This window comes from Lytechinus variegatus, chromosome 6 (assembly GCF_018143015.1).
Source record: "Lytechinus variegatus isolate NC3 chromosome 6, Lvar_3.0, whole genome shotgun sequence".
Classification (NCBI taxonomy): domain Eukaryota; kingdom Metazoa; phylum Echinodermata; class Echinoidea; order Temnopleuroida; family Toxopneustidae; genus Lytechinus; species Lytechinus variegatus.
In genome coordinates, this window is record NC_054745.1 from 31,898,243 (window position 1) to 31,970,331 (window position 72,089).

At 36.7% G+C, this 72,089-nt stretch overlaps 2 protein-coding genes across 2 annotated transcripts; both read left to right on the top strand.

The window, feature by feature from the left end:
• The first annotated feature begins 5,272 nt into the window (after positions 1-5,272).
• On the top strand, positions 5,273-47,768 carry LOC121417377 (membrane-associated tyrosine- and threonine-specific cdc2-inhibitory kinase-like). The gene is made up of 15 exons (XM_041611061.1): positions 5,273-5,543; positions 17,560-17,704; positions 19,280-19,380; positions 20,743-20,825; positions 21,765-21,890; positions 23,002-23,077; positions 26,826-26,948; positions 28,398-28,489; positions 29,312-29,418; positions 30,564-30,709; positions 32,380-32,542; positions 42,727-42,844; positions 43,835-43,942; positions 45,591-45,786; positions 46,802-47,768. Exons 1-15 carry the CDS (start codon positions 5,442-5,444, stop codon positions 46,832-46,834), a joined length of 1,719 nt encoding a protein of 572 aa, XP_041466995.1. The 5' UTR covers positions 5,273-5,441; the 3' UTR covers positions 46,835-47,768.
• A 4,252-nt stretch (positions 47,769-52,020) lies between these two features.
• LOC121417378 (proton-coupled folate transporter-like) lies at positions 52,021-69,560 on the top strand. Its single transcript, XM_041611062.1, has 8 exons — positions 52,021-52,177; positions 54,259-54,427; positions 60,663-61,602; positions 63,057-63,227; positions 64,549-64,692; positions 66,736-66,819; positions 68,438-68,594; positions 69,115-69,560. The coding sequence occupies exons 3-8, from the start codon at positions 60,726-60,728 to the stop codon at positions 69,227-69,229; spliced, it is 1,548 nt and encodes a 515-aa protein (XP_041466996.1). The 5' UTR covers positions 52,021-52,177; positions 54,259-54,427; positions 60,663-60,725; the 3' UTR covers positions 69,230-69,560.
• Positions 69,561-72,089: the final 2,529 nt, after the last annotated feature.

Consider the following 72,089-nt stretch of genomic DNA (forward strand, 5'->3'; position numbering starts at 1 on the left):
TTTCGTATCTTAATATAATTTGTGTCAGTTCAAATTACTCAGATGGAACAACGCACAAACGATCGCATGTAATTTCCTACAGTGTGAATTACTTTGCTATATAACATAATTTTCCTCAGTTCAAATTATGTATGCATAAGGCTCGTTCATTTTTCGTATCTTAATATAATTTGTGTCAGTTCAAATTACTCAGATGGAACAACGCACAAACGATCGCATGTAATTTCCTACAGTGTGAATTACTTTGCTATATAACATAATTTTCCTCAGTTCAAATTATGTATGCATAAGGCTCGTTCACTTTTCGTATCTTAATATAATTTGTGTCAGTACGAATTACTCAGTGAGAACAGTGCATTATTATTGATCGCATATAATTTTATTCAGTATGAATTACATTGGTATATAACACATAATTTCTAATAGTGCAAATTATGTATGCATAAGGCTTGTTCACTTCTATCTTAATATAATTTGTGTCAGTACAAATTACTCAGATGGAACAACGCATAATCGATCTCATATAATTTCCTACAGTGTGAATTACTTTCCTATAGATTATAATTCTCCTTAATGCAAATTATGTATGCATAAGGCTCGTCAGTTCTCGTATGTTAATATAATTTGTGTCAGTACGAATTCCTAAGTGAGAACAGTGCATTATTATCAATTGCATATAATTTCTTTAAGTATGAATTACATTGGTAAATAACACACAATTTCCCAAAGTGCAAATTATGTATGCATAAGGCTCGTTCACTTCTAGTATCTTAATATAATTTGTGTCAGTACAAATTACTCAGATGGAACAACGCATAATCGATCGCATGTAATTTCCTACAGTGTGAATTACTTTGCTATATAACATAATTTTCCTCAGTGCAAATTATGTATGCATAAGGCTTGTTCACTTTTCGAATCTTAATATAATTTGTGTCAGTACAAATTACTAAGTGAGAACAGTGCATTATTATCAATCGCATATAATTTCTTTCAGTATGAATTACATTGGTATATAACACACAATTTCCCAAAGTGCAAATTATGTATGCATAAGGCTTTTTCACTTCTCGTATCTTAATATAATTTGTGTCAGTACAAATTACTCAGATGGAACAACGCATAATCGATCTCATGTAATTTCCTACAGTGTGAATTACTTTCCTATAGATTATAATTCTCCTTAATGCAAATTATGTATGCATAAGGCTCGTCAGTTCTCGTATGTTAATATAATTTGTGTCAGTACGAATTACTAGGTGAGAACAGTGCATTATTATCAATCGCATATAATTTTTCTCAGTATGAATTACATTGGTATATAACACATAATTTCCTATAGTCCAAATTATGTATGCAAATGGCCCGTTTACTTTTCGTATCTTGATATTACTTGTTTCAGTATAAATCACTCAGCGAGAACAGTCGCCCATCGATCGCATATGATTTCTTTCAGTATGAATTGCTTTGCTACACAAAACATAATTTTCATTATTGCATTATCGATTTCATACAAATTCTGGTATTGTAAATAACATTACTTTGCAGGATATAATTTCCCTCTGTGTAAATTATGTTTAGTATACTGCATTAATGTATATAATATTCTACATCGAATTGAAATTATAATTTGGTTCAGTACTCGACTGTGTAAAACATATTTCCCCTTCATTGCTAAGGAACTGTCGAATTATCTTCCATTTCAGTATCAGCTATCAAAATCATAATTTATTCAGATTATAAAATTGCTCTGTAAAACAATGAGCAAAAGCGTAATTTAGATTAGGAATTAAATAATTCCTCTGTATTCTACAGAAACAAAATCGTAATTTCTAACATAAATTTACTGAGTCGTTTGGTGAATCGCCTGCGAGAGTATATAATTCCTTGGATATGACACTTAAGCAACTACAAAATTATAATATCTTCAAACATAACTTGAAAGCAAAGCTTCTTCTTCAATATAATGAAACAATATGAAATTGCTCTTTATTGATATGTTCTATTGCATTTTTGTCCACAGAGCTTATCCAGAAGTTTCTTAAATTATGTTGGATGGCAGCTGCTTACTTAATTTCTTTTGTTCCTTTATTTCTTTGTTTCTTTCTTTCTTTGCTTTTTGTCACTTTTCTGTGTTGTGTTGTTTTTGTCGGTGTAAGTTGATTGATAAAATGTTGTCTCGTGTATTATTATTAAGTAGTTATATCAAAAGTAATGTATAACAGGGAACCTTATCTACAAGCATTCTGCTTCTATAAGGTTTCCCCCACTTTCCGTTTTTTATGTACTTAAACATCTCTTAATATGTATTGTTTAAGAATGCTTGCTATTTATATGTGGCTGTAGTGAGGTCGACAACAAAAGACAAGCGTAACAAAGGCCTCTACAGGATTTCGTTGTTTAATCGATTAATTTAATATCAAATCCATATATACAATCAATCCAATTGGTCGTTTTAATCCTTTGAATCCAATTGGTACTTTTCACCCTTCTTTCAAACCAATTCGTTCCTTTAATCTGATTGATATCTTTAATCCGTGAAAACTGTGGAGTCAATGATAAAGAAAAAGGAATCATAAATACCAGCAAAATGAAACATCTTAAATATCACTAGAGCAACATCAATCTTTGGAAGACCTAAATAGTCTAATATAAACTAGATTCCAAATTCTCTCCACTATACATATGATTGTTTACTCATTAAAGGTTTCAAAAGTTCTACAAACATTCAGCTTTGATCTCAATACAATTATAATAAAAGTACAAATCAACAATCATCCTTGATATATCATATAATAAATGTAGTACAAAATGTAGTTTCCTGAGTCTTATTTGATTATGAATGTGTTACGATACTGCAACAAATAACAATCAAGATGTAATTCAAATTTCCCTTTTTTTTATTACAGGAAATAATTATACATAAATAAAACAAATAATGATCTTACATAAATCTCTTGAAGTGTCTGATGTAAAATCCAGGGTTATAGTTCACTGTTATAGTCCAATATATATATATTCCAGGTAGGCTGGGAAGATTCCTTATTGATGATGGCGATGATGAAACTGATGTTGAAGTCCGATGAATAATAAAAGTCACTGTAACGAGTTGAAATGTCCGTGAAGACGATGTTGATGATGATTAACAGTTAATTTCAGCAATCCATGGGTTGAAGCGTGTTCATTGAACAGGTTGATGTTGTTGATGAGAACTGATAATTTCTCTCTCAAAATAACTGCAAACAGTTCATTGATGCATAAACTGCTCTGATCTGATCTGGTGAAGTGATCTCATATGATGTGATGATCAAGTGATCTAATATGATGTGATGTGATCTCCTGCTCTCATATGATGTGATGATCATCTTGAAAAATCTGCAGCTTTATACTAATTACAAGTGTTCTAGATCATTCTCAAATTTCAACTAATCTACAAGCTTCTAGAATTCACTCTTCTGGAAGCTTCTTTATTTCTAAAACATTCTTGAATGACCTCATTGAAATCAACATGGGTAAACAAAATACCTAAGCCTATTCATTTCCACTACCAATACAATTCTATTGTTTGGCTTTTCCCTATTCAACAATAAAACTCCTTGGCCTTTAAATAGGCAAGGCCTGCATAATAAAAAGACATTCTGGAAAGTTCTTTACAAACATGCTGTGGAATGTACTTGATCATTCTAGGCTATTCTTAAAGAGGAAATAACTAATAGATTAATGTAACTGCTTTCACAATTCTTCTACAATTATTCTTATATATAACAAATGGGATCGATGAACCTGCTATAGTTTGTACATACATTATACATACTACATACATATTATCATTTGTCATTATGAACCAAGAAAAAGATCTCTAAAATCTCACTTTATGCTTAGACCATAATTAAAAATATATCAAATAAAACATCAACTAACCTCTTTGCTTGCTTTCTCAAGTAAATTGAATGTCTTCTGAGCCAGGATGTTTGTGATTTTGAAGGGCAAAATCCTGGTCCCTCACACAACCCAATGTCCAAAAATCAAATGCACTGTCATGGTGCTATGTAAGTGTACACATTGACTAAGGGAGTGCTAGATACAAATATGTTAATCAGGTAGTGCAATAGTGAAAGTATATATACAAAAAGTGCTAAATCACTTCTGCGCAAATTTTGGTGCGCTAATTTATCAATTCAGATGTACTTTCATCACATTATACTTTATAGTCTATATACGTGTGTGATGGTTGTTCAACTTAGTAAGTTAAGTTATCAAAGTTTTGTAACACTAAACGGATTTGTGGAAATAAAACCTAAATGAAATGAAAAGGGTCTAGGAACGGACTATCATACGCTAGTCACGTGACGTTGTACACAGAAAATATGCCATGTACTGCCTGCTCGATGTCAAAATTTGGGAGGAAAATGAGATGTAACCATTATACCCGTCATAAGCATTATATATCAACATGTAGGTAATCTATGTAGCATTGAGATGACAATCAATCTTGATCTTTTTGACCTTTACGGATATTTCAGTGGGAAAACGAAGATGCCAGTGTCTCGAAAATATGGGTGATATCGGACCGTTTGCCATAGCAAACGGTTGTGAATATGGACAATTTCAAATGAGCTGCGAGATGTAAATAGTGAATTAATTTTAATAATATTTACATCAAATGAATGGAATTGGATAAATTTTTCACACTTTTATCAATCTGGTGTGAGATTAAGATATACTTTTTTACGTAATATTTTTATACGTAATATTTTTGCAATATTACGCTCGTGACTAACGACTGTTTCCTGTGTTGAAGCTGTGTGTACGTGTGTGTGGAGTTTCGGGCACTCAAATGCACGCAACTAACCATTATGTTATTTATTTATTTGTTTATTATTTATTTTCTCATTTATTTATTCATTTATTTAATATTTATGCATTATTTATGCCTATTATTAATTCGTTTATTTATTAGTCCTTGATAAATGGGGAAGCTACCTGCATATGACGTTACAACAATGATGAAGCAATTCAATTTACTTCAAGGATGTTCTTCAAAATGTAACCAACATATTTTTTGTCATATTTCTGGTATTTTTTACAATTAACTTCGTCTCGCTGTTCAAACTTCCCTTTTTTTAAAAAAAAAAAAAAAGTTTGGATGAGCATAAAATGTAACGTAAAGATGGCGCTCTTCATTCTGGTAAGGAGGAGTGCTTGATGAATTTGCCCATCAATTGATATAAACCTCGGAACGCTCGGAACCAACCAACCTCGGAATTGCGCGCGCCTTTCGAGATTTCCCGCGGTATCGTTTGATAATCGCAATCACTCGTTAATGCACGCAACCCTCATAGAGTAAAACGTAAACAAGTGATCGCGATATGTCTCTCGCGGGAAATCAAATTTTATAAAGAGATCGAGAACGAAAGGAGTGTTTTTGACTGAACGCAGGAATGCATTCCAAGGTTAATTCAAGATCGAGTTTTAGTGGGTTTCCAACACCAGCCAGACCAGTTCCGAAGTTTTTCCAGGAACCGTCGTTTTCACATAAAAAGGTAAGCAGAGAAGATCAGAGCCCGAGTACATATTAATTGTGAGTGAGTGTGAGCAGCTGAGGCCTGACTGAGCATACCGTCGTCGATAGGCCCGGGCGCAGCGTAGCGGCCCGAGCCGCCGCAGCTGTCTGCTCAGCTGAACGGACGTTACCAAAGTAAAGCAGGGTCCTGTACAGACCAAAAGCTTCAGTCTCTGTATTTTGGTTGTTCCGCTGAACTACGTTGGCTCCACTCAGTAAAATGTCAGAAATTGTTGAATAAATCCCCAGAAACAACGGTTATTCCTGTATATATAGGCCTAGCTAGGCCTAGACAGAAATACCCGTCATTTCTGGGGATTTATTCAACAATTTCTGCCATTTTACTGTAATCCCCATTCACCGACGGTAAAGACTTTTAAAGTGTCCGTGTGGGCTCGCATTTGGCATCACACCCTCACTTTTGTCAATCCACAGTCCACAGTTTGGTGTAATTTTACACATAAACAGTAAAGGCGCACGGCCAATATTGGAGCCCGTCTCCGATGAGAGAGATTATCTCCAATATCAGAGACTTTTCTAAAAAATTTGGGTATCCAATCAGAGACAGTCTCCAGTTTGGGAGACCAATTTTCTTTGTTTACATTTGCTTAAAAAGGAGTAGGCCTAGATCTACCTTGGCGGCAGATTAAAATGTCATAAGCAGATTCCTTTTGAAATATTACCTCTTTTCACCGTCTACTTTTAAAATTTACCGTCTAGGCCTACTTTTGTTTTTATAAGGATTTTTGTTGTCATCCACACACAAAACAAATGGGCTTCTGACCTCAGTGGGACAAAAGTTTGGGTGGAAAAAATCATGCTTTTGAGTTTTGTTGGTGTTGTTTCTTTTGTTCTTTTGCAAAGCAAGTCTCCAATATGGGAGATTGTCTCCCTTATTGGAGAGAGTCTCCCATATTGGCCGTGCGCCTCTACTGTCTAAGGATTTATAAACTACAAACTAAGAATGCATGATTATTCACTATGAAAATACTTTAAACGATATGGTTGGAAATGCATGAAAATTATACTTTACCGATGTTTAGTTGGGTAGGACACAGGAAAAACGATCAAAATGGCAGCCAAACTACAGTGTATGAAATATTTACAAACAAACGGAGAAGGCGTCAACAATTTACGAATGTGATATCAATATTGCATTACCAACCAGCACACCTACAAGGCAAATAATATGATATGATACCAGGCGCGTACGCAAGGGGGGGGTTTCGGGGGTTCAAACCCCCCCCTTTCGTTTTTTTTTTTTTTTTTTTTTTTTTTTTTTTTTTTTTTTTTTTTTTTTTTTTTTTTTTTTGTCTCCCCAGAGGTCGGTCTGGTCAAGGAGTTATCGGGCAAGCGCCTGATAACTCCTTGGTCTGGTTACGGACAGTTCCCCTACCCAATAATGTATATGACAGCAATAATGAACAGAATCTCATGTTTCCGACGAAAAACACAGAAAAAATTTCCGCTCGCTTCGCTCGCTCCATTTTATTATATCTTTTATTTCCGCATATCGCCGACATGATCACGATATCACCATTAACAAGGCCATACATGATTATCATGATGTATACTTATGAATACAAGTGAACCAAGACAAAGACATACGTTTTCTTACAAAATATGTTTTACCAATATGAAAACCAAAATGACGGGAAACGCTAAAATGTCGGTTAGCTCGCTCCGCTCGCTCGTAATAATTTATGAAATTCCATAAGTATCTAGTCTCCTGTTCAAGGCCGTATTATGAGTGTTACGAATAGAAGGACATGTAGTATCGACTAATACTTGATTTACCAACAAGATATTGAGAAGAATTGTATGTTTTGACGGAAAAAACGCAAACATTTCGGCTCGCTTGCTCCGCTCGCTCGTAATTATTCATGACATTTCTCAAGTTTCTAGTGTTCTGATCAAGGCCATATCCAGGCGCGTAGCCAGGGGGGGGCGGTTGCCCCCAAAAAAACGTCCCCAAAAAGAAAAAAAAAGAAGGGAAAAAAGGAGAGGAGAAAACGAAAAGGGAAGGAAGGAAAGGGAAGGAAGGAAAGGGAAGAAAGGTAGCTTTGTGTTTTTTCTATTTATTCTTTATTTTTTTCTCAAAAGAGAAACTCCTTCACTCTTCTTGCTTTAAATTCATATATGAATTTTGCTTCCGCGCTGCGCGCGGTTAAATGACAATATTGAAGTTCTCCATTGTTCCCCCACCTTTTCTCTAACCCTGTTTTTCCACCTCAGCTATGTGCTTCTTGCCAGTTAAAGTTAAAATTGTATACATTAGGGCATGAATTTGAGTAAGGTTAGGCCGAAGTAAATGTATGAAGTTATCTTTTTTTTTCAATTGATCGCGCAACTTCTGGTCTGGTCGGCTCCGAGCGGGTAAAATCTTTATATCAGTTTCTGCCGTCACCTCCATAAAGTCAGCTTCTCCCGCTTTTCAGCTCATTACTATAAACAACCATAATTTGGGGGCAAACAGGTTCCTAATTTAAAAAGAGGAAGGTATGGAATTCGTGTCGTATTAAATAAAAAAGTAAATTTTTTTCTATCAAATTGTATTAAACTTCATGTCATTTCCCTGTATACATTCATCTCCTGTCCTGTTTTGCGCCTTCAGTTTGAAATTTTGAATGACACTTAAGTTTCTTTATATTCAAAATGAAGCGCTTCAGGATAAGTCAAAAAAAATAATCATCCTTTATTATATAGATAGATAATTTCAATAAATCACAGAAGTTTCAACTTTATGCGCACTATTTTTCCTTGTAATGAAGTTCAATAATCTTAGAAAATCAATTGAATTAGAGACGATTGGGTATTAGAGATATCTACATTTGATGAAACGTCCGCCCTTTGAAATTTCAGAGTTTCATTGCTCATCGCGGGGAGGAATATCTTCCTCTACCAATCTTCTCCGTTTTGCGAGTTAAAAATATGCACTGATGCTAAATTGTTTGTAATCAAATCTGATCTTTCCAAAGAAAGTTTCAATATATCTTTGAGAATACCCTTTTCACGGGACCCTTTTTATGGCAAGAAAAATTGATAAATCACTTTAGCTTCCGCGCTTCGCGCGGAGTTATTATCATTTTAATTTCCTCCATTGTATACTTCTTTTGTGCGTTTACAATCACTTTTGAAAACAAGGTTCAAAATCGCAATATAGTCAACCGAATAGGAGGTACTAGAGACAAGAGAAACGGCTCCTTTTCATTTTAATTTATGAAACACTAAAAGCTTCGCGCTTCGCGCGGGAGGGGGAAACTCCCCCTCCCTGCACCCACCCCCTAGGGAGCCGCCCCCTCCAAAATTAAATCCTGGCTACGCGGTTGGCCATATCATAAGTGCTACGATCCGAAGGACATGTAGCATCGACTATGATTCCAACAAACTATTGACAAAAAGGTTATGTTTTCAACGCAAAAACGAGAACATTTCTGCTCGCTCGCGGGTCATGATCGCACTGTTACATACCCCATCCCCACTTAAATGTTATTGTCTTATTTGCAGCGCTGAAAAAAAAATCATCACCTCCCCCCCCCCCCCCCGCTCTTATAACTTATTAGAGACTGGGCGGGAGATTTAAAAAAAAATCAGCTCGAAAACCCCCCCCTTTCAAAAATCCTGCGTACGCGCCTGTATGATACACTACACGAAGACAAACGATACTAGTGTAACACTCTTAAGATGTAGCGTGGTAATATGGATGGATGAGTGTTAACTAGTAGAACAAATGATGAAGCACAGTCATAATACATGTAGTTGGTATTCTGGAACATTTATTATAACAAAGTTATGAAAGTCGGATAAACCCAATATTGACCTCTAACCACATGAGTGGTGGTCTGGGTTTTAGAGGCAGGTCTACACCTGATGAAGGTGGGAAGCAAGATTGATTTTTCCTTGCTTTTCCTGTATGATTTTATGTAAGTCTCTGTTTATCCAGTTACTATATCTACAGACAGGCTAATTAGCCAGCTGTACCAGTATATGTTAAGTGTGAATAATATAAAACTTTTATAAAAGAACAGCTTTACTTTATGAGTTGATCTAAAGCTTAATCCTAGTATTATAGCTTTTATCCCCTGAGTATTCAGTGTGGTGTTACTCATTAGTAGTTGATCATTATGTACCACTGAACTCTAACAATATAGTTCACTGGTTTATACTGTACACAGTGTTTACAGGTTGTTCTTAACTTAAAGTGAAATGAATGAATATCTTACTCTTACATTAGATACACCTTCCGAAAAGAAACGTCCTCGTTTCATGATAGAATGTATGAAATGAAACTGATAACAAACTTATATAATAAGATATTGAATATCAGAGCAGTAAAGCAGTATCAATATAAACTTAACCACTAGGCTCTTCCTAAAGGAAATCATAAATCAAAACATATATAAAATTAAACTGAGGGGCCAGGGAGTAACAATGAAATAAAGATTAATATCAAAAAGGTATCCAAAGATATTTCAAGGAGAAAAAAAAATTGAGAATTGTCAAGTTCAGATTTATAATTGGAAATTAAACGTCCGCTGCATCTCTACCAAATAGGAGTCATCGTGAAACAAAACATGATTATTTAAGTCAGTGCTTAAAATGTACTTCATTACCAATGGAATATAATTTTTAACATGAAATGCAAAGTGAATTGTAATGATATCTGTAAAAATTGAGAACCATCTATAATAAAGACAGTATAAAGGTTAATCCACAACATCTCAACACTGAAAGAATTCAATACTGATTTGAGTGATGTAAGTCTGGATGAAAAAGATGCATGACTACAACAGAAGCTGACAACTCCATTATTTTGAAGAAAAAAAAGTTAAGAAAAGGAGCACTATCTATTCAAGGAAATGAAAAAAAAAATGTTATTTGAAAATACAATAAATGTAACAATTAAGCAACTACATGCAACTAAATGAAATGATTCCCCTAACAAAATAAATTACAGTCACTTCAAATGAACACAAACTAATCCAGAACTTATAACTTGGTGATTAAACTAACATAATCTACATCTATCATAATATCATGAATATTAACAACAACAACAACAAATAACATCATACATTTTTTTTTTAAATTGATCAGTGCTGTTTAGATCAACCTACCAAATAGCAAGAAGGGGACTACACTATATGGAACAACTGATTAAAATATAAAATTGTAGTGAAGTAACAAGGGAGAGGAATTCTTTACTAGAATGTTTACAAGTCTACAAATTTTCATTTTAAGGCTTGCACAGTAAATGTCCAGTCAAATTTGCGAGATGTCTCCTCAAAAGGAACTACAAAGCTTAACGATTCAGAAAACAGTGACAAAAAGTCCTGATAGTTCTTGTAATAAGTAAGCATAAACAGAGAAACGTATTGTAAGATATAGTAAACAAATTATGTTGAAAAAAAAATGAAAATACAAGAGCTTATTAAAAAGTACTAGTATGAATGATTGAGATGTTACACCTCCATCCACATCAAGGAAAACAATGACTAGACTGGAGACATAGGCAAACTAAGTATGTGAACGAACACTATTTCATGGTGGAATTTTAGGAGGATGGGAACTGGCATATCCATCATGAGATGGTGCCATGTGTAGGACCATGTGCGTGCTATGCATACTGGAAGGAGTGAGGACAGGGGATGAAAGAAGTCTCTGAGAAGTCAAGGAACTTGGAGAATGATGTGATATGGAAGAGTGGTCACCTTTGTGACCAGCTAAACCCTGATTGTAGTTCATTGGCGGATAGGATAGATGAGGAACAGGACTGAGAGGAGGAGAGGAAGATAGTGATGAGTGGTCAGAATGGATGTCACTCTCATCATCAGAATCGACAGACAGACTTTTGAAGAAATGAAGTTCATGTGATTGAACAGAGGAGTTAGTTGGTAAGCTAGGTTCAGCACACGCTATTGTGATTGATGGAGGAGATGGAGGGGGACTGGGTAGATCAAGTACACATCGTGAGAGAGGTTCAGAAGCGATTTCTAGGGGTGGATTCAGAGTGGTGAGTAGTGTAGATGCACTGGTAGGACATGTAGATTTGGGAGCATCTCGGCACAAATCAGGGATGGGAGGTGTAGGAAGGGAGGATGGATGAGAGATCACGTCACATTTGTGTGGCAAAGAAGATGAAGGGAAAAGGGATGTGCAGTAGGAGTTGCACTCCTGACAGTGAGAGCAGAGGACAGCGATGTCCTTACGCATCCCATGCCAGTAGCACAGCTCATCAAAGAGCTGGGTTGTCTTGGATTTCCCAAAGTGTTGTGCAGATGGAGATGAGTGGAGAATAGAGAGGACAGTGGGTATGAGGGAATGAGGGATGACGAGTTGATATATGATAGTGCCAGAAGGATGCCTCTTTCGGCGGCATAGCAAGCCATCCCTGATCACTAAACGATCAAACTGAGTTCGATACTTGAAGAGACACTCTTCATATCGGGGAATAGTGGATTTTGGGGGCACATGACCAGTACGGACCCATGTAGTCACCTGGCAGAGGATAGGGTTCTGATGTTGAGCCTGATGGAGTCGAATGCCTCTATCCATCAATGCACCACACAAGGCGGAAACAGATGTAGGTGGAGCATTCTGAGGTGCAGTAGGCAATGGTGATGATGGTGGAGAGGGATTTTGTCCTCTTTCTACTGTAAACGATGGTGTGGTAGAAAGATCAGAAGAGTTAGAAGAAAAGGGAGGATAAGAGCGAGAGTTCTTCTGCAGGCAAGATTTCTTAGGCACAGAAGAAGGTGGTGGAGGTGAAAAGAGTTTCCTGCTAGGACGAGGAGACTGGTGGTCACGCTCATCGTATCTAGGAGAAATAGGACGAAAATGATAGCTGTGAGAAGAAGACGGAAAATGAGAGCGAGAGGAGCGCCTGTCAAATGAAGGAGAGATAGGAGGGGAGTGATATGGGTGTGAATTATATTCTATGCTGGGAGAATGGGGACGAGGTCGATGTGGCTCGTAATTGTACGATGAATGGTTGTAGAATGAACGAGAAGTATAAGAGGAATGAGCATGAGAAGAAGAATTATAATAGTGGTGATTGGGGGAAGGGGAGAAAGATCTGTGATAACCAGACTGAGAAGGAGAATAGTCATGAGAAGATGAATACATGGCGAAATAATTCAATAAAGAAAATCAAAAGCTGTACAAACTCAAACAAAAGAATAAAGGAATAAAACTTACGCAAATGCAAAATACAACAAAAAAAACAATACCAACATAAAAGAAAACTATGTTAAAGATAAAGTTCAAGTTCAATATATCATATAGACATCAGAATGAGGTTAACCAGGAAACAGAATAGGTCACAATCCAAAGCCAAAACGACGTTGATGAAGAGGTAATTGATAAATGATGATGATGGCGAGGATGAACACAGCGATGACACTGAAGACCTCGGCGATGACAAAACATTGGTGACCGTTGAAAATGAAACTGGAATTCTCGGACAGCCTTGGGAATGTCGGTATTTCAGGATGCAGAGGTCCAGGATAGAAATAATGAAAACGTAGAAATAAAGATATGAAGACCTCAGCTACATGTCCATGTCCGGGTCTATGTAGACCGCATACATAGGAGTTGAAAGTCTGACAAAATATTCACCCGGCTCCGAACAGCAAGTAATGTTAAACAGTCATATATCAAAATAGTTCAAACCCGCATGGCAAAGATTTCCAAAAGAAGTGATTGGAATCTCGAAGATATTTAAGAATATAAAAAGTTGAAGAGTCATATAAACTTTGCAGTGATGTAGTTGTCCAATGATGAAGAACTCCAAATATGCAAAATCGATATCAAAATGTCAGGAACTGCAAAATGTCAGGAACAATCGAGTATCAAAAAGACTGATGAATGTTCGAGCGGGATGGCGTATCCCACCGCTGCCACCAATGTAACACTCTTAAGATGTAGCGTGGTAATATGGATGGATGAGTGTTAACTAGTAGAACAAATGATGAAGCACAGTCATAATACATGTAGTTGGTATTCTGGAACATTTATTATAACAAAGTTATGAAAGTCGGATAAACCCAATATTGACCTCTAACCACATGAGTGGTGGTCTGGGTTTTAGAGGCAGGTCTACACCTGATGAAGGTGGGAAGCAAGATTGATTTTTCCTTGCTTTTCCTGTATGATTTTATGTAAGTCTCTGTTTATCCAGTTACTATATCTACAGACAGGCTAATTAGCCAGCTGTACCAGTATATGTTAAGTGTGAATAATATAAAACTTTTATAAAAGAACAGCTTTACTTTATGAGTTGATCTAAAGCTTAATCCTAGTATTATAGCTTTTATCCCCTGAGTATTCAGTGTGGTGTTACTCATTAGTAGTTGATCATTATGTACCACTGAACTCTAACAATATAGTTCACTGGTTTATACTGTACACAGTGTTTACAGGTTGTTCTTAACTTAAAGTGAAATGAATGAATATCTTACTCTTACACTAATAACAGGGATATATCGAGACATTTATAAAGTTAATACAATAATGACGTCATTCAAGATGGCAGCTGACAAGAAAAACCGTCAGGTCAGGTAAAAATGTCTTAGATGACAGATTTCTCAATCATCCAGTGGATTTTTTTTCAATAACTCCGTTCCAAGGTATGCAATTACTTAAGTTATTTATATTTCCCTGATAATGGCATGAAACTGTAAATTTCACTCAAAAAACAGTTTTAAATCGCGATCTATAAAACGCTACTCACTATACGTTGTGCCACGGGCCCCCAAGCTCTTCAGTCTAGTATGGTGAGTGGAGCCAACGTAGTTCAGCGGAACAACGAAAATACAGAGACTGAAGCTTTTGGTCAAGGTCCTGTATAAAGTTAGTCAGGAATAACCATCGTTTCTGGGGATTTATTCAACAATTTCTGACATTTTACCGTAATCCCCATTCACCGACGGTAGAGTGTTCATGTGAGCTCGCATGTGTTATCACATCCTCCCTTTTGTTTTGTCAATCAACTATCCACAGTCACTTTGATGTAGGCCTACTTGCACAATGCACACATCAGATTTTGTCTCACGTTAAGGATTTATAAACTACAAACTTTCAATATTTGATATTCTATTATTAAAATACTTTCAATGATATTGATGAAAAGGTATGAAAATTGTACTTTACCAATGTTTACTTGTCTTGGACACCGGAAAAACGATAAAAATGGCAGCCAAAATATGAAATAAAATACAAAGGAACGGAGGGCGTCAACAATTTACGAATGTGATATCGATATTGCTTTCAATATTAATTATTATGCGATCTGCCCCACATGGGAGCTAAACCGCTATGATCACAGGTAGCAGACTTCAATCGATATATCGAGACATTAAAAAGTTAATAAAGATAATGACGTCATTTAAGATGGCAACTTGCAAGAAAAACCGTCAGCTAAGGCGAAAATGTCTTAGATGAAAGATTTCTCGATCATGCAGAGGATTTTTATCAATAACTCCAGTCCAAGGTACACACTTACTTATATTTCCCTGATAATGAAACCATGAAACTGTAAATTTTGCTTAAAAAACAGTTTAAATCGCGACCTATAAAACGTTAGTTCACTTATAAGTTGGCTGTACGTACGGGCCTCCAAGCTCTTCAGTCTATGTATTGTTGAGTGGAGCCAACGCAGTTCAGCGGAACAACCAAAAATATACAGAGTCTGAAGCTTTTGGTCTAGGTCCTGTACGATAGTTTCTTCATTTTAGCAATTAGTATATCTGCCCATTATTATCTTGTCAGTATAATAGTTCTATATGAAGATTTTGTGAATAAATAAGATATTTTTTTCTTGTAAATAGTGTAAATTACTATATCATATGTTCACTAAAAATGATCACAATTTATTTTCTGCAACACTATATTTAGGCCTAGTTAAAATTATTGTTTAAACTATGGGGCTAATCTCGATTAGCATCTTGCTATTCTGTTAGCTTCAATTACCAAAAGTTTTGTTTAGATGTGATTTACTCCATTGTACCTGACTGATATATTTGGTGTAGGTCCTAACTATTAAAGTCAATTCAATTCAGTAGAATACTATCATTACACTTGTACGATGATGACAATGGGTATATTGGGTGAACATTATTTGTGCACATTTGTCGGTATGAAAAATTGTCATTCAAGTTTTCAACCCCCAAATTATAATTTATGTCCAACTCAAAGTTCACACAAAATTAAAGTTGATTAAAATCATCAATACCAAACAGAAGGCAAGATCCTATCTAGTCATGATAACTGATCAAATGATAGTTAACATCGTATTGACAGTAATTTTCCATTTCTGAAAATCTTTAATTTCATTTGAACTTGATCTAAAAACAATTTTGGTCGCAATAGTTGTGCGAGACTTGAAAGTAAAAAGTCAGCGAACGATGCTGTAAAAAAATTTCGAGCGGCGAATTTATCATGAAAAATGATGAGGGAAGGGGGGTGGCTGAATCAGCAACCCCCCTGTCTTCTCAGGGTTAAGTCCCTTCCACTAAAATTGAAAAACAAAATGAAAAGGTTTAAAAGTTAACTCATTTATTTCATTAATTGTACGATAGTGAATGTAATTATTATTATTACCAGTACATTTCTTATTTCCTCAAGAAACCCTAGCGAAACTAACACTAACAATAGATTCGGGCCTAATTAAACAAAAGAGTAATACATGTAGGCCAAAGTGACAATTTCAGGAGACACAGCACACTGTACTTTTCGTAAGGCTTTAATCTGCACCTATGAATGTTTAAAGGACCAGTCCACCCCACCAAAAACTTGATTTGAATAAAAAGAGAAAAATTCAGCAAGCATAACACTGAAAATTTCATCAAAATTGGATGTAAAATAAGAAAGTTATGGCATTTTAAAGTTTCGCTTTATTTCACAAAAGAGTCATACATTGTATGCGCATCTCGGTCAGTATGCAAATGAGGAACTGATGACATCACTCACTATTTCTTTTATATTTTATTATATGAAATATTTTGATTTTCCCATCATTGTCATGTGAAATGAAGTTTCATTCCTCCCTGAACACATGGAATTCCATTATTTTAACATTATGTGCTTTCAGGCAAGGAGGTCCTAATCATCGAATTTGTAAAAATTGAAATATTGTATAATTCAAACAATAAAAACAAAAGAAATAGTGAGTGAGTGACATCATCGACTCTCTCATTTGGATGTAAATGGCTCGTTCATATAACTATTTTGTTAAAAGTAAGCAAAATTTTGAAATGTCATAACTTTCTTATTTTACATCCGATTTTGATGAAATTTTCAGCATTGTGCTTGTCTGATTTTTCTCGATTGATTCATATCAACATTTTTCTGAGGTGGACTTGACCTTTAAAAAGAAATATTGCGCATATAAATGCTGTGGATCATCATCATCAAGCTACACTGAGTGTAGTCTAAGCCTACCATGTTCAAAATATAAAATAAAACTTGTTATTCTTTTCTCGTCTGTTTTAAAGAGAAATGCCAGTAGTTGCAGTAAACACTGACTTCATAAGGAAGTCTGTAAAACAAGGCTGAATTGTCAGTATATCATCAAGGATCTAGATCTGGTACAGTTACATAAACTGAACTTTGTGAAATCTTGAAATTCTACGCTGTAAAATGTTCAGACTGGAGATCCCAACACAGATAAGCGCACATGGGACAGTGTATAATTATTGCTTTGAATGCTGGGCCCGACGCTCTACCCGAATCCTGTGCTTATTTGCTGATTTCTTAGCAATTACACAATTTCTTCCAGAAACCTTTGGCACATATGTTTTATTTAACACAAACAGACACTTTGGTGGTCATTTCAGTGGTTTCTATTTGAACTCATCTTGATATCATACCAAAAGTGGCATTTACCTTTAGACCCACTTCACAGAACCCAATGGCTCCCCACAAAAAAATGTGTTGTACTACTATATTGAATAAAAACTAGAATTGTAACATTTTTTTTCTTTTTTGATTTGTTTCAGAATACTGGCTCGACCCCTCATGGCTCCCTACCACCGCGACCTCCAGCAAAGAGTCTTCCGTCTGTGAGCCGTTTGTTTCCTCACCGATCTAGAACTGAGGATGAGAACAGAGCTACAAATGTTTCCTTCAGACAAGCAGATAACTGTATCCTTCAATTTGATAGAAAATGTTTACGATTAAGGGCAATTCCATAAAATATGTACGTCCGACCTCCCATACGTGGGACTTTCATGAAAATATCTGTTTCTGATGTCTTGGTCTTTTGACAGTCTGTAATGCTCTCAAATGACCATGACTTGGTCAGTTTATGAAGTGAAGTAAAACCTGGGAAAAGTGGAGGTCCGACGTACAAAAAGGTTGATTATTTTACGGAATTGCCCCTGAGAGTAATTATTTTGAATTGACGAGAGCACTTGTACTATTTTATACAAGCAGATAAATGTATCCTTCATAGTTAAAATAATGAGACTAAAGAATAATTTTTTCAGAGCTCTTTATTCTTCAAATTGGCAACAATATTATAGGTTTAAATGTATCTTGTAGAAAATCTTTTTTTTTTAACTATTTTTAGTAGGTAATATTCATAATAAAAGGTCTTTGTTCAATATCTTTTAGATTTCAAATTGACAACACTCCAGATCAATGTATCCTACATGGAAAATAGCATTTTAAACTCATTTGATACTAGCAGCTACACTGTATTTGAAGCTCTTAATTTTTCCAGTTTTATTCTTTATACATGTATGATCAACACTTGTATCAAGTAAGAGTTGAAAATGTACAAACTTGTTTGTGACTGCAGTGAAATTTGGGTTGTAATGCTTTGCCAATTTAAGGATTATAGCGATGATTTCCTTTTAGAATAAGGATTTTTCACATGGCAATCAGTCAAATTTGACAACTTTTTTTTTATTATTATAAATTTTATTGCTTCAAAATCAAATCACAATATACATAAATAATAGCAGCAATATAATAAATCATACATACATGTAAGTAAAAAAAAAAATGTGTTATCATTCAGCAAGAACTTCTTGATACTTGTTTGCAGAATTCCATTAATCAAAGTGAACTGAAAGTTTGCCTTGTTTTACTGCGATTGCTTGCTCTACTTTTTCTAAAAAAATAATTTCATTTTTAAAATTTGACTACTTTTGCCACACTCTATAGGTGATTAGATGTATTACTTCGGAGTGATCTGTGCGTGTGTTTGTCTTTTACACACATGAATATTAAAATCACATATGATTGTCCTGAATGTCTGGGACAGAGTTTTAACGTCACATTCTGAAAGACAAAGCTGTGCATCGATTTGAAAAGTTTCTTTTCATGTTTGTCTCTTGAATTACAGGTGTATGCTTCATTCAATGGCCAATTTTGGAAGCGCCGTGGTGTAGCGGTTCTGACTCTCGCCTTGTCAGAGGGTTGTGTGTTCGAATCCCTCCATGACCTAGCGCCCTTTGGCAAGGCATCAATCCACACTTTGCCATTCTCACCCAGGTGCTAATTGGGTACGGGTAGGAAACAACCGTCGTTGTGGTTGGTTTAGCAAGTTTGCGCCTAACACGCTGCTTGGAATGCTATGAATCCAGTGACCGGGTAACAATATTTGTGAAGTGCTTTGAACAGTCGTAGATTGATAAAGCGCTATATAAATGCCAATTATTACTATTATTATTATCAATTGATGTTATAATCCTTGACTAGTCTATTTTCCAGCTGTTCTCCAGAGTCCTCACTATAACCAAAGCAGTGGGGAACTATATTTTGATCAGTGTTTCAGAGTGGAGAGAAGACTAGGAGCTGGATCATTTGGAGAAGTAAGAAATGAAGGGTCTTTGGATCAGGGGCAGATCCAGGATTTTCAAAATAAAGAGGGGGTGGGCACATTTTCCCAATGAATATTTGGAAAAAGAAAAGAGGTTTTCACCTAATTAAATTGAAGGTCATTTCACCCGCTGAAAATTTGACAAAAAAAAGAAAAAAACAAGGTCCTCACTTTCAAAGGGGGGGGCACACTTGGGTATTAATGGCATATTTACATTACAAATTTTATGTCTTTTTAAAAGGGGGAGATAGGCATGGGCTGGATGTGCCCCCCCCCCCCCCGGATCCACCGCTGCTTTGGATGCATAAAGCTGTCTCAAACCAAAAGTTGAGAATTTAAGAAATAAATCATTTGGCACGCCTTAGCTAATTAAAAAAATAATCATACTTTTATATTAACTGTAACTTTAACAGGCACAGTGTTTCCAAGGAGATGGTTTTTCAGCAAAAAAGAAAAGAAAATATGGTCACACAGCTCCTTGTATGTTTACACTTATGTTTTGTTCATAAAGAGGTGGTTACAACAGACTTTCAGTAATAGGATACATTATATCCTTTTATTCCACAATATGCAAAAAGGGGAATGTTCAAAATTATTTACACTTTTTTTTTTGCAATGACGGGTTCCAGACACTTCCTGTAGTTAAGGTTCCACCGTTCCAGCATATAGTGAATTATCTTTTACACCAGTCCTATGTAAAATTTTCGCTAGGTCCTTCGAGTTTGTAGGATTCCTTGCGTCATCCTTCACCTGAAGCTCCCTCCACAATTATTTTCAACAGGGTTAGGTTTAGGTCTTTGATTGGTCACTCCAAAATATTGGTAGTGTGGGCCCAAAACCATTTCTTGACTTTCTTGGCAGTGCGTTATTGTACAATGCCTTAGTATGTTGTACGTGAGCAAATGGGAGGCTGAATGTAAAACATTCGTACCGTTGCACACAAGGTGTACTGTCCTAAATGTACCGTTGCACGGCTTTGGGAGGTGACGTGACAGTAAAAATGAAGGTGCAATATGTGTATAATTAAGCCTGCTGGCTAAATACGCAATACTGCCCAAGGTCATGTGCGCTTGTGGGATTTTGCTTTTCGCTTTTAATATTTTAGATCCCTTTTCATAGATTACTGCAGGGAAAATTCTTAGTTTTTTCATATTTTCGCTTAATTCTGAGGCGTTTGGTGAATATTCTCATTTGTGCATGGTGCGAGATTTCGCATTCGTTGAAAGAAAGAGACGCTCTTTTTAACTCTGCTAACGCCTGGTTGAATAGAGCATCTTTCTTTCACCTCATGCGAAATATCGCTCCATCGCACTCATGCCTATACGTTATTTATATATTGTTGCATTCACACTAGGTTTTCAAGGTCCAGAGCAAAGAAGATGGCGGGTATTACGCAGTGAAGAGATCAAGAGATCGGTTCAGAGGAGAGTCCGACAAGTGAGTTACTGAATAATGTATTACCTCAAAACAACAAGGTATAACAAAGCTTAACCCTAAAAGGACTGGGCTATTTGAAATGTATTGAGGATGGGGGGGGGGGCCTTGATTGCAATATGTTCCAAAGGATTCTGGAAGAAATTTTGTAATTGGCGAGAAATAAGCAAATTGAGCATGATGTTTCACCAAAATAACTTTACCTGGGGAGCCTTTCATCAATATTTTTGTCCCATTTGTCAACTTGTGGGGATTTTGGTTGGCTGAGAAGCACTGTTACTATGGTAACTGTCTGATAAAATGGGAGTTTTGAGATCAAACGTCTGACAGGTCCTTTCATGAAACGCTCCCCAGTTCTACATGTACATCTAGGATAATATGGTGACAATTAAACTTTGGTTTTACAGACTTTCTCATGAAATCAGTGTTTACTGTTTGTACCAATAATACATGAAGCGTTTTCATTTATTTGATGCAAGATCAAAGAGTAATGTGGATAAAATACCTTGTTCGTGGGCCGTGCCGGTAATTGAACCCCAGACCTTCATGGTGTATCCTGGCGCCTTGGACCACTTGGCCACAGTATCCTTTAATGGGGAAAGGGGAAAACTTCAGGAAACATTCTTTCTTTAATGGAAAGGCATTTCATTTTTAAGAATTCATTCATTTTTATATCATCGTTTCAAAGTGCTTCATTCATCAGCGCTGTGAATGAGGACTAGAGTAATATTACTAACAGAAAGGGTCTTTAATTTGAGTCGAACATGCAAATTCAAATTAGTATGGACTCCTCAAAAATGTTGTAAACATTTGCTACACTCTTCCAAGATCTGAATACATGTACTTCAATGCAGATATAATTCACATTTTAACAAACTATAAGCAGGCTACATGTGTAATGCTTGTGAATTTATTTAAATATAATTATGATTAAATTTGCAGGAGGAGAAAGCTGGAAGAAGTGAAGAAACATGAGAGTCTTTCCAAACATCCCAACTGTGTGGAGTTCTATAAGGCATGGGCAGAGAGGGGACATTTATATATACAGACTGAACTCTGCAAAATGACGTAAGAAGGGCTGAGGTAGGGTTAGGTAAGGGGGTGGGGAGAGGGGACATTTTTATATACAGACGGAACTCTGCAAGATGGCGTAAGAAGGGCTGAGGGAGGGTTAGGTATGGGGGTGGGGAGAGGGGACATTTTACAGACAGAACTCTGCAAAATGACGTAAGAAGGGCTGAGGGAGGGTTAGGTATGGGAGTGGGGAGAGGGGACATTTATATATACAGACGGAACTCTGCAAAATGACGTAAGAAGGGCTGAGGGAGGGTTAGGTATAGGGGATGGGGAGAGGGGACATTTTTATATACAGACTGAACTCTGCAAAATGACGTAAGAAGGGCTGAGGTAGGGTTAGGTATGGGGGTGGGGATGGGGAGAGATAGCATTATGGGATATACAGAGAGAACTGTGCAAGATGATGACATACAGTTGTAAGAAGTATGAGGGAGGGTGGGGCATCTGTATGGGGTGGGGATGAGGTGAGAGAGGGCATTTATATAGATAGAACTGTGCAAGAGGATGTAAGAAGCCTTAGGGAGGGTTAGGTATCGGGGGGATGGGGAGGGAGAGAGCATTATGGGATATACAGAGAGAACTATGCAAGATGACGTAAGAAAGCCTGTGCGAGGGTTAGGGTTGGGTGGGAGAGAGAGAGAGGACATTTATATATACAGACAGAACTGCAGAAGATGACGTCTTGTAAGAAGCAGGAGGGAGGGTGGGGCATCTCTATGGGGTGGGGGTAAAGTGAGAGAGGGCATTTATATAGATAGAACTGTGCAAGAGGATGTAAGAAGCCTGAGGGAGGGTTAGGTATCGGGGGAAGGGGGAATGGGGAGAGAGAGAGCATTATGGGATATACAGAGAGAACTATGTTTAGGGTTCCCACCTCAGTAATGCAACAAAGGTTTCTGAAAGGTGTCCTCCAAGCTTTAGGCAGTGCTCTTTGAGGAACCAGCTTACAGCTGTACTGTGCGTTCAAAAAAAAAAAAAACAGATAAAAAAAATTTAGGGAGGGGGTAGACACAATGGGAAGTAGTAGTTTACCTGGGTAAAAAAAATTGATTATTTTCATTACATTTTTATTTTGCATTTCTTTTCATTTATTTTTTTTCAGCTTGCAGTCTTATGCTGAACAGAATCACAAGATTCCTGAACGTATTCTCTGGAGCTTCTTAGTGGATCTTATACAGGTAATGTGAAGAAATTGGGCTCTGTTTCTGACCTTCCATGTCAATGATGATGATAAACAGTTCTGGGCTCCGTAACACAAAGCATTGCGATTGATCGGTCACTTGATTTTTACGATTGATTGTACATTGTAGTCAATGGAATCAATCATAGCCAAATGCGCTAGGATCATTGCTGAGTTTTGTGTTGTGGGCCCCTGGTATTGTGCATATTGCATTATGATTATAACATTGTTTATATGCATGTCCATAGGATTTGGATATTATTACCCGGGCTTCAGCATGGCTGCCGAAATTACTTACAGAGCACATGCAGTAGTATTTGATTCCTACTACATGTAGGTACCTAATTTTCTCACCTGGGTCGAGTGCAGCAACACATAGATACATTTCTTGCTGAAGGAAACTACACCATGGCTGGGATTTGAAAACCTCAAAACCACAGTGAGCCAAAATCAATTTTGAGATATTTAAGATTTGAAAATGCAGATTGTAAAGTGTAAGATGATAATAATAACAACATGCTTATATAGCGCATATCACTGCCAAATGCGCTACTATGCGCGTAATTGGATATTACATGTATTACCCTGGCTTTTGCTCCACCGCCTATTACAGCGCGATTGCATTTCTAGGAATGAATTCCTGCCAGGTAATCATTTACCTCACCTGGGTCGAGTGCAGCACAATGTGGATAAATTTCTTGCCGAAGGAGTGCAGCACAATGTGGATTAATTTCTTGCCGAAGGAAGTTACGCCATGGCTGGGATTCGAACCCACGACCCTCTGTTTCAAAGTCCGAAGACTAATCCACTGGGCCACAACGCTCCACATTGATAATACATTACCTGTCAAAATTGTTTGAGTGACAATAACCCACACAGACAAGTAAAAAATCAATGAACATGTAGCACCTTAAAAGCGTAAGAATTACACAGGCTATAAAGTTTGGGGTTCACTCATTTATTGTTCAAAAATTGATTGTGTGAATGTGTCTTATTATGATTAAATGGTGTATCTCACATTTTGTGAGATACAAAATACATAGATTTAAGAAACAGTTGAAAAGGTACTTGTATCCAGGATAGATGTAGCTTTTGAAGTGTTGTAAATTGATCTACAGTGTAAACGCTATGATATAGTGTACCGTATGGGCACTAGTATTCAACCCGGCATAATTCAAAGATTTTGAAATATTCCTGAAAATATTTAGAAATAGGGAATTTATCTTAATTTCATACCTTTGTTATTTCCAGGGTAATCTGTTGTCAGTATTTTCTTTATCAATCTGTCGACTGTATGTGCGGAGAATCGAATTATGCGCCGATGGCCTTTTGCACTGGATTGCACTAGTATTCAACCTAGTGAGGATAGATAGCAAATCTCATAAGGGTTTAGATTGCTAAATTAGACCTAGATCTATGTAAGTCTCTGGCTTAGATTAATTCCCTGTTTGGTCTCATCTCAAATGGTGTAGTCCATAGTCGGATGGGACAAGGGCAGATTGAGAGACAGGGCCATCTTAAATCACTAGGTTGAATACTAGTGCAGACGGGTTGAATACTAGTGCAAAAACCCGTCGCCATGTAATTTGATCGCCCGCGCACACAGTCGACTGGTTGAAGAAAAAAATAACGGAAAAAGAAGCACCAGCATTTGCGCTTGGAAATAAGACAGGTCTGAAATTCAGGTGAATTCCATATTTCTATATATTTGAAGAAACTCTCAAAACGGGTTGAATACTAGTGCCCTTACGGTACTATGTACATGTATAGCGTTCCTAAATGCCTTATTATTATTATCATTTTTTGAAAACTTAGAAAATTTTGTTCCCAATCAAAGGGTCTTCTCTGTGAAATACAATTACAGTCCAAGACTTATGGGGATATACATGTGTAGCTTTTGTGGAAATGGCACCAATATTGTGGGATAACCCACCTCATAATATGTGATCAATAAAAAACTTCGACAGAGTAAAATCTGTGTCAGAAACCTATCACACATAGAGACTATTCATATTGCATTATGGGTCAGTAAGAACCAAATCATCAGTTATCATTAACCCTATCTAGGCCGGGGTATTTTGGGAGTTCCTATGGCCGGGGGGGCCTCCCAGGCCCCCCCCAAGATCTCGGCCATCGACCACGTGATCGCGCCGAAAATTGGCACGCGGGTTGCCTGGGGCATAATCTACAAGATTGTATAGTAGTTTATTTCATGCGAATCGCTATTAAGTGATTATGCTAATTTATGCGTAATTAGTATGCGAAATCATACTTTTCCCTCTAACTCCCTAAATAAAGCTCCAAATGTACTAATTCTTGGTATAGAAACTCTTTGTGGTGTCCTTAGCAAGTGTACATGAAAAAAATTGTGATATCAAATCATTTTCTTATGTATTATATTGTTTTTTGCAATTTCTTATGTATTTCTTTGTTTTTTGGACCTTTCGTTTTTCATTGTTTTTTCAATGAAATTTGTTGGGGACTCTTCTGTGATCATAAAAATCATAAAATGAATACATTTAGACTAGAAAAACAATAAATAATCATACATTTATGAATTTTGGTTGAAAACACAATTTGCATTGACTTTGTACACGAAATCACGTTTTTGAGCAATTTTCGGTCTGACATGCACTTACATAATGTTGCGTAATTTCGGAACCACGTACCCGGGTGATGCAAAATTGGTCTCAAAAGTTGCGCAAGACTTGAAAGTAAAAAGTCAGCGAGCGGCGCGGTCAATAAATTTTGCACGGCGAAAATATCGTGCGATTCGTTGAGGGGGGCCTCCGAGGCCCCCCCCCCCCGGCCTAGATAGAGTTAAAACATTGGAAGGACAACTCCAAAAAGCTCTTTTAGAAATGTGGCAATAGCTGCAACCTTGTGTTATCTGAAAACGTTCCTGTCAAGAAATTTTCCAAGGCAAAAGAATGCTGTTACTTGTGTCATATCTCTAAAATCAAGCTTCTTTTCAAACTTTTCAACATTTTGACAGCTCAGCCAATGATGAGTGTATTAAATATGCATACATTCATAATTCCGAAGCTTCGTTATTCCGAAGGTTCGTATTTCCGAAGGTTCGTTAGTCGGAAAAACGAAATGAGGTTCGTAATTCCGAAAACGAAGTGAGGTTCGTAATTCTGAAGGTTTGTTAATCCCAAAAACAAATGAGGTTCGTTAGTCCGAAAACTAAATGATTAACTAACATTATTTTGTTTTCGGACTAACGAACCTTCGGAACAACGAACCTTATTTTGTTTTCGGATTAACGAACCTTCGAAACAACGACCCTTATTTCGTTTTCGGATTAACGAACCTTCGGAACATCGAACCTTATTTCGTTTTCGGATTATCGAACCTTCGGAATAATGAACCTTCGGAATAACGCCACAAATGTTCAGATTTACGAACCCTTTTACGTTTTTGGATTATCGAGCATCGAGGTAAAGGCAATTTGCGTGTTTTGGAATTACGAAGTGTAACCATTAAATATTTTTTTAAAAAGCAGAGTCTAAGGTCTGAAATGATGTATTGTTGTTAAATTTGTTCAATAATCCATACAAATATTGATTCAATGTTGAACTAACTTGCAGTTGGGCAATCTTATAGAAAGTAGAAAATTAGATGTGAAGTATCGGGTTCAACCAGTATTGATGAAAATTGTGTGAAATTTATCCCATAACCAGGAGGGAAGAAATAGTACATTGTATATTTTTTTGTTAAATCTGTTTTTTCCATATTTTCAGGGATTGCACCACATGCATTCACACGGCCTGTTGCATCTTGATGTTAAACCAGAGAACATCTTCATATCTTTTGGTAAAGTCTGCAAGCTTGGTGACTTCGGACTGTCTGTTCAAATGAATGAAGTAAGTTGTCATTATTTTCAGTGCTATTCTTGGGCAGTTTGTGCATTGTATAAGGTGTCGGCTATTTGTTTTATAAAATAGGTGTATTATTTTAAGCATTGCGATTGGCCAATACGTGTCACATGACATCCAACTTTTTTGGTGCGTTGCACGGCAGTGCAAAAAAGGTATGCAACGAAAATTGACATTGCATGCTCAAGCAGAACAGTAGGGTAGAAGTCCCGAGAGAAGTGTACTGTAACTTTTTAAGGATTTGTTTCTGTGTTGCTATTTTATAAAACAATTAATGCACTTGCTCTGTCGTGTGTAAAAGTAAATGCAGAGAAAGCTCGGTTTCTTCAGATGGTGCACACTGAGCTCTCGTCGCCAGCAGCTCGTGCACAGTGCGGCACCTAGCTAAAGAAGCCTCGCGTGCTCTGCATTTCCACTAATGCACTCGGCTGCATGCATTATTTGTTAAATATCTCTAATGCAAGAGCATAGGAAGAGCAATGTATTGCAGCGGGTCGTATTTTCATGGTGCTCTTCCAAAATTTTGAGAAAGGTATTTTATAATAAACTCTAAAAAATGTGTACTTCAATCATTATCAAACATTTTAAGTTGCAGCAAACAGAAATTTCTGGAGAAGACTGTTAAAATAGAGGATAATTGTCCCCATGTCATTGCGGATCTAGAGCTGATGTTTCACATGAACCTATAACTCTGTTAAATCATAAAGCTAAAATATTACTACGCAGAAGATCACCAACATAAAATAGTGTGTTAGGGGCAGAGTATTGCTGAAGCTGAGAGCAAAGTTGGCTCAGTTGGTAGAGTGTCTGCCCGTTGAACCACAGATTGTGGGTTCGAGTCCACCCCGGACTGATGACTGAAGCCAGTGCGTTGTGTGTAAACGTCTCTCCCCTGTTTCATAGATGCAGGCTATTTAACAGTGAAAACCAATCCGTCCCTCGAATAGGATGTTAAATGGAGGCCCCGTGTAGAGGAGAGCCATCACCTTTGCATGTTAAGAACCCACTGCACTATTTGAATAAGAGTAGGGTTAAACCCTGGTGTAGTGGTCCACCTGCATTCCCCCAACCAGTTTTACGGTGAGGAGAGATTTGCGGGTCACAGTTCTGTATGCGCGCCCTTCTAGAGGACCCAGATTGCCTGGCTCCTCCAAAAATGCGCCTTTGATTGTCTTTGACAGATATACGGCACTATACGAATGCTGTGCATCATCATCATCATTATTTTAAAAGGGCCCTATATCTGGCTTGAATACCATGCTTGTTTTGTTGATTTTTCAGCTTTACACATTTTCTACCAGGGTCATTGGCACATATTTTTCATACATATTTTGGGAGTCATTTTCTTGGTTTTTCCTTGAACTCATTTGTAGATGTGACCACAACTGCCATTTGCGTTTACTTTAACCAAACCTTTTTTTATTTTGTTTTATCTAGCATGATTTTACAGATGCCCAAGAAGGAGATCCTAAATACCTAGCACCTGAGCTTTTACAGGGTCACTTTGGAATGCATGCTGATGTGTTCAGGTAAATCTGAATTTTATATTTTAGTTTCATCAGAAGAAATTGTTCATTTGGTTTAATTTGTTTATCTCTTAACTGCGTGGCAGAGCGTGACTAATAGAGTGAATGGTGTTTTTGCGTGTGTGAAAAATCATTCATCATAGTTGTTTTCAAAGCCATCACTGTATTGAATCGCATAATGCAGGCCAGACTATCAGATCTGTTCTACTTGTATAAAAAGAAATGTAATCCATTTCAAATTCAGTGATTCGCATCTGATTAATTTTCCCTACAGGATTCAGTAAAATGATTTAATTATAAATTAATTATGTTATGTTCAATGATGCTTATATTGCTGATTTTTTTATTCTGCCTTTAACGTATGTAGATTGTTGTATTTGTACCAGGTAAATTATTCAATTGTTGAATGTATTGTTTCTTCAACAGACAGTGACTTGTGAGGTGTTGCAAGAAACTTGCGATCAATCGCAAGTCTATATTTGGTCCCTGAATCAATCATAGGTCTTGCAGTTAATTGTAAATTGTGATTGATTGCTAATCTGCTCCTTGAAACAAGAAGTGTAATCCAATTTGCTACAGCTAACGTTGATTATAAAATTGCAACAGAATATTTGCAATTGATCGCAAGTATTTTTTTGCAACACCCCCTTATAGTAATAACTAATCTCAAGAAACTTTTTTTGTAAACATTTGGTCTTTGTTATTCACTTCTTTGTACAGTTTTTCTCATTCTTTACCAATCTGGTCCAAAAATTGTCTTCAGTGCATGCCGACATTAACCTCGATTTAGTAAATGCAATGAGAATGCATACTTGTGTTTTTCAGCTTGGGTATAACGATCTTCGAGCTCGCCAGTGACTTGGAGCTTCCTCGTAATGGAGACTCCTGGCATGATCTACGGAGGGGGAGGATACCATGGCAACTAACAGCCGGTATGTCAGGCAATCCATTTGTGTGCTTCATAATGCATGTGCCACTGACTAGTTGAAGAATTTGCTTACTTTATATTTGTAGTTTTTTTTTTGTATTTACAAAGGAACTGTTGCTGGGCTAGCGCCGTGACATGAGGGTCTTTAGATGGTGTGTTCTCTTTATAAACACCATTATTGTTAGTAGTAGAAGTAGTAGTAGTAGAAGTAGTACATGTAGCACTATTAGTGGTAGTAGTAGTAGTAGTAGTAGTAGTAGTAGTAGTAGTAGTAGTAGTAGTAGCAGTACTAGTAGTAGTAGTAGTAGTAGTAGTAGTAGTAGTAGTAGTAGTAGTAGTAGTAGTAGTAGTAGTAGTAGAATTGTTAGAAGTATTACTAATAGTAGTAGTATCATCAGAAGCCAGTTAATGAATTGTGAATTCTCATGTATTAATTGATACATTATAAGTGCAATGAATATGGAAGAAATATCATGAATCCTAGCATTCCATAGAAGTGTGATTCCGGAGGGGGGTACTTACATTGATGAGTGGATACCATGCATGACCAAAAAAACATGTAAAAAGGATGTCTTTTTCAAGATGGGGCATGTTAATAAGGTAACGTGATAAGGGTGTCAACACAAAAATAGTGAAAAAAGGGTATCTATTTTGCTAGGAAACCTACGTGTTTAGGGTCAAATTTGCGGGGATGATAAAACAAAATGAAAAATGTTTTATAAAGGATGGCGTTTTGCCCCAACACTACGTGTTTAGAGTCCGATTTGCACGAGGTAAAAGGTGGGACCGTACTAATCCAAATGGTGTGTAAAGGTAAAACCGACGACTGTCGGACATAACAAAATATAAATGTACAGTACTTGTGAAGGAGTTCATTTCAGGGAATACTTGCCAAGAATATCCTTTTGTTTCCAATACTTGTTAAGGGTAGGGTTTCACTCGCCAATACTTGTTAAGGGATGCATTTTCAGAATATGGAAAATACGTGTTTAGGGTGCTTTTTGAGATCTCATGGTCGCGCATGGTATCCACCCGTGAATGGAGCTGCCCCCTCCCCCCCCCGGGTGTGGTTATAATTCTAGTGTAGACTTGGGTTGAACCTTGGTGTACCACCGAATGTGTTTATCGTGTTTTTTTTATATTCCTTAGGAATTTCATCTGATCTTAAAGGATTGATAAAGAATATGATGAATCCAGACTTTCAAAAGAGACCGTCCCTTGCTGAACTGATGGAGACTAGTGTAGTTCAACGTACCATCGCCTGGCAGAGAAGAAAGAGGGCGCTGTCCAGAATGGTGAGGAAAATGAATGCTCTACTCCGGCTTGTTTGATATGGTGGTAGATATCATCTGCTATTGGAATTAATCCCTTCAATGCACCAAGTGCCTTTAGCAGCTGGAGCTACAGCTTGGGTAGTATATAGTGCACCATCGAAGTGGAAACTAGATAATCAGCGCCTCATAAATGCTATATATTATTATTATTAATTATGATTATTTAAGAGGCGCGATAGCTCAGTTCGTAGAGCGGGGGATTTGTATTCCGGTGACCCGGGTTCGATTCCCACTTGGTGCGCTAGTGCCCTTTGGTAAGGCATTAATCCTCAGTACCAGATCCTTCGGAGAGGACCTTAAGCCATACGTCCTCTGGTTGCTTGCTTACAAGCATTCATGCTTTTTTAGCAATCAGGTAAAAAATCACCACCAACCATTATTACTTTGTGAGGCATTTTGTCTGAAGGCCTCTACGCACTTAACGACTGGTCCAAGATCCACCTTCTTGAACCAAATCACGTTTTGCTTATTTTCTGAAAACGGGAAATGAAAAGCATCCTTTTTTTGAAGTTGAAATTATTTGTAAGAATACTCTACATGTGTAATTTTCCACCCAGGTGTAGACAATGGGTACCGGGTAGGCAGGGGCGGATCCAGGATTTTCCAAAAGAGTGGGCACATTTTCTCGAAAATTTGTCAAGCAAAAAAAAAGGTCCTCGCTTGTGTATGAACGACCTATTCCCATTAAAAATATATGCTGTGACTTTCAAAGGGGTGGGGGGCACACTTGTGTAAGAACAGCATATTTACATTATGGCTCTCAAAAGAGGGGCACGGGCCGGATGTGCCCACCCCCCCAGGATCCGTCACTGCCGGTAGGAAGGAATTCCCTGGAACGTGCTGAAGCCGTTGATAGTACATGTATGTAGTGCTTAGCATTTAAGATCAACAATACAGATAGGCACATGTTGGACAATTATTTGTGATTGCTTGAAAAAGAGACCGAACACCTGCATGGAAGGCCTTGCTTATTTTGTTTATTTCTCTGCCATCACACGTTCTCCAACAGAATCATTTGCCATTTATGAATGCATACAAAAAATTTAGTGAGTGTTTTTTTTAAGAGAATACAAATCATCTCTTATACCTTGGTCACATATGTTCTACGGCGAGTCGAAAACAGTCGTTTTAACATTTATTTGTACCAGCTACATTTGTACCAGGTGGTTGTAGTAAAAATGAATAAAACGACTCTTCAACTCGCTGTACGGCCGCCGTAGAACAAATGTCACCAAGGTATAACTAATCATTCATTCATTAGACTTTTTTGTTGCCTATTTGCCCTGTTCAGTGTATGCCATTTTTAGGGCATTTACATTGACATGCCTTCGGCTTTTGCTGGTCCCTGTATCCGATATGTTGTGCTTTTCATTAGTTGTAAATTGTTCTAATTTGAATTTTGTTTTTTATCCCTTGCCTCTTTATAATATTTTCTAATATTGTTTTATCATGTTACATGTATGTTTTTTTTTTTATCTTGGATGCAAAAAAAAAGGTCATATGGGCCAATCAATCAAAATTGGATTCTCTTTGAATTAATTTTGATTTGAATGATAGCATTCAAATGCTGGAATTTTTCCAAACCAAGCATTTATCTTGAAGGTGCTCCCCATTTTTGCTTTATCCTCCAGTGGAACAAGTTTCAAGGATTCCTTTCGCTTCTGTTCACCCTACTGAGTGCTGCAGTGTTCAAGATCTTATCCCCATCCAAGCATAGTATCAACCAAGATGAGATCGATGCCCCTGTGATCAAACATAGGCACCCGTCATCGTGGGATCTCAGCTTCTCAGATGGTATGTCAAGGGGTTCAATAGGGAAGGGGCGCTGTGAGTAGGGGTAATGGGGGAAGGGGCAAAGAGGGAAGGGGTAGAAGAGGAATGGAGTGGTAGATGTGTGGGTGAGGTCGGGAGAGAGTTTTACTGGTAACCCAGATGAGATAGATTGCCGTCTGCTCAAACATAGACATCCGTCATCGTGGGATCTTAGCTTTTCAGATGGTATGTCAAGGGAGTTGGATAGAGAGGGGTGCTGAAGAATAGAACTGTTTAGGAAGGAGGGGGAGGGGATTGGGGAGGGAAGAATGTTTTGTTGGTAATGAAGATGAGATAGATGCACCTGTAATCAAACATAGGCACCCGTCATCATGGGATCTTAGCTTCTCAGACGGTATGTCAAGGGGTTCAATAGGGAAGGGGCGCTGAGAGTAGGGGTAATGGGGGAAGGGGCAAAGAGGGAAGGGGTAGAAGAGGAATGGAGTGGTAGATGTGTGGGTGAGTTTGGGAGAGTGTTTTACTGGTAACCCAGATGTGATAGATTGCCGTCTGCTCAAACTTATGCACCCGTTATCGTGGGATCTGAGCTTTTTGTGCATTCAATTCAAATTTATTTTCATTCTTCAAAATGATACAAATAAGTACAAAATAGATTGATTCAATTTAAATAAACAATAGCATGAACAAAATTCAATATTGGAAGAAAAAAAAATACATATTTGAAAGTAATCTAAATATAAATTAACATACATGTCAAATTAAATCAATATAATCAATATCATTAGATATAATTGAATCAACGCAATTATATATCATAAGAAGAATGGAGGGGTCCACTGAAAAGCAAAGCTTGTATAATGTGGACCCCTCAAAAAATAGATACAAGGAATATAGAAATATACGTAAAGTAATACATGAAGATAACGAAAAGGCAAGTAATAATAGTAAATAACACGAAACAACACAACACATGAACATGAGATGGACAATAGTACGATAACAACTGCCTAGAATATAGAAAGAAAATAGAGATAGGGAGAGGGATGCAAAGCTAATTTGCTGCATATAATTATATTATGTCTACACATACATACACATCAATACACGCACACACACACACATATATATATATACATATATACACACACACACACACCAATACATACACGCATACATATACACATTACACATAAACATACACACACACACCCCACCATACACACATATACAAATACACCATTACACACGCACACACACACACACACATACAATAAAAAAGGTACAATATAATGTATAGACAAGATATAACTTTCAAATTTTATGTCTAACTGGAAAAAAAAAATAATAATAAGGCTTTATGTTCTGTATAAACATAGATTAGCAAAAAATGATACAAAATTTTAGTTTAAACAGTGAATATAATTCATTAGGAAATAAGGAGCATAAATTTTAATTTGTTTTTAAAGGACAGTAAAGAACGGGCATCTTTAATCTCATCGCCAAGGGAGTTCCAAAATCTTGGACCTGTATATAAATAAGTATTTTGTGCTAGATGCGTTCTGAGGAGGGGCAAGTGATATTCATTTGACTGCCTGGTGGGATAGTTATGGAGGGATTGGTTTTGGTGAAACATAGAGTCAAATATGCGTGGCAACGAATTATTTTTGTATCTATACATGAATTGACCTAATTGAAATAAATATAAATTTTTTATTTTCATGATTTTATGTTCCAGGAACAATTGATCTGTATGAGAACGAACTGGTGTATTACATATAATTCGGAGTGTTTTCTTTTGTAAAATTAATATTTTGTCCAATAAAGAATTATGGGTATTTCCCCATGCTAATATTCCATAATTAAGGTACGGTAAAATTAAGGAGGAATATAACATGAGTAATGTGACCTGAGGAAAATAGTGTTTTAACTTATTAATTATACCAATATTACGAGATAATATTTTGCTCACATGAAGAACGTGGGGTTTCCAAGAAAGTTTATTATCAACTATAATTCCTAAAAATTTAATTTGGGAAACACATTGTAAAGGTGTATCATCAAAGATAATGTCAGAAGGTAAAGATTCAATAGAATTACTAAATATCATATATTTGGTTTTGTTTAAATTAAGAGATAGTTTATTGGCGCGTATCCATTGAGTCAAATTTAGCAGTTCTAAATTCATGATCTGAACTAGAGTTTGAGGGTTTCTGTGAGCAAAAAATACATTGGAATCATCTGCAAAAAGAATGAAAGAAAGAATGTCAGATGATCTATGAAAATCGTTAATGTAAATAATGAATAAAAGAGGCCCTAATATACTACCTTGTGGGACACCACAATTAATGTCATGTTGATCAGAGATGTGATTATTTAAATAAACATATTGTTTTCTATTTTTAAGGTAATTCCTGAACCACTCCAAGGCAATTCCACGTATTCCATAATGAGAAAGCTTGTAAAGTAAAATGTCGTGGTTAATAGTGTCAAATGCCTTGGAGAAGTCCAGGAATATACCAATTAGATGCGAATGATCATCTAAAGAATGGGCTACTTTATGCACAAAATTTAAAAGAGCGTGGATAGTGCTATGTTTTTGTCTAAAACCAAATTGGAAGTTAGTGAATATATTATTGATTTTAAGAAATTTAGTTGTTCTAATAAAAATTAATCTCTCTAAAATCTTAGAAAGAGAAGAGAGTAAGGATATAGGACGGTAATTACCAGCATCAAGCTCGTCTCCCTTTTTAAATAAGGGAATAACTTTCGCAATTTTCATTTGTTTAGGAAAAATACCACTTAATATAGATTTATTTAATATATGTGTCAAGGGCTCAACAATAGACGATATGGTTCCTTTTAATATAAAATTACTTATGTCATCATGACCAGCACTGTGTTTATTATTTAAGGAGGAAACAATATCGGTCACTTCATAAATAGTAGTCGGATAGAAGAAAATGGAATTGGCATTAGGTTGTCCCAGGAATTTAGAAAAATGCTTATTGGATTGTGGAATTTTTTGTGCCAAATTTTCCCCTATCGTAGAAAAGTAAGAATTCAAAACATTGGCGATTTCTGTGGGATCTTCTATATTCCGATTATTAAATCTTATTTTAGTAATATTTGATTTCTTTTTTGAAATATTCAAAGCTTGCTTAATAACTTTCCATGTGTTTTTCATATCATGTTTATATTGTTCTAATTGAATCGAGTAATATTTCTTTTTTTCTGCACGCAAGACTTTTATTAATGTATTTTTATAAGAAGTATACTTAATTTTTGAATGTTCATTCTTCTTCAATTTGAATTTATAGTACAGTCGGTTTTTTTTATTAATTGAGCGCAAGAGGGAGTTAGAAATCCAGGGAAGTCTGGGTGATGTTTTATAATTAACTCGATTATCATTCTTTTTAGGAATATGATCATCTAGATGTTTTTTAAATATACTTAAAAAATTGCCTAAAGATAAATCAACATCGTCAGTGTTATAAACGCTAGACCAGTCAACTCTATCTAAACTGACACCAAGACTAGCTAATTTTTCTGGGGTGGCCCTACGTCTAGCTGGTAGGGGATATACTTTATTCAAGGAACATTTAAGATTGAAAAATGACATAATTGGATAATGATCAGTAATATCAGAAAGGACTATTAAGGATTCTGGGGGTGGTAATGAGTTACATAAAATATTGTCAAGGAGAGTGGCTGAGTGATTACTAACACGCGTAGGTTTAGAAATTAATGGCAAGAACGAGGCTGAGTAAAGTGTTTCAAGAAACTCATGTGAGAAATTGTTGTTAGCATGTTTTAATAGATCGATATTAAAATCGCCCATTACAAATACATCTTTGTTGACAAAATTCGCATTACTCAGAATAGATGTTATAAATTGAAAGAAATCATTATTATTTGAATTTGGGGGTCTATAAATAATTCCAACTATTATATTTTTGCTATGAGGAATAGAAATTTCAATAAATAGTGACTCAATAAACTCATTCATAAAATTAAGTTCGTTTAGGACAGTGAATTCAAAATTAATGGAAAGATAAAGTGCTACGCCCCCACCCAACTTTTTTGATCTGTTATTAACAATGAAGTCATATCCATCTATTGCATAAGGTAAATTTGTGTCAGTGGAAAGCCAAGTTTCGGTCAAGCCAATAACTGAAAAAGAATGTTTATTTTGGTTGTCTAAAAGAATCTGAAGTTCTTCAAAATGTTTACTTATGCTTCTGATATTCATATGCAGTAAGGAAAATGAGTTTTTAGAAAATGTTTTTGTTACTTCTTTTAATTGTAATTGAGTAATATATTTCGAGGAGGGAATTGGAAGTGAACATTGATTAGAATCATTGGCATAATTTAACTCCTCAGATGATAGATTAAGGTTATCTGCAAAATTATTATCATATGAGGCAGAAGAGGTATCAATGTCACTGGATTCTCTATCAGATGAATCATTATCATAAAAATTGACAGATGAGTTATTTGTATCAGCCATTTAAAAATTTATCAAAACAGGAGAAGCATAAAACATGAATAAATTGTGAGGAAGATGGAATAATCCAGCACTTAAGCAGCATCTCAGCAAGCATCTGAAGAAAGGAAAAATGGAGATAGTCAGGCAAGAAGACAGATACAAACACAACACTGAACAAACATGAAATACTCTCATTTAGAAAAAAGTAACAAACGAAAACAGAAATAGTATCTCTCATCTTTAGAGGTGTATCATGCGGTGCTCCAGCTTGAAAATAAATGAACTGAATTACGCTTACATGGAATAAAATAATAAGCAATTAACATCTACTAAAAAATAGAAAAAGGATCCGAGTTTGTCAAAAAGAGAAAAGGTGAAAAATGAACAACAAAATGGGAAAGCAAGCATGTACAAATACGAATAATACAAGCGAATACAGAACAAAGGCGAATATCTGCAATATATATAAAGATATGCGATAGAATATCAATTATGAAATTAACATGCAATGGGAAGCTATGCAAGAAAATATAAGCATATGCAGTAAATGAATAGGGGATACAACATCATTAGACAAATAGCAAGTGAATATTAAAGCGTATACCGAATGAAACAAGCAAAAAATAGGTTAAAAAATAAATAAATAATAATAAATAAGCAAAATATATATGTATATAATAAAGAAAAATAAGAAACGTAGATTGGGGAAAACATGCAAATTATTGTAACTGATCAAGCATTAAAAGAAATACAGTGGGAATAACAGTGAAGATTGGGGTTAATCGGTAGCAAGATAATTAACTGAGCAGGCATGCATAAAGTAGAATACAGCAAAATGGAAAAGATAAGCATGCATGAATAAACAAGACTCTTATTCACTGATAAACAACTAACATAACACCTTACCTCAAGGTCTTGTTAAGGAATCCCTGTCAAGAAGGGGTTTTTGTACTATAGTACAAAATAATCTATTGATTCCCATCAGAATAAAAAGGGGAAAAGACATACACTGTAAGCATTCATTAGTAGCAAACAGAATTTAAACAATATATTCAGGAATGCAAGTAATGGAGAACAAAAATAGGGGATGTGTGTATCGATCAGAATATATGTACAGAAACTTGGCGCCAAAATTATAATCACGGGTAAAATGACTGATTATCTTCTTATCTCCACTGACAATGATTCCTGGAGATAGAGAACTACAAGAGAGCATGTTGGCTATAATGAATACTTGAGTTTGAATAGTGGAAGGTTGAGCAACTTATAAGATCAGGGAAACAATGCAGTATAATGTTAAGTACAGAAGGGGAAAGCATTTGGGTAATGAAGTTGTTTTGATAGTAAGATCAATAGATCACGAATACAAAGAATACTATAAGGTTTTGTTTAATAGCTGAATTCCAATAATACAGTGAAGCAAGACACTGAAGGATGGGTAAAACGATGAAGCCAATGAACTAAACATATATTTCAGGAATTTGTTGAACTTAAACAATAATATCCTGTAATGAAAACCATGATTTGCGACGTATGGCGCGAAAGCAAGATAGGGGAAAGACATGGTCCTCTTAAAACTCGAGTAAGGATACAAACAGTAATTAAATTATGGAAATAAACATCGGAAGGGAGGGGGAGGAAGGATTATCAATTAAATGCTCAGAGAAATAGGGATAAGTGGTCAAAATCATTTATCTTATCAGATAATGGGTTATTTTAGCATAATAGGTAAATTGAAATAAACAGAAATTTAAGTATAAAAATATAAGTTTTCAGCTATATATAACAACAATTTTCTGCTTTTTAATTTATTAAAAATTCTGTGAATAAGATATTCTAAATAATAAACAAACCTAAAAGCTTGACCATGCAGGGGCATTGTACGATAACCAATGCTTGATTTTTTCTCTCTCTTCTTTTCTTCTCTTTTTCATTTAAAAGAGAATCAGGCCAAATAATGGCTTGCCACTGCAGGTGAACCGAAAGAAAAGAATGTGCTTATACAAATCAACATACAAATAATTAGCATAATTACCATGGAAGCAGAGCAGAAGGTTGCATGTATGAGTAATCATACACAGGTATCAATTAAAGACCTACAATAGTTTTGCTCAGAATAGATGTTGATCTCTTATACAAATCTCGCCATAAGTGTGTAGTAATGACAGATGATCTATTCATCAGTTTACTGTACAAAACAAGGCATATGAAGGAATATGAGTAATATAAATAAAATTGATGGGCTTAAAATTCATATACATTCAGTTTTGCCTGTAAAGTTTAATTGAGAGATCAATGACACCCTTACACAACCTACAACAGGAACTTGTTCTATGAATAGAAAATATATAATAAGACTAGTGACTAGGAACATTAAAGCAATTTGGTAAACAATAATTAACGTTTAAAATCAATCTACTTTCAGTAAGAGTTTGTCAACCAGATAGATAGCTAGATTTTCGCTGACTTTATCTTTTCCTTCAGCTTTTTTTTTCTTTTTAATTCATTTTCTTCTTAATTACATTCAATTTTCGTTATGACTTCAATTCGTAAAATAATCATATATGTATACCGCATTATGACGGATGTGTATACAATAAACAAGTTTAACACAGGGTGAAATAAAGGTTGAATCGTAAAGCTATTAAGCTTTATGGTTGAATTGTAAGTCATATTTGTACTGATATCAAAAGAAATTCTTGTTTTATCTAAAATTAAATTCATGACGAGATTATGACTGAGGATTAGAGACTTGCCTCTTTAGTGTCTATGCGCTACGCTGTCCAGGTGGTCCAGGCAGTACTCGGAGAACCGTCACGACCGCGTTTCCGCGTTTGCAGGGTAATTTTGGATCCGATCAATTTTATCCTCGTTGAAACATGTTCCTCGTGGCGAAGCTTGTATGCAATAGTAGCGAGTCGTCCCCTTTCCCGCTTAAGTTTCTGCGGTAGATCGGTACGAATAGACACGCGGGCATACTCCGGGTTGCAGGTCTCTCTGGCTGCAGGATCTGTCTGCTGCTGACGCGGCTGAAACTCATACGCACGTAGAAGGCGGTCCCGGTCCAGCATCGAAGCGAAGCGAATTATGATGGGGCAGGGTTCGCCATTTCGTTGACTCTCGGGGTGTTTGCTGCGCTGAGTCGAACCAGGCAAACGATGAGCGTTGACAATGGGGATCCTAGCGGCAGTATCGGGGGTGATTTTCAAGAAGTTAGCCAACAAGTCACGGGTGGTAGCAATAATATCCTCATTTTGTTTGTCTGGCAATCCATATACTAATAAGTTCTGCTTCCTCTGATGAATTTCCATTTGAATCAGCTTCTCCTCAATTTCGTCTTCGTTTCTTTTAATTTCTTTTTTTAGTGATGGAATCTCATTCATCTCAATCGCGGCGATTCTGTTGTCTGTAAAATTAATACTCGCTTCCAGATCTGAAATGTCCTTTTTTGTCTGCGTTAAATCGGCTTTAATTCCGTTTAATTCACCGATGACAGAATCTAGTTTTCCATTGATGAGTTGCGAATTGCTGGCAAACATATCCTTAATCTCTTTCCTCAATTCAGCTATGCAGGTAAGTACTCTATCAGAGCCCCCTTCGACTAGTATGGATTCGCTGGCTCCACTGGCGCCACTCAGGTCGATGGTAGAGGTGGAGTCATTTGCCGCGGCACGCTGTTCCGGGGCCGTATCGCTAGTGGTCGTACTCGCGTTCGGTGCTTGTTCAGTGCTTGGTGCGGCGGCCATGTTTTCTGGTTTCTGGCTCAGTTTTGATTTCTTTTTCGTGTCCAATTTCTTACTTTCCTGTATACGGCGAAGATTGTATGCAGAATCCCTTGTTGACTTATTCATTGCTCATTAAGATGAAGGGTACATGAGCGTATATGGGCGTAATTCTCACAATAGTTTGATGAAATTCGGGAGCTCGCAACTGAAACGTCCGTTCGCTACGATGTCATTCTATCTATCTTTTGAAATGGTATGTCAAGGGAGTTGGTTAGGGAGGGGTGCTGAAGGCAAGAAATGGACGGAGAGGGGGAGGGAAGAAAGTTTTGTTGGTTACCAAGATGAGATTGATGCCCCTGTGATCAAACATAAACATCCGTCATCGTGGGATCTCAGCTTTTCAGATGGTATGTGATGTTGTGCTGTTATTGTTAACCTCTTTATTGCCACTTAGCGATATCGATAACCTTTATCTTGTCAATAATATCCGCTATTATGTAGGGACAAGACATAACTTTCCGCAATTTCACAGAATTCATAGGAAAATCACAGAAAACATATTTTTCCCTCAAGATGCCGTCAGCTCAAACATAGACTCCTGTCATTGTGGGATCTTAGCTTTTCAGATGGTATGTGAAGGGGTTCAATAGGGAATGGGGCACTGTGAATAGGGGTAATGAGAGGAGGGGTAGAAGAGGAAGGGAGTGGTAGAGGAATGGATGATGTAGGGAGAGAATTTTTCTAGTTACCCAGATGAGATAGATTGCCGTCTGCTCACACATATATGTAGACTCCCATCATCATGGGATCTTAGCTTTTCAGACGGTATGTGAGGGGGTTCGGTGGGGAAGGGGCACTGTGAGTAGGGGTAATGGGGGAAGGGGTAATGAGGGGAGGGGTAGAAGAGGAATGGAGTGGTAGATGTGTGGGTGAGGTTTGGAGAGAGTTTTACTGGTAACCCAAATGAGATAGATTGCTGTCTGCTCACACATAGACTCCCATCATCGTGAGATCTTAGCTTTTCAGATGGTATGTCAAGGGAGGGGTGCTGAAGAATAGAACTGTTTAGGAGGGAGGGGGGGAGGAGGGAAGAAATTTGGTAACCAAGATGAGATACATGTACATGTAGGTGCCCCTGGGATCAAACATAGACACCCGTCATCACAGGATTTAAAGGGAAACCCAGCCTTGGCCATAAATGTTGTATTGGAAAGGAGAAAAATAAAGAAAACAGAATGGTGAAAATTTTAAAGAAATCGTACAAGCGATAAGAAAGTTATGGCTGCTTTGAAATTAAGATCCCTAAGACTATGTAGATTTCAAATTGGCAACTAGGTAAGTAAATTATGACAAGGGGCATGGACAACTTTCCCATAGGCCATGTACTGAATTATCAGGGATTTGTGGTTTTCTCGTAAGTACCCATTCCCCTGGGGCAGTAATCTAAATATAACCCAGGTAGTTATATTGTTTTATGTCCTCATGAAAGAAAACTATAATTTGAAGTATAACTTTTGAAAAAAATGACATTTTAGCCTTTTTTATGTATTGGAGTACATGGAATAGTAGCCCTTGCCTTACTTCACTATGGCATCACATATGCGGCCAATTTGATGTCTCAATGGGTATAGTGATTACCAATTTGTACACCTTTTAAAATTTCATAACTTTCTTATTGTTTGTCCGATATTGTTCAAATTTTCACATATCAGCTTGTCCGATTTTTCTGTTTTCTCTGAAAACAAGTTTTTATTTTGGCTGGATTCCCCTTTAAGCTTTTCAGATCGTATGGGAGGGTTGGGGAGGGGAGCAGTGGAGGAGGCATAATGGTTGAAGGAGTGGTGGAAGAGGCGTGGGTAGAGGAGGGGAAGAAACTTTTGTTGGTGACCCAAACTAGGTAGATGCCCCTGTGCTAAAACTTAGAAACTCATCTTCATGGAATCTTTGCTTCTTAATGTTTTGTATTCATAACTGTATATTCATTTTGATTTCAGATGAGATATTTGAGAGTGACACATCGCATGGTTCCTTGGGCTGTCCTTTAGGCAGTCTTTCATTCTCAAGTGAGGAAGATGCCTGCAACATCCAGCATACAAAAGCTATACATAACAGGTAGGTTGACTTCACACTTCATTGCTACTTCTATGTTGTAAGGAAATTGGGCAAAACATATAGGCCCGAATTCACAAAGGTGGTTTTGAAAACCCACGGTTGAGTCCATGGTTTATGCTGATTTCCTGTATAAATTACACTTGATTTAGCGCGTATCGGGCGCGTGTATCAAAAATGTCCAATGCTGATGCACGCTTTTTTCACATTGCGCCAAATTGATGCCTGTTACCATGGTTAGATACGCTATTTTATTCATGAGTCCACTGTTTGAAGAGTGGACTCACGAATAAAATAGCGTGGATAACCACGGCAACAGGCATCAATATGGTGCAATGTGACAAAAGCGTGCATCAGCGTTAGACATTTTTGATACACGCGCCTGACGCGCTAAATTAAGCATAATTTATATAGGAAATCTGCATAAACCATGGACTCAACCGTGGGTTTACAAAACCACTTTCGTGAATTCGGGCCATAATGACCACTACACTTTTATAGTATTGGATTTTTAAAGGATATTCGAGTATGACTCATGTCCTTTACAAAAACTTTAGACAAGCTTTAAAGATAAATGCCAGCTAGGGTAATGGTCTCAAAATGAGTTTGAACAGAATCTAATAAAATGGCTACTTAAGTGTTTGTACATGTATAAATAAAAGAATATGTGCCAAATTACTCTCCAAGTAAATGTGCAATTGCTGAGAAATAAAGCGAAAGAAGCATGGACTTCGAACAAATTTGGGGTATTTTTCCATGCAATATTAATACACTTCCTCATAATGCCTTTTTTGTGTTGGTGATCGTCAGAATTACAGATAAGATTTCATGATTTCACAAAGATCACTTTATTTCAATGTTCCAGATCTAGATATATGATAATATTGTGACAATTACCTTTTGATTTCAAAGATTTTCTGTTGAAATCATTGTTTGTGCCAATTATTTTCTTTGCTTTTAATACGTCTGTTTTTGCATTTCCTACATCTTTAGTAAGAACATCCTGACTCCGTCTACACCAACGCTATTGAAGAAGAAGAAGTGCGGTGGTCCTACTCCAAGAAGCTCATCTCCCATCACTAAACACAGACAACCAGCAAAGTAAGTAGAAACAATGGCCCAAATTCACAAAGGTGGTTTTTAAACCCATTGTTGAATCCATGGTTTATGCAGATTTCCTGTATAAATAACGCTTAATTGAGCACGTATCGGGCGCGTGTATAAAAATGTCCAATGTTGATGCACGCTTTTCTCACAGTGTGGCTAATTGATGCCTGTTACCTTGGTAAGATACGCAATTTTATTCACGAGTCCACTGTTTGAAGAGTGGACTCATGAATAACAACAGTGGACTCATTGAAAAAAAATGGCGTGGATAACTACGGCAACAGGCGTCAATTTGGCACACTGTGAAAAAAGCGCGCATCAGCATTGGACATTTTTTTAACACGCGCCCGATATGCACTAAATTAGCGTAATTTATACAGGAAATCTGCCTCAACCATGGGTTTTAAAACCATGTGTGTGAATTCGGGCCAATTAGGACATACGGCCATATGCAGAGATGCTAATCATTACGAAATATTTATCAGATGAGAAATTACAGTCAATGAATAATAATAATATAGGATTTCTATAGCGCACATATCCACCTTCCTTGGTGCTCAAGGCGCTCCTATATTACCCCCGGCTAAGCTACATGTCGTCTTCCGATTCTGGTGTGTACAGCTTATTGAGGAATTACTTCCTGGTGGTACCCATTTACCTTCATTATTATTATTGTAAATATGTTCTTGTTGAGACTTCTCATACTCCCAATCGGAGGTCAATAGAGTTTAATAAAATCTTATTTTATCTTAGTTGCCCCCCCCCCCCATGTTAGAGAATTTTTTACTGAAAATTTTTATGAAATTCACCAAATGTGTGCATGAAGTCCTTCGATCTGAAGTTAGTAAATGAAAAAATCACCCCCACGACAAGCTCGGTGGGGAATCCTTTTGTCATGGATCGAGATCTGGTACTCTGTCATAACCTGAGCTCTGTGAAATAGTTTAATCTAAGACGAAAAGCGATCACGCTGTAGAACGACATCAAAGATAGACATATGTGGGACAGTGTATTATTATCGCTTGGAGAAATGTACCTGATATTCAGCGCAAATCCTAACGCTTGTTTTGCTGATTTCGCAGCAATAGAACAATTTCTTCCAGAATCCTTGGGCACCGTGTAAAATTTGAATGGGAACAGATCATTGTAACAGAATTTTGCTTTGACTAAATGCTGCATGTTTGAGTGAAACTTTGTCTGAAAATATGATTTCTAGCAAAATAGATAATTTCTTTATGTGAATTAGGTGATAAATGAATGGTATATTTTAAGCATTCAAAATGGCTGTGATACATGTATGCTTATTTGTGGAAATTATCTTTACCCATTCAAATTTTACATAATATGTAAGGGCCTATGGCGGCCATTTTCAAATTGAAAAAGCAGCATTACCTTTATGGCACATGATATGAATAGAAATCATGGGTTTAGACAAAACTTTACACCTACATCAAAATTAAGCAGTTTTATAGTCAAAGCAAAATTCTGTCAAAATTATTTGTCCCCAGTTACAATGTACATCATATTTTGGGGGTCTATGGCAGCCATTTTGAATGTCAAAGTAGGCATTTATCACTTTGATGGTCATTTGATTGGATTCTGTGCAAACTCGGTTTGATATCGTTACCACATCTTTCAACAGGCTGAGTCCATGTGGAAGTCCCAATGTAAGCTTAGTAAGAGACGCTGAATGGATGGGCACCCCCACGCGTCCTTCGCCGTCCAGAACGTCGGTCCTTCTCACCCCGAGATGCACTCCTAGTAAACTAGATTTCAGCTCGATAGATAGTGAGACAGAGAGACATAGTTGTATGATTGAACCTAGGAGCTTAAGTTTGGTAAGTTCATCAAAGTTAAACATTGGTACATGTTTGCGAGTCGAAAACAGCCGTTGTAAGATTTTTTCTACCAGCTACATATACATGATAAAGGTGGTTTGAATAGAAATAAATAAAACGGCTGTTTTTGACTCGCCGTATGGTGACCGTAGAGCAAATGTGACCAAGATATAATAATCAATGAAATAATGTTTTGTAATCCTATATGCCGGGGGTGGGAGGGGGTTGCCTACCTCCCCCCCCCACTTATGATCCTTGCCTTTAAATTCTTAAATATTGCTCAAAAACAGCTAAATTTTGGACTGGATGAATGGATGGTCGGGCGGGTGGATAAATGCATGAATGAATGAATGAATGAATGATTGATTGATTGATTGATTGATTGATTGAACGAACGAACGAAGGGATGAATGTATGAACAGACGGACGGACGAATGGATGCATGCATGTATGAATGAATGAATGATTGATTGATTGACTGACTGACTGATTGATTGATTGATTGAACGAATGAAGGGACTGATGGACAGACGGATGCATGGATGGATGGAAGGGTGGATGAATGCATGGATGGATGAATGCATGGATGAACATTCAACGAATGAATGAACGGATGGAGGGATAGATTGGATGTGTGGTGGATGAATGGAGTAATAACTGTCTTTAATAATAGATGAATAAATGAATACATAAACGAATAAATTTATGAAAAAGATGTTTTTAAAACATTTTATCTTTTTTCCAAAGAAATTCGAATTTCAGTATGATAAACTTTTATGACCCATGTTGTAAGAGTATTTGACTATTCCCACTGGATGAATCAGTACTTCAATGATATAAAAATGTGAGTTTTTAATTTCATGCCTTTAAAATATTGTTGACAAAATAACAGCAAATGTATTTAATCTCGTCCTCATGAAGAGGTGTTTGGGATAAGATTTTTTTTCAATTTTTCTTCAATTCAATGTTTTCTGAGAATTTACAAGAATTTTCCATTCTCTGTCTTTCTGTATAGGAATTTGATGAGTTGGGGGAAGACAGTGACTGAAACAGAGACTTCCTTGACCACATGCTGTATTGTGAATATTCATGAGAAGCCAACATTATGAGGCTGTAAAGCATTGACAAATACAGTATTGAAGAATTCATTAGACCTTTATATGGGTTGTGTGGTCTAGCCTTGGACTTATGTACATGAGGTCAAGGGTTCAAATCCCTGCTCGGACGTTATCTCCACTTTATCAAACCAAACTGGGCTGAGAGTAATTCATTTCATCTATAACTGATTAACTGAGACATTGTGGCCCATATTCTAAACTGTGGTTAACTAAAATATGGTCAGGGCCTGTTGCATGATCGCTGTAAAAAACTCTTGGAAAGAAACAAAAACTCTGGGTAACAAAATTATGCAATTGAAACTTACACATTTTTTTCATGGCAAAAGTGTTATGCAACCGGCTCCTGATTTTGTGGTTTAACTATAGAGAGCCGAACATTTCACGGGCTTATGACATGACAGGCTCACAGTATCTGCTCATTTTACACTTAAATCATTTGTAACTGTCTTTCAATGATAATCAAACTAGCTTTCTTCATCATTAAAGATAAATGCCAGTTGTGGTAACAATCTAAAAATGACTTGTTACGGAATCCGATATAATGACCCTCCAAGTGCCTGTTTGTGTGAATAAAAAATACGTGCCAAAGGATTCTGGAAGAAATAAGCAAAGTAAGCGCAGATTCAGGCACTTCCGTTGGGTCTTTATTCCAGCAATAATAGTACACTGTCCCACGTGTGCCTATCTGTGTTGGCAATCTTCACTGTGATTGTTTTTCAGCTTAGATTTAATGATTTCACAAAGTTCAATTTATGTAACTGTACCTGATCTAGATCCACAATGATATAGTAATATTTAACCTTGGTTTTTCAGACTTTCTAATGAAGTCAGTGTTTTTCTGCAAGTACTTTCATTTAGCTTTAAAGAGAAATGCCAGTAGTTGCAGTAAACACTGATTTCATGAGAAAGTCTGTAAAACCAGGCTTAATTGTCAGAATATCATCGAGGATCTAGATCTGGTATAGTTACATAAACTGAACTTTGTGAAATCTTGAAATCTACGCTGAAAAACGTTCACACTGAAGATCACCAACACAGATAGGCACACGTGGGACAGTGTACTATTATTGCTGGACTAAAGACCCGACGGAAGTGACCGAATCCGCGCTTATTTTGCTTATTTCTCAGCAATTACACAGTTTCTCCAAGAATCCTTTGGCACATATTTTTTATTCATACAAACAAACACTTGGGTGGTCATTATATTAGATTCTGTAAAAAGTCATTTTGAGATCGTTACCAAAACTGGAACTTATCTTTAAAGCGTGAGGGTAAAAAAAAATATAGAACCATAAAATGTAAACAAATTTTTGACATATTCCAGCTTTCCATAAATGTAGCACAGCGTTAGATCATGGTCAAGTTGATCTGCACTTCAGAATAAGCCAGTTTGGAGTTCCATTCTGCGCATGATGAGGTGAAGGTCATGTGTACTAAAGTGACATGGCGGTTTAATTTTCAATGAGATAAGCACAAACTTTTGATATTTCATGTATTCTTTTGAATTGTGCTTTACATTTGATCAGGACACTAGAAATCAACTATGCATCCATTTAATAGGGACTGGTATTTAGCAGTTTGCCAAGTACATTTTAAAAGAAGCATGCTATGCATTCAAAGTAGAAATGGAACAAATGCCTTAATAAATTCCTCATCGATGTGCTATTCTCGTCTCCTTGGGCCGATTGCACGAAAGGGTCTTTGCAAGGTCCGTCTTTTGTGTCGCCCATTTTTTATGATGCGCCATGTGAAACGCATTTTAAATATATCATCGATCTGCAAACATATTTTATTCATCCGCTAAAATAAACAAAATATTTGTTTATAAAATGATGTGATATATCATGAAATTGTATCTTATTCTTTATCATAAATTTCAGAAACACCCCGCTTATAGCGTATCATAAAAGATAGGCGACACGAAAGACGGTCCTTGGAAAGACCCTTTCGTGCAATCGGCCCCTGGTCTATGCAATTTCTGCATCCCCTACTATTAAAAAAAAATGCTTGCCATAAAACCTTGCTTTGAATTTAGCCTACAGTATCCGAATGAAAGAAAAGAAAGGTCAGTTGAAGAAACTTGCTCGTGGGGTATCTACGAACTGGCATATTATTAAATGATTTTAAACCCTGAAATGACTGATATTTGATGCCAAATAGCAGGGGCCCACCTTTTATACTGTAGAGACTTTCATTCAATTTGGCAATTCTTTTTTTTTTTAATGCCCGCCAGACTAAAGCCAGGGTGATAACATTCAAAGATCCCAAATAATTTGACTGACAAGCAGAAAAAAGGGGAGTTATTGCACAAAAAAATATGACTCCATGTTCAAATTCAAAAGATTTAACCCATTTTTACAAATGTATGATTATTTTTTTGCTAATACTGATAAAAACCAATTTGTTTTTCGGATTTTAGAGATGATGGAAATAGTGCTGACAAATATCAGTGAAAAGGAACAAAACAATAAGAGTACTCAATTTTTGTACCTCAATTTCTTTCAAGTTTATTTTACTCAAATTAAACTCAAGAGTATTAAGACATGAATGAAATCAGCTCTTTTTAATAATTAAATCGATCAAGACTAGAAAAAACAAGATTTATAAGGACTTCATATTAGCATCAAAAGCACGTTTAAGAAAATTAGATTGTTTTGTTGAAGGAATTAAGAATCAGTCTTGGAGTTAATGGAACAGGCAAGGCATGTTTTTTTACTTTCATAATTTCAGGGGCCATTGAAAGTCCTTCTGGAATTTGCATAGAGATTTTATTTATGTCGTTCCAACCTCGTGTCTTTGATTAATCTGATTCCTATAGAGATTTCTTTTTAGGCAAAAAAAGTTGCCTATGTCGATTACTCTATATGATTGTGGAGTGTTGTGGCCCAGTGGATTAGTCTTCGGACTTTGAAACAGGGTCGTGGGTTCGAATCCCAGCCATGGCGTAATTTCCCTCAGTAAGAAACTGATTCACAATGTGCTGCACTCAACCCAGGTGAGGTAAATGGGTACCGGTAGGAAGTAATTCCTTAAAAAGCTGTGTGCGCTATGAACGCCTAGCTTTAGCCGGGTAATATAGGTGCGCCTTAAGCACCTAACAAAGTGGATATGTGCGTAATATAAATTCCCTATATTATATTATTATATCCATCCTCTTTTTTTTGGGGGGGAATGGGGATGTGCTGTCCCCTTTTTTCTCATAAATTAGGATTTTACCCGACAGCGATGATATATGGGTCCAATGCGATTTCAATATGGCCCGACTTTCTTTGTGCATGTAATTATCTACTCATGTGATGAAAATATGTCATTTTGCAAAAAAAATCAAGAATGTTTTTAAAAGATTTTCTATACTTTATACCTTAATATGTTCTAAAATGTACTAAAAAGGAATGTATGTTATTGTATATATTGATGAAAATAAAAGATAGCAACCTACTTATGACGTTTTGCAGAGAGCTAAAGTGATTTTGTTTGCTCTGCTCCTGTTGTGCTACTTCGAGTCTACTTGGCCAATGAAATCATATTTTGATTGTGTTTGGGTGAGCTAGATGCGCATTGTGAGGGGGGGGGTCGGGATGGGGGTGGAGTGCAAGAGAGGGAAGAAGGGAGAGGGGCACAAACTTAGGAGAAAGTGGAGAGACTACATACTCTGCAAAAACTCTGGTGTTGATTTAACACCAGCCCGGAATCTATATCTATATGTCCACACTAGAGAAGTGACTATTCTAACACCAGATAGGTGTTTTATATACAACACCAATTAGTTTTAAAGCAGCATCAAATTGATTCCAAACTAGAGTTGTTTCAATGTGTCTCTGGTGTGGAGATCCTGATTCCGGGCTGGTGTTAACTCAACACCGGAGTTTTTGCAGTGATTGTAGGAATGAGGGGAAGGAGAGGGGTAGAGGTAAATGAGATGGAGAAATAAAAGAGAGTATGAAAATAAAGAGAGAGAGAGTAGGGGGTCTATACCACAATACATTCTCTAATTTACCAATCACTTCAGACCAGGCAGATATTTGCATTCATCCACCTCTGGCTTACTTGTCATTCCGAAAGTTTCAAAAACTTGGGGGCAAAGATCATTTGCTTTTGCATGCCCCACTTTGTGGAATAGCCGTCCTGAAGTCATAAAAAATGTACCTCTGTCGAAACTTTCAAAAATCATCTAAAAACTTTGCTATTTAACTCTTAGCTCTTTATGCGCCTTGATGAGCACTCTACAGACATGACAGAGGGGATTTGGCGATTTACAAGTCTCATTATTTATTATAATATGAAGTTATGACGCTATGAAATTTATGAAGTCAGATTGTTTATACTCGCTCACTCACCATTGAAAGAATGCTTTAAAGGGGGAGTGAACCGTACGTAGTCTCTCATTGAATGTGTGTTATATAAATACATGTTCTTAAAATAAGCGTTTTCAGATATCTACCAAAACTACAAAAAATAATTTGACCTATAATTGTATTTTGTACAGAGAAACTAAAACATTTTGAGAAGATTGTTTTGCTTCTATAGCAACATAATTATTGCGGTATAAATGTATTGAGTAGTAGCTAATTAGCATGCTATCATTCAAGCTGGTGTATATTACTAGACTAGACAATATGGGTCAGGAAACTGGCCAGGTAGGCCTACTGTGATAGTTGAGGATTCGAGGTGGTGCTATTGGTTCGTATCTGATTCAACCCCCCCCCCCAAAAAAAAAAAAGTAAACAAAGAGAGGGAGAAAGGAGGGGGTATAGAGCGAAGAGAGAGAGGATGAACAGACTTCAGTGAACCCCCCCCCCCCCCTCCACCCCCGATGATATGTATGTGACATGCTCATTGGAAACTCACATACATTCTTAGCGTTCTTGGCAAACTTATCCCCTGACATGAACTTTATTAGAGTTTGCAACGAGGTCTTTCCCTGCAGACTATACTCTACCTGTTCAAATAGACGTCATGATTGAGTGGACGAACACAAAAAGTTCAGATCAACTATTGTATAGTGTATAGGATTTTCAATCTTTGTATTGCATAACTACATATCCAGGCCACACGAATGAAAAAGCTCCCATAATATCAAGGCAAAACTACCATTATGATAGTGCATCAGTATAATGTTCAGTCAGTGTAGAGCTTGAAGAAGAAGTGTAGTACTGCTCTATGCCAATAAACTCCGTTTTTATCAGATCGAGCATTATAAATGCCGTGCCGGGATGCAGAATTTGTCTTAACACGTAGGTATACAGACACAAAAGCAGTCGAAATAAGCGTTGGTGAGTATATACGTCCCGTTAAATTCATTCTCTAATTGTGACGTGTTTATATATCTACGACAAGTTTACCGGTCACTTTAAAGTTCATATAGTGATAAAAGTGATTACTTTGTCTTTACTGGATAATCTGACACTATATAGACTCTGTTTCATGCTTTGTTGCGATTATGGGTCCATTATGGTAACATGCAATATCCTAGTTGTAACTGTAACCTTCCATCCTTGATAATATGAAACATATGCCTATTCATAAAGCCAACTTTAAAATGGCTAGGTGAGGAAATATACAAACTTGTATACAATTTATGCATATGTGATTGATCAGAAAAGTTAATTGTGCACTTTAAGCATAATTTAGAATATAAGAAGGATATCTTTTTCTTCTTCTAATCTTCCAGTCTGGTACTGTACAGTCCGCCACTGGCGCATTTCGTACCTTTAATATTAATCGTACCCTTTTTTGCCTGAAGTTGCTCATAGCAAGCTAGCAACCAGAGGACCGACGTCTTAATGTAGAGACCTGGTGAAGATCTGCCTTACCAAAGGGCACTAGTGAACCAAGTGGGATTCGAACGGGTATGGTCACCAGCCCCGGCTCACCGACTGATCTATCGCGCCAAATGCAACACTGATACATCGCCTCAAACTGATATATCTGGAACCATATGTTTTGATATTGTACATGTACGCCAGATCGAGGCCCAGCCATGAGACCAAGATTATAAAGAGGCCAGATGGTATGGGGTAATATTTCTAAAAAGCTGAGAGCGATCGATCGAGAAAAAATATGCCTTAATTAAGTTTATACGATCCAGCTAAAGTTTAACGTGATTGGCCATATAATGATGTCATATTTCACCCTCTTTGCTAATTCCGACTTACTTTCCTTTTCTATTTTTTTTATTTATGTATATATATATTTTTTTGGGGGGGAGGGGGCAATGAGGCCATAAAGCCCCTACCCCCCCCCCCCCATCGATCCGTTAGTGATGTGTAAGATAAATGAATGATATAACATTTGTTTTTAAAAAAAAGCAGGAAGCAAAAACTTGATTGTGAGCGAGGTCGAAGTCTACTTGTATGGGACAATATTTTGATAAGATTCTCAGCTCAACAAAGTATTGTTAGATGTATATTCGCACTCGTTATTTCACAAGGGTATATCTGGTCGGATTTTTACTTTCTCTTTCTATGGTAAGGCAATTCATAATGGTCAATTATTTTGTATACGCCTACTCTCTTAATTATGTCGACTACTCGTAAATGACGGCGAATTTTATTTAAGCACAGATTGAGGCATTACGTTTGCTACAAGCTCTGCTTTTTTAGTGCAACATTTCTCATGTTTTCTAGTCATGTGCAATCAAGCTATTGATTTTGTAGCTGTATCTTCATTTCTTCAAAATATCTTCAAAAAAGTAAAGTATCTTCAAAATTCATTGCCAATTTACTTCAATATCCATGTACCATTTTTATATTGTTTATGTTCATTTGACACATGAGAAGTAAAAACGCTTGAACTGAACTTGAACTGAAAAATTACCGGAAACGGCTCAACTTATAGGAAAAGTCCACCCTGGAGTCCACCCTAAAATTAGAATTCAAACAAACATAGATACGAACGATTCCATCAAGATCGGGTGTAATTTAAATAGTTATGACATTGTAAAGTTTCGCCTACATTGTTTACAAAACATATTCTGGTCTGATGACATCACCTATATATTCACAACTTTTTATGCTTATTTTGTCAAATATTGTATCCACAAAAAAGAAAGAAAGTGTTCCTCATTGTCATGTGAAGCATTATTACTCTCTTAACATGGGTCATATATTTTTACCATTTTTTGAAATTGTGTCGCTCAATCAAGAGGGTCCTTGTAAAAAGGATCAAAACTTTTCTTAGGTTGCTTCGCTACCTCACATATCCTATATACGCCATGTCTGCCCACCCTCAGGATTCTTGTCTCGTTGCGCCCTTAATATACATGTTCATGTAGCTCGAAAGAGCTATGGAGCCGCCAATAAATCATGTTCAATTGATCCATAAAACCCTTCCGTTTTCTTTCTTAATTCATTAGAATTCTAATTATGACGCCCAGTCACGTGCCCACTTGTCAACACAATCTTAGACTTTGGAACCTCGATGGACGTTCGTCTTCTACCAAGAGTACTCTGTATCTCATTCATGTGACCGCAATAGACCTATAACTATAGTATAATCAACCACGAGATATCTCTTTCGTTGCGGTAAGAATATAGTTTCCTTAATTCTTTATAGATTACACTTGAGACCGAGTCAGTTGAAATGTGTGTAATAATAATGTTTTGGGATGTTATAATCTAGTAATTCATTTGCTGACGATGGATGCATCCAACATCATTCTGTATCTTACTATATTATGCACTAGTGTTCATAAACTATAATCCAATGATAAACAATTTATAGTAGGCCTAATATAGTGTCATATAATAATGCTAATAATAGCTGGATTTATAAAGCGCTTTTTGCCTGAGGATACAAAGCGCTGCTATTATTACCCCGGCTTTAGCTCGAGCTACCATCACCGGCGCTCAGTGCATATTCCAGGAAATAATCCCGCCGAGTAAACATTCGCCTCACCTGGGTCGATCGAGTGCAGCAAATTGTGGATAAATATATATGGTAGTATTATGAACTTGCTGCTTCATTGCCTTTCCCTGACTTACCTTTCCTGAACGATATTCTGAGTAGGGGTATAATTTTTATGATGATAACCCCTGCATGATCTGATGATAAGGGATATTTGTAAGGTACAATACATACACATGGTAGACATAGGCGGCGGAAGCGGGGGGGGGGGGGGCGGGTGGGACGTGTCCCCCCCCCCCTAAATTTGAGTTGGGGGGACGATCCCCCCTAAATTTTTACCTGATGACCTTTTTTTGTGCTTGTCATGTTTTTTTTCCCTGTGTTCCCCTCAATTTTTTTTGCTTGTCAAAAAATTGTGGCGGTCCCCCCTAAAATTTTTGGCTTCCGCCGCCAATGATGGTAGATATACAATGTATTTACGATCCATTTGCTGAACTTGAAGGAGTTTTTGCATCGCAACACACATCTCTTCTTAAAACACTGAAGATGTATTGTCAAAATGCCCTTCATGCCAAAGCACAACCAAGAAGTCTCTGCCGAAAATCTGTGAATCATAACAGAAATTTCGTCCTGCACTCTAAAATTCCAAGGATTCAAAATACTCCAGATCGGCTGTGAATAGTGACTGGCCGAATATATAGATTTCGATTTAAACCTTGTTGATTTTGAATATAAATCTAAAAGATTTGAATTTAAATCTTTTGAAATTTAAAAGTTAACTTGTTTGATTTAAAATAAATTCGAAATTCGGCTGGTTACTGTTCACAGCCGGTCTGGATTTATTTTAAATCCTTGGAATTTAGAGTGTGCCGGAAATAGTTAAGCTAGTCTAACCAGACAGGGACTTTTTAATTGATTTTAATCGGTAGTTAATTAGTGATTCATTAAAATTTAATTAACACCAATTAAGACATCCGTTTACTAATTAAAAATCTCTTTGTTTTTAATTAGTCATAATTGGACCAATTAAAACGTCCTTCCTACGTAACATATAGTGACATTTGTGATCGGACTATAATCCTTTGTTCGACTAAAAGTCCTTTTGTTTTCTTTCTTTTTTTACCAATTGAAAGTCCCTTTGTTTTAAAGTAGTCATCCTTTGACCAATTGACCAATTCAGTTCACTATCTCGATGGTGATTGGTCAATGAAGATTACACTTAGGATAAAATCACAGGCGACTGTATATTGCCTCATATAAATGAAATATCCATGTTTAGGATTATGTGATCATATCAATACTAATATCTTTTCAAATTTTGTTTCAAAGTCAATTGACAGAGTCTCGATTAATCAAGGAAATTATGTGGGATTCGTCCTTCTTCAGGTTCTTACAAAAGTATATTACATTTGAGTAGTTTGAATCTCGTCAACAACATCCAAGATATGGTATCAACTTCTTATCATATTTGGTGAATTGTGTAAATTGTGATGTGTTGCATACTTCTGCAAATCGAATTAGTAATTTTCATTATCATAACCACTACCAACACCACCTCATCATCCTCATCATTACTCTCATCGTCATTTACAGTTTTGGTATATAAAATAATCCCTAAATGTCCAGTAATAAAAGAAGACCATTATCAAATGATAACACTGTACAAAAAGAGCCTAATGGTATATATTATTATTTATCATTCCGTTCATTTATTCTGAACATGCAGATGTCAATGATGAAAATCATGCAATACATTACAACCGTACATTTAAAGCAATGTGGAATATTCGCTCATTTTTACTTTAATTTTGGAATTATCCATGCGTTCATGCAGATGGGCATTTTCTGCAAGTGAAATTGAATGTTCAATTTATAAAAGGTTTAGAAATACAATCGTTATTCCCGTTTGAATTCTCGTTATGTATTCTTGAATTATTTCAGTGCATGGCAATAACTGTACACACTATTACACCTTGTACCTGTTGTAAGGGATAAGAAATATCTAAGTCATCTGATATTATTCCGTGTTTGTTTGGATTTTCTTAATTTTGTATTACAACATATCCATGTGTATTCATCAGTAGCTCTCATCTACCTTGTTTCTTCTTCACTCTCGTTTTTATCTTCATGCTGATATTGGAATAAACCCTCAAATTTCATTGTATGTCTTGCTAAGACTCGTTGGATGGCTTTTTGAATATCCATGACATTCTCTACTTTCTTTGCAAGATCTGGAAAATTTCAAGGTACAGGTTTTGCCGAAGAAAATTTGAGTAGCGGTCAAAAAAGCATTACTGGCGGCACATCATTCTGCTCGATTGATGGATTCAGCGCATTCAAAGAATAGTGTACAGCTTCAGAGTTGAAAGGGTAATTTCAATACCGACATGAAATTCCTGACAGGTATCTTTTAATAATAATAATAATAATAATTTCTAATGCGCACTTTCTAATTGATCATTACTCAAGGCGCTACATATTAAACAAACAAAAACATTGGAAATAATTACAATTAAAATCATCAAACAAAACATTCGTATGAGGAAAAGACATGGCCTTCACTAATATGATTGTAAAAATAGGTACACTCGATTGGAATGTCTTAAGAGTGTTCATATTCCTTATAGCACTTGGCAGTCTATTCCACATAACAGGGGCCACATAGCTAAAAGCCCGATCTCCAAAATGCTTGGTACTGCTACGCGGAATCACAAGGGTGGTAGATGTGGAAGATCGTAAGGAATAGCGAAATGGAATGATTCTTTTCTGCATGGGAGGGGATATAAACTTAATGAACCTATTTATTTATCCGTAAGATCATTCATAATTCTCGAATTCGAATAGCGTACGTTTGTTTCGTCTATACCCTGTGTTGGTGCCGTAACGCCACTTTCGTCGCGCCACTGACGGTGCATCATTGTGGATTGCTACGGAACTGACGGATTCAACGCATTCCATGGATAGCCTACCAGAGTAAACTACACTTTGACAAAGCCGTCTGTGATGCTGCGGCGTTTTGCTTGCGGAGGTACGGCAACAGCGAACGCCAAAACAGTAAGAAGTTCAAATGCAAGGTTTCCATCGCTCCATGTCATTTACAAGCTAACCGTCAACCAATCAACATGAATGATTTCGGTATCTCCAAACGTTATGGTTGTTCCATATGTAACAAGACATATAGTCGCAAGTTTGATGTGAAGAGGCATGAGCAACTTGCACACCCTGAAATCGAAGATGATGATGATGAAGCGAGTGAGGCTAGCGAAGATGGATACCAATTTACTCCTCAATCTAAAAAGTCTCGAAATGTAAGCAATGACCCTGATGATGGAACTGACTCTGAAAGTGAGGAAGAGGACGAATCATCAACATCACAGGTAGCAAACACTGAGGAACCAGAAGATAACCTGGCTTATCAAGAATGGCTCAAAGAAGCTATGGCTGCTACTCAAGATTTGAGGAAAGAAAAAATCGAAAAGTACATCTCCAGGGGACTGAGCAAAGATGCAGCGAAAGAAAAGGCTCATGTGAAAGTTCTATGGGCTGTCAAACGAGTCTTTTTTGACCGCTACTCAAATTTTCTTCGGCAGAACCTGTACCTTGAAGAAGACGATACCAATCAAGAAATTTTTCCAGATCTTGCAAAGAAAGTAGAGAATGGCATGGATATTCAAAAAGCCATCCAACGAGTCTTAGCAAGACATACAATGAAATTTGAGGGTTTATTCCAATATCAGCATGAAGATAAAAACGAGAGTGAAGAAGAAACAAGGTAGATGAGAGCTACTGATGAATACACATGGATATGTTGTAATATAAAATTAAGAAAATCCAAACAAACACGGAATGATATCAGATGACTTAGATATTTCTTATCCCTTACAACAGGTACAAGGTGTAATAGTGTGTACAGTTATTGCCATGCACTGAAATAATTCAAGAATACATTACGAGAATTCAAACGGGAATAACGATTGTATTTCTAAACCTTTTATAAATTGAACATTCAATTTCACTTGCAGGAAATGCCCATCTGCATGAACGCATGGATAATTCCAAAATTAAAGTAAAAATGAGCGAATATTCCACATTGCTTTAAATGTACAGTTGTAATGTATTGCATGATTTTCATCATTGACATCTGCATGTTCAGAATAAATGAACGGAATGATAAATAATAATATATACCCTTAGGCTCTTTTTGTACAGTGTTATCATTTGATAATGGTCTTCTTTTATTACTGGACATTTAGGGATTATTTTATATACCAAAACTGTAAATGACGATAAGAGTAATGATGAGGATGATGAGGTGGTGTTGGTGGTGGTTATGATAATGAAAATTACTAATTCGATTTGCAGAAGTATGCAACACATCACAATTTACACAATTCACCAAATATGATAAAAAGTTGATACCATATCTTGGATGTTGTTGACGAGATTCAAACTACTCAAATGTAATATACTTTTGTAAGAACCTGAAGAAGGACGAATCCCACATAATTTCCTTGATTAATCGAGACTCTGTCAATTGACTTTGAAACAAAATTTGAAAAGATATTAGTATTGATATGATCACATAATCCTAAACATGGATATTTCATTTATATGAGGCAATATACAGTCGCCTGTGATTTCATCCTAAGTGTAATCTTCATTGACCAATCACCATCGAGATAGTGAACTGAATTGGTCAATTGGTCAAAGGACGACTACTTTAAAACAAAGGGACTTTCAATTGGTAAAAAAAAAGAAAACAAAAGGACTTTTAGTCGAACAAAGGATTATAGTCCGATCACAAATGTCACTATGTTACGTAGGAAGGACGTTTTAATTGGTCAAATTATGACTAATTAAAAACAAAGAGATTTTTAATTAGTTAACGGATGTCTTAATTGGTGCTAATTAAATTTTAATGAATCACTAATTAACAACCAATTAAAACCAATTAAAAAGTCCCTGTCTGGTTAGACTAGCTTAACTACTACTGCCGGACCCTGGACAAATAAAATCATTTGCAATTTTTCGTCAGCTCCGAATAATAATAATAATAACGTTTTATTTACCCAGGGTAGCCACTTCAGTTAGGAAACTGCTCTACCAGCGGGCCCTGCATAACATTATATGTTATTATTACCCTTCTCCAATCTAAATGCTGAGCACCTAGCGAGAAGGCAAAAGGTCCCATTTTTATAAGTCTTTGGTATGACTCGGCCGAGGATCGAACCCACGACCTCCCGTTCATGAGGCGGACGTTCTACCACTGAGCCACCATGTCCGGATTTTAAGACTAAATTGCTGTTCTGACTCACCAATTCTCGTCAAAGACCTCCCAGCTGTTCATTGTCAATTGACGGGCATTTTCATTACATTTACTGCGTTCTTGAATTCATTCTGCGTCGCGATGAGAAAACTCGTTATAACCGTAAGACATTCATTCAACGTGTGTATTGAGCTCGATTCTTGTGAGACTGTGTATGTTTAAATGCCTCGATGCTATTTTTTCATTTAACTCACAATTTATTTCCATTCAAACATAATGATATAAAGTAGGCTTATATCAGATGTAAAGTAAATGATTGGCATTCAATAAATGTAGTTGTTTTTTTCACCTATCCTATGAATGACGCGATTTGGAATCCCTTTTCGATTCAATTTTAATTTGGAATCACTTTATCCCGTATAAGCCCTTGAGAAAGGGCGTTCCGAAAAAGGTTATTTGCATACTCAAGAACTTTAATTTTTTAAGAACCCTAAACACGTTAAAAAGGATCGGAAGTGGGTGGTCAAGGTGATTTTGACCCTTTTCAGGAACCTTTCAGGTTTCAAAATTATGGGACAAGTATAAATCAAATGCCATCATATTTTTAAATCGTACTTTTGTCGTCTTGTCTGAATTTAATTTCACAGTTGTGTTGATTGTCAGGAATAAACTACGGTTTATGGTTCGTTCAAAGCGGATTTGGCATCAGGATGGAGGAAAGTGATGAAAGGAGCGCCCTCTACGATGGGGCTTCTTCAGACCTAAAGGACTATGCATCTCACGAAGCATCCCCTCTACCGGACCAGGATTCACCCTTGGCTATAGTCAAAAAGGTAGAAACAAGGCGAACTTGTCGTTGCTGGATCACCGTAGAGTTCATAGTTATCTTGGTGGCTGCTAGCTATGGTGGCATATCCACCCTTGGCGGGCAATACATAAGGTTTCGCGTGAGCTCGGAACTCTACGGCAACGCAACCTTCAATGGCTCACATGACAGCGCCTGTGATCAAGGCAACTCTACCGCGTTCATCGAAGGGGAGATCCAGAAGATCACGTCTAAATGGACGCTTTATCTCACCTGCTCCGCTTCTCTTCCAAGCATCTTCACGACATTGCTAATCGGGACCCTGAGTCAGCGATACGGCAGAAGAGTGTCCATCCTTCTGCCATGCTTGGGATTTCTCGGAGAATGCGTTGTCAAGCTTCTTGTGATAAACTTTGAACTTCCTCTAGGTTACCTCTTCGTTGGCAGCATCTTCTGTGGTCTTTGTGGCAACCTGGCCCTTTTCATGACAGGATGCTTCACCTACATCACCGACATAACCACAGAGAAGGACAGGATGATCCGGATTGTCGTTGTGGAGATCCTCATATTTGTTGGGATAGCAGCAATGCAGATCTGCCTCGGGTACATGATCCATGCCCTAGGTTTTGCTCTGAGCCTTTGGGTTCCGTTCACCGCCCTCGTCCTAAGTATCATCAATGCTGGGACACCATGCCTCCTGGAAGAGACTATTACCGATGACAAAAAGAGGGATACGGCTGAAGTACTCAAAGACATTGTTCGTCTGTTCCGAGTCAATACAGGTAAACATCTATTAATAGTTAACAAATCACCTGGCACTATTTCACCATGTCTCATAAAGCTGTTCGCGAGTATTACGCATGACATTGCGCACGACTGGTGATCCTTCCTTGCGGTAGATGATCTACTACATATCATCATTGTTGTCGATCTACCTCTCGAGAAAGTGATCACCAGTCGTACGTAAAGGTGTGAGTACTTTACCAACAGTTTCATCTGAGGACCGTCTCATGAAAGGACTTGTCGGACATTTTATCCGACAAGTCCTTTGTTATCCGACAGTTACCATAGTAACAGTGCCTCTCAGCCAATCAAATTCAAGGAAAGTTGTAGGACCTGACAACTTGTACAAAAATGCTGATGAAACACTCCCCTGGTCCGTAGTCCTCTCGCACTACAAAGTCGATGGGAGTTCCAGAACTCAGTCATCGAGCGGGCCTATATGGTGTACTCTTTTTGTGGCGCCATCCCATATATCCGAGGGGGGGGGGGCTACTTAGTATAAATGTATGATACGTATGTGCCGCGGTCGAGACCCACATTTACACCCTAAATTTCCGTTCCAGCTAGAGCATCACCAATTTAGAAAGCCATATAGAAATTCAAATTTTTTGCCCGTTCCTGAGACCCTCAAATGTGTGGTTTTGCGCATCTACCCTGTTGATATATCGCTACCCACTACCATATGGTACGTCCTGGAGATTCCCCTCTTTGATGTGGTCAGTTCAAAAGCATATTGCATTTTCAGCAATCGTTGATCCAAGAGCCGTTCCGGAGACCCCCTTTTAAGACAAAGATTTCGTTCCAGAGCCCCCTATTTTTGACATGTTATAATTCGAGTACTCCCCCCCCCCCCGGCCATATGTCGTGAATTACATATCCTCCTATATTCTAAAAAGAAAGTTGTCACTATAAAATGTCTTGTGCCGTCACATCGGGATATCGCGTCTTTACAGGCAATCGTGTAAAACAACCATTCAAGAAAAGGGTCCCCCCAAATTTCGAAAAGGTCGGATCCATATTACCATTTTTTGTAAAAAATTGTAAGCCAAATGAACAACTTGACCCGATCTTTCGGGAATTTAGACGGTCACTCTCTCGATTTTTTTGTTGAACAAGTGCACACCTAGTTATCAAGAATGCGTATAGCATTTTCATTTATTTGAATGCAGAATAAGAGCATTGTTGATTAAATACCTTGCTCACGGGCATAGGTGCCGGGGATCGAACCTCGGACTTTCCATGTATCGTCAGGCACCTCAGACTACTCGGCCACGTCACTTATACGAATGGTCGTGTTACACGATTGCCTGATCGGACGTGATAGCCCGATGTGATGGCATGTTCGTCAGTATATAAGATATGTAAGTCTTTATGTATTTTAAGATCGATGATTATTACAATTATATGTTCATTATTAACTATATCGGTATCATATTTTATCGATATCAAACAGATAATCGCCTCTATATTTTGATTGCAATGCTTGCTGTCAGTATACTAGTCGGTATTGTGATTCAAGGTGGTATCGCGATCACAGTGCTCTATGGCCAAGGGCAACCCTTCTGCTGGGGACCAGTCATGATCGGATACTTCGTCACAATCTCCCTCGTGATACCAGGAATTGGTAAGCTAGACCATTGCCGAAAACAGAGCGTTTTCGCACCGCAACGCAGAACGATTTCAAAGACGCAGTGGCCCGTATTCTGAAGTCAGGTTTAACTTAGACCATGGTCTAGCTCTGTGCTAAAATTATGGTAAGCCAAAAGTGTCAAATGTGTTATTGAGTTGTATGTTTCTTGTGCTCTTTCCTGATTCATCGATGGTAAAGACAACCATTTATTTATACTGTCTATACAATTATAAATGATTTGAGAGTCGAATGAGCTGAAATATGATGTCTCTACTTATGTAACAATTGGCTGTCCATACTTAAACCACAAGTTTAAACCTGAGTGTAAGTTAAACCCAACTTCAGAATACGGGCCAGTGGCTCGTATTCTGAAGGTCTAAAGTTGGGGTTTAAGTATGTATAGCCAATTGTTACATAAGTCACTAACAGTAGAGATATCATATTCCAGCTCATTTGGATCTCAAATCCTTCATAATAGTCTAGGAAGTATAAATAGATGATTGTCCTCACCATTGAATAATCAGGAAAGAGCACAGTAGATGTATAAAGAAACGTACAACTTAATTTAAAAAATGACACTTTTGGCTCCCCATAATTTTAGCAAAGAGTTAGACCATGGTCTAAGTTAAACCTGACTTCATAATACGGGCCTATAGATGCAATAAAACATACTGCTCATCAAATGACAGTGAACAGCTGGGAGGCCTATGTCGAAGATTGGTAAAACCGAAACCCTAAGTTTCGGAGCTGACAATGTTATTGCAAATAATTCGTCACTCATGACTAGTCCAAGACCAAATTGCTGTTTGAGTATTATGTATAACATATGCGAATTTCTTTATCTTTTTGCACGATACTTTGACTCTCAATCCTATTTTTCTTTCCCTTTGCTAAATGCAATCGTTTTTCCTGCATTTTACCAATTTCTGCTTTTCTTTTAGTTTGTGTAGTCATTAGTCTTTTTCTTTGTTATCAAAAACCTAATTTCCACTTCGATGTATATGATTACGATTACCGAACCAGACTTTTAACTACCTATTAGAAGATATATGATATGCCCAGAGTGGCGTACCAATACAAGCTATACTTTTTAATAAGACCCTCACCTTCATTTGTTAGTTAAATCTGTAAATTGTTCATTTTCTAAAAGTTTTATTGAAACCGACGTTTTATTCATTTATTAAGTGATCGTTTTGATAAGCTATTGTTTATAAGTATGATATAACACGCATCAAAGTTCAGGAATGTTTAAAAAGGTATTTATATTCGACCTATTAATGTTACCCTATGTTTTTATATTTATGGTATTATACAGGAACGGTAGCCGGAGCTGGGATTTTTCAACGATTGAAGCTAAGCTACATGTGGATTGTGCAGGTCTCGATTATAAGTGGTTTAGCTAATACCCTAGCATTGGCATTCACATTTGTCATACCGTCGACTGTCCTGATATTTGCAAGTAAGTTCGCTTGTTTTAACATGTTTTATCGAAGTTCAGTGATTTTTTGTTGTTTTCTTTCCTGTGTATTATTTGTTCCAGCCTTTTTATCCAAAATTAAAAGTAGAGAGTGTGTGATTGTTATATATTTAGTAATATGATAATAATAAGCATGATAATGATGATAATGTGCAAAATAGAACTTAATACAATGTTTCTCAGCGCTGCGATCTATTACCTCGGCGAATTAGCACGGCTACCGTAATCGGGTGGCCGAGCATTCAACGAAGTCCACCATACAGGGTAGCCATTCACTTCCTGGGTGGAGAGAGGCAAATGTAGATAAGCGCGCCTTGCCGAAGGTCGCGGTCATAAATGGTGGAATTCGAACCCCGAATCTTGTGGTTCAAAGTCTGGAGACTTAGCCACGATATCTCTATGACGAGACTAGATAGGAAGCATGCGAATCCCCACTAGCGTACTTAAAGGTCAAGTCTACCTCAGAAAAATGTTGATTTGAATCAATAGAGAAAAATCAGACAAGCACAATGCTGAAAATTTCATCAAAATCGGATGTAAAATAAGAAAGTTATGACATTTCAAAGTTTTGCTTATTTTCAACAAAATAGTTATATGAACGAGCCAGTTACATCCAAATGAGAGAGTCGATGATGTCACTCACTATTTCTTTTGTTTTTTATTGTTTGAATTATACAATATTTCAATTTTTACGAACTTGACGATTAGGACCTCCTTGCCTGAAGCACAATATGTTAAAATAATGGAATTCCACGTGTTCAGGGAGGAATGAAACTTCATTTCACATGACAATGACGAGAAAATACGATATTTAATATTTCATTTAATAAAATAAAAAAGAAATAGTGAGTGATGTCATCAACTCTCTCGTTTGGATGTAACTGGCTCGTTCATATAACTATTTTGTTGAAAATAAGCGAAAATTTAAAATGCCATAACTTTCTTATTTTACATCCGATTTTGATGAAATTTTCAGAACTATGCTTGTTGATTTTTTCTCTTTATATTCAAATCAAGTTTTTGTTGGGGTGGACTTGTCCTTTAAAGGATGGGGGGGGACCAAGTGGCCCTTGTAGAATTCTAATAACCTTTGATTTTTCATTTAACGGAACGTCCTACCCTCGACATTTTTAATTGTTGTTGTTGTTGTTGCTATTGTTGTCATCAAACGTTTTTGCTTTCCCAACAAAGTTTTTTTCCCCGTACACTACCGTTAACGCCTATCTCAGAACGCCCATTCAAACAGGGGAGGAGCTAAATATTTTTCCAAGGAGGGGGTTTGACAAATAAATTTGACAAACTAAAAAAAGGGGCTTCACTATAAAAACGAAGGCTGCTATGCTCCAAGCGTATTATATTTGCTTATATAGATTGCCTCTGCATTTTCCCCATTATTTTTTTCTTTCTTTTCCTATATTGCATTCATGTCTTTCTCCATAAGATTGTCACTTTGTTATATGTACTTTATGCCATATTTTGACTATGTCTCACGCATTGTAAATTGGTTTTATTATTCCAATAAAATCCTTAAAAAAAGGTCCTTGTGGTTCCGAGAAATTTGACAAGTAAAAAGGGTTTCACTACCAAATGATGGTCATTAAAAAGAGTTTTACTTTAGGTTTGAGGTTAGGTTTAGGATAGAGGATAGTGTTAACCCATGGTTGAAGTACGTCATTCCGTTAGTGTGTGGAATTCACAGCGGAGCAAATGTCATGGAGCCGTTTTAACACGCCAGTTTATATCAGTGCATTTCCAACAATCTGAATAATCTATCGTGATAGGTTATTTATTGGTCAAAATCTTAATAAGCTATCGTGATAGGTCATTTATTGGTAGAAAAGTGATTTTTGTTCACAATGCTTTTATTCCCTTCCTGCAGGTACGTTCGTGATAGGTCATTTATTGGTAAAAGAATGATTTTTATTCACAATGCTTTTATTCCCTTCCTGCAGGTACGTTCGTGATAGGTCATTTATTGGTAAAAGAATGATTTTTATTCACAATGCTTTTATTCCCTCCCTTCAGGTACGTTCCTTGGGTTGTTCAAGCTCCTAGGACTGCCCGTAATTCGTACATTCCTCTCAACTGTAGTGCAGAAAAACGAACATGGTAACATTTACTTGCTTATTCTTTTTCTTACCACGTAGTATTTAAAGGGATGGTCCGGGTTGAAAATATTTATATCCTAATACATAGAGTAGAATTCACTGAGCAAATTGCCGAAAAATTCATCAAAATCGGATGGGAAATGATAAAGTTATTGGAGTTTAAAGTTTAGCAATAATTTGTGAAAACAGTAGTCATGAATATTCATTAGGTGGGCTGATGATATCACATCTCCACTTTCCGTTTTCTTATGCTATTACATGAAATCATATTTTTTTCATTATTTCATACTTGTGTGAATAATATGTCTCCCTTATAATGAAATAAATTGCATCAATAAATATCTAGCGCACTAAATCAGTTTTCAATCAATTTTTTTTAGTTCTTGGAGGAAAAAAAATGAATAACCCTTATTTCATATAATGAAATACAAAAGAATAAGTGGGGATGTGGCATCATCAGCCCACCTAATGAATATTCATGACAACTATTTTCACAAAATATTACTAAACTTTAAAATTCAATAACTTTATTTGTTATCCGATTTTGATGAAATTTTCATCCTTTTGCCCAGTGAATTCTACTCTATTTGTTAAATTATAAATATTTTCAGCCCGGACCATCCCTTTAAAATATCCACCGTTCCCATGAGGTTCGAAGAAATTAGAACGCCCTAAAAGTTTTGGGTATGGTGCACAGACGACTATACTATAGCTATTTCTCGTTTTACGCATTACTATAATAACTATTGTTCAAACTGTCCCAAAATGTTGAAAATTTGTGTTTTGGGCACCATGACGTTCGAATAAAAGTAATACCTGAAAGTTGGGAGGGGAAGGTAATGTGTACATTTGACTATTGTTTTTTTTTACGCACATGCTACAATAACTATTGATCGTATTGTCCCAAAAAAGTTCAAAATTTGTGTTATGGGCACTATTTTGGATAATATTATTTAAATATATGCCTGGTTTGTATAACAATGTTGGAAAAGTTGTCGAAGATTATTGTAAATTAATCTTTTAAACAATACAAGTATGCAGTATATATGGAATTTGCGATAGACACGTTTGATTTTTTACCCCCTACACGGCATTGTCGGTTTCGTATCAGACATTTCTTTGAAAGTAAAATCTTCAACAACCTATTGGTTGTTTAAGATCTTAACAATACTGGATACAGTGATACACAAAATCTTAAAATGCGTCTTAGAAGGTAATGCAACCTAACTTGCCAGATATATTGTCCCATTTACACAATGATTACACAAATTATTACATATAGTAAAGAAGTGAGTTTTATTTTATTTCATGGTAAATGATGAGGGAGGGGTCATCATGTCCATTTCGTAAACATGTCAAGAGTATATTTTTTAACACCGAAATTACTACCACGTTTGAATGATTCGGAGCAATACGGTGAAACAACAAAGAAAATCATTACACAAAAGAAATTAAATAAAAAGAAAAATCAATGATTCACGTAAATGTCACAATATACCCATTAGTTAAATGAGTGCTTGGGGCAACGCGTAATCACTTGTTGGGGTTATTTGTTTTATGTTGTTCCTGAATGCTTTGTTTCTATTACAATCATATTTTTATCTTTTATGAACTTAAAGGCGCATTATTTGCTGCTTTGGGCGTCTTGGACGGCCTTTCTGCCTTTCTCGCCACGCCCATAGTAAATGGAATATACTACGCTACTATCGATCTCCTATCAACGGTTGTCTTCTTCGTGATGTCGGCACTGTTAATCATACCAATCATCATTACCGGGTAAGGTATCTTAAACACAAGCATTCTTTATTCATGTGTGTCATCTTGTCATTCTTTGCCTTTGCTTCTTCATTTTGTTTATCAAAAATTATACTTGCTTTCTACTACCATTTCTTTCTTCTTCATCTTCTCTTTCCTTATTCTTCTCTTCTTCTTCCCCTTCTTCATATTCTTGTTCTTCTATGCCTTCTTATCATTTTTAAACTTCCATATCGATTTAATAATTTTTATTTATTCAATTCATTTATTGATGAACAGTTTTACCTTAATGTATTTCAATATTCATGTTTTTCATAATTCATTTATTTGTATGTATGTTTGCCCTCTTTGGCAAGGCTATCCATGCAAACTTAAACAAAAATAAAATTTAATCAATTTCATTCACATACACTCTGTCTCCCCCCCCCCCCTTCTCTCTCTTTCTCTCCGAGACCCTCTCTTTGTCTCCCTCTCTTTGTCACCTTTTCTTTCTCCCTCTCTCTTTCCCTGTTCCTATTGTATTTGCATATCACTTCTTCAGTGTTCTACAATGCAAGGGTCTCGGCAAGGTTGATGGAAGGCGCCCTCTATCGATTAATACAGATGCTGATGATGTCACAGAACCTTTTCTATCAAGTGATGCCCCAAATAGATGAAAATGTGTTATGCAATTTAATTCAACTCCAATTATTTACATATTTCATTGTAGCATGGACAGAACTATTATAATTTTGGGGGATCTTCAACGACACAATTCAGCAAAATTTTTGCCATTATGCCACGACTCTGTGATTTACTTCGATAAAGCACGATTTTGCTCTTTCGAATATTAATGTTTGTTTAAGAAACTCAATTGAACTCCAATATAAATATATTGCACCACCCCAAACCCTCATCTTCTCATATCTTGCCAGATATTTCCTAATTCATAATGCTGCATTCTTTGCATGGTCACCACCCCCACCACTGCGAAGCACATTGCTGTAATGCCCCCCCCCCCAAAAAAAAAAAAAAAATAATAATAATAATAATGCTAATAATATATTATTATATACAATAATAATAAATGAATAAATGTTAATAAAGAATAAATAAATAAAATAATATAATGAAATAAAGAAAGAAATAGTGATAATAATAAATAAATTAATGAATTGATAAAAAATCTGATAAATAACAAAATAAAATAATAACGAATAAGTTACTAATCAAATAAATAAATGAAATTAAATTAAATTGAAAAGAGAAAAATAAATGAAATGATAATAATGACATTAGTAATAATAATAAATAAATGAAAACTGTGACCCCTATTAGAGAGAATGTTACAAATATAACACAAAGCAAATTTATTAAGATTCAATCTTAGAAGAAGGGCATTAAAGGGGAATCCAGCCTTGGTCATAGAATGTTGGGTTGGAAACAATAAAAATAACCAAAACAGAATGGTGAACGTTTGAACGAAATCGGACGAGCAATACGCAAGTTATATTTGCTGTAAAATTGAGATCCCTATGAAGATTTCAAATTCTCAACTGTGTAAGTAAATTATGACAAGGTGAAAGGACAACTTTCCCATAGACCATGTACTTAATTATTACGGATTTCTGGTTCTCGCGTAAGGGCCCATTCCCCTGGGACAGTAATCTGAATATAAACCAGGTAGTATATTGTTTTATGTCCTCGTAAAAGGAGCAAATGATTTGAAATAAAACTTTAAATTTGGAAAGAAAAAATAACTATTGTACGCATTGGAGTATATGGAAGATACACGGCAGCCCTTTATGATGCCATCTTGGATTTCCAGGTACCTTTGGATCCTTATGTTCACCATACCCCCTGTCAGCAAATTATTTTACCTCCTAGAGTCCTAGACCATAGTAGTATGAAACAAAATAGGATTCTAGGATGGATAATGAGTGAGTCGTTTTTTGTCTCACCTGCATAGCAGAGTGAGACTATAGGCGCCGCTTTTCCGGCGGCGGCGGCGCCGTCAACACCAAATCTTAACTTGAGATTAAGTTTTTGAAATGACAGCATAACTTAGAAAGTATATGAACCTAGTTCATGAAACTTGGCCATAAGGTTAATCAAGTATTACTAAAGATCCTGCCTGACTTTCATGTCACATGACCAAAGTCAAAAGCAGCTGTCATTTAGGGTCAATGAACTTTGGCCAAATTGGGGTATTTGTTGAATTACCATCATATCTCTGTAAGTGTATTGGTCTAGTTATAAAACGTTTAACCCTAAATAGACTGGGCTATTTCGACGCCTATAAAGACTGGGGGGGGGCTGATTCAGCCCCCCCCCCCTTATGATCTCGGCCGTTGATCGGGCGATCGTGACGAAAATTGGCACATGCATTACCCATGGCATTATCTGCAACACTGTAACATCAAATTCGGCAAAAAAATCTCATGTCTCATTAATTATGCTAATTTATGCGTAAAATCATAAGTTTGCTCTAATTAATATAATGCCCCTGAAATGCTAATTTTTGTTTCACATACTCTAGATAGGCATCTGATCAAATTGATTTTTAAAAAAAATTCAAAATCAAATTTATTTTCTTATGTATTCTATTGTTTTCTAAATTTCTTATGTATTTCTTTGTTTTTCGACTTTTTGTTTTTTATTGTTTTTCAATGGAAATTGTCGGGGACATTATTTTGACCATAAACAAGATAAAATTAATTGATTTTAAGCAGTAAAAGGAAAAATAATGATACATTTATGAATTTTGGCTAAGAACACTATTTGCATTGGATTTGTACACAAATTCACGTTTTTGAGTAATTTTGGGTCTGCATGCACTTACGAAATGTTGCGTAATTTTGGAACCGCGTACCCGGGGGTCACAATTTTGGTCTCAAAAGTTGCGCGAGACTTGAAAGTAAAAAGTCAGTGAGCGACGCGGTCAAAAAATTTCGCACAGCGGATTTATTGCGAAAAATGTTGAGGGGGGGGGGCTGAATCAGCCCCCCCCCCAGTCTTTTTAGGGTTAAATAAGAGTAACCAAGTATCACTGAACATTTTGTGCGAGTTATAGTAGTTTTCAAAATCAGCACTGCTGCTATATTGAATCGCTTGATGCAGGTGAGACCGCCAGAGGCATTTCACTTGTCATTATTTTTCAATGAATGTTGGCCATCTTTCTGTCTATCAGCAATTGGAAATTTGCCGAAGAGTGTATACGAATATTTCAATGTTGTATCAAATTTTCTGTTATATTTTCATCAATTTTGCGATTGCATCGAAATGACTGATAATTCGAAGTCTTATCCACACTTGCTTGTAAATTTGGTATATGTTGGTACGGTTTATTGCCATTTCGTCCACTGTCATTTTGTCCACTACCCACATGGTCTAATATCATTTCGTCTACCATCAGTTGGTCCACTATCCACATGGTCCAATTACCATTTCGTCCAATCACCATTTCGTCTAATAGCCATTTCGTCTAATAGCCATTTCGTCTATTATCATTTGGTCTAATAGCCATTTGGTCTAATG

Bases quoted from the DNA above. Each gene is read 5' to 3' on its own strand.
- LOC121417377 (XM_041611061.1), top strand. From the start codon at position 5,442: ATGCATTCCAAGGTTAATTCAAGATCGAGTTTTAGTGGGTTTCCAACA. The intron at 19,381-20,742 runs GTAAGAAATGAA...CATTCACACTAG, and splicing joins GAGCTGGATCATTTGGAGAA to GTTTTCAAGGTCCAGAGCAA. The intron at 26,949-28,397 runs GTAAGTTGTCAT...TGTTTTATCTAG, and splicing joins TGTCTGTTCAAATGAATGAA to CATGATTTTACAGATGCCCA.
- LOC121417378 (XM_041611062.1), top strand. From the start codon at position 60,726: ATGGAGGAAAGTGATGAAAGGAGCGCCCTCTACGATGGGGCTTCTTCA. The intron at 64,693-66,735 runs GTAAGTTCGCTT...CCCTCCCTTCAG, and splicing joins GACTGTCCTGATATTTGCAA to GTACGTTCCTTGGGTTGTTC. The intron at 68,595-69,114 runs GTAAGGTATCTT...TCACTTCTTCAG, and splicing joins ATACCAATCATCATTACCGG to TGTTCTACAATGCAAGGGTC.